At 32.7% G+C, this 72,089-nt stretch overlaps 5 protein-coding genes and 1 long non-coding RNA gene across 8 annotated transcripts in view; 2 read left to right on the top strand and 4 right to left on the bottom strand.

Moving 5' to 3' along the window:
* Positions 1-25,731: 25,731 nt before the first annotated feature.
* On the top strand, positions 25,732-29,171 carry LOC122600442 (3-ketoacyl-CoA synthase 11-like). Its single transcript, XM_043773157.1, has 2 exons — positions 25,732-26,587; positions 28,227-29,171. Exons 1-2 carry the CDS (start codon positions 25,859-25,861, stop codon positions 29,010-29,012), a joined length of 1,515 nt encoding a protein of 504 aa, XP_043629092.1. The 5' UTR covers positions 25,732-25,858; the 3' UTR covers positions 29,013-29,171.
* A 9,003-nt stretch (positions 29,172-38,174) lies between these two features.
* On the bottom strand, positions 38,175-45,957 carry LOC122609671 (pyruvate kinase isozyme A, chloroplastic). Its single transcript, XM_043782627.1, has 6 exons — positions 45,248-45,957; positions 42,819-42,909; positions 42,537-42,730; positions 40,515-40,636; positions 39,339-39,817; positions 38,175-38,696 (listed from the first exon to the last, which is right to left on the bottom strand). Exons 1-6 carry the CDS (start codon positions 45,800-45,802, stop codon positions 38,395-38,397), a joined length of 1,743 nt encoding a protein of 580 aa, XP_043638562.1. The 5' UTR covers positions 45,803-45,957; the 3' UTR covers positions 38,175-38,394.
* An 8,109-nt stretch (positions 45,958-54,066) lies between these two features.
* Positions 54,067-54,707, bottom strand: LOC122585940. The gene is made up of 2 exons (XR_006321827.1): positions 54,542-54,707; positions 54,067-54,460 (listed from the first exon to the last, which is right to left on the bottom strand). It is a non-coding gene; the product is annotated as an uncharacterized LOC122585940 (long non-coding RNA).
* A 4,330-nt stretch (positions 54,708-59,037) lies between these two features.
* On the bottom strand, positions 59,038-62,641 carry LOC122585712 (F-box/LRR-repeat protein 25-like). 2 transcript variants are annotated; one of them, XM_043757835.1, is made up of 3 exons: positions 62,504-62,641; positions 59,749-60,784; positions 59,038-59,328 (listed from the first exon to the last, which is right to left on the bottom strand). In XM_043757835.1, exons 2-3 carry the CDS (start codon positions 60,757-60,759, stop codon positions 59,197-59,199), a joined length of 1,143 nt encoding a protein of 380 aa, XP_043613770.1. In that variant the 5' UTR covers positions 60,760-60,784; positions 62,504-62,641; the 3' UTR covers positions 59,038-59,196. The 2 variants fall into 2 exon arrangements, with proteins under 2 accessions (XP_043613770.1, XP_043613771.1); XM_043757836.1 differs by having other exon boundaries at positions 59,749-60,778.
* Positions 62,642-64,035: 1,394 nt separating this feature from the next.
* LOC122586174 (ADP-ribosylation factor-like protein 5) lies at positions 64,036-69,057 on the top strand. The gene is made up of 3 exons (XM_043758280.1): positions 64,036-64,222; positions 64,389-64,618; positions 68,533-69,057. Exons 2-3 carry the CDS (start codon positions 64,427-64,429, stop codon positions 68,887-68,889), a joined length of 549 nt encoding a protein of 182 aa, XP_043614215.1. The 5' UTR covers positions 64,036-64,222; positions 64,389-64,426; the 3' UTR covers positions 68,890-69,057.
* Positions 69,058-70,134: 1,077 nt separating this feature from the next.
* Positions 70,135-72,089, bottom strand: part of LOC122609245 (guanine nucleotide-binding protein subunit gamma 1-like) — a 3,627-nt gene continuing 1,672 nt past the window's right edge. The window contains exons 2-4 of one of the 2 annotated variants that reach the window (XM_043782306.1): positions 71,121-71,173; positions 70,998-71,042; positions 70,135-70,561 (exon numbers count right to left, since the gene is read on the bottom strand). In XM_043782306.1, the coding sequence (XP_043638241.1) occupies positions 70,477-70,561; positions 70,998-71,042; positions 71,121-71,173 (183 nt within the window). In that variant the 3' untranslated portion in view covers positions 70,135-70,476. The remainder of the gene's footprint in view (positions 70,562-70,997; positions 71,043-71,120; positions 71,174-72,089) is intronic. The other variant, XM_043782314.1, reaches the window with a different exon arrangement.

Genomic DNA, 72,089 nt, shown 5'->3' with positions numbered 1-72,089 from the left:
TAAAACTACACAAACATATATATGTAAAGCTTACATAATCAAATTTGATTCTAAACATATATAAGAAACTTTCGTTTAGACATTTCACCAAACACCTTGTAGGCAATATTGTATCAAACAACAAAATCAATCAAAAGCACAGATACATTAAAAACTACAAAGCTGCACATAATCAAATTCGATTGAAACTGTACAAAATCAAATTTGATTTTATTCATACATTTACACAAGCAGGTTGAGTTTATATCATCAAAAGTATACACAATCAAATTTAATTGTATACATCCAATGTGAAAAAGCCATACAAAATTAATTTTGATTTTGTTCATACATTTACACAAACAAATGAAGTTCATATCATCAAACCTATATACAATCAAATTTGATTGTATACATACAATTTCAAAAAGTTATGCAAAATCAAATTTTATTTTATTCATACATTTTATTCAAAAACTAGGTAGAAGCCATGCTCCACATGGAGTTTATATCAACAAACCTATACACAATCAAATTTGATTGTATACATACAATAAAAACTGTACAAAATCAAATTTAATTTTATTCATACATTTACACAAACAAATGAAATTTATATCATCAAACCTATACACAATCAAATTTGATTGTATACATATAGTTTCAAGAAGGTATACAAAATCAAATTTGATTTTATTCAAACATTTACACAAACAAATGAAGTTTATATCATTAAACTTATACACAATCAAATCTGATTGTATATATATAGTTTCAAAAAGCTACACAAAATCAAATATGATTTTATTCATACATTTACACAAACAAATGGAATGTATATCAACAAACCTATACAATCAAATTTTATTTTGTTCAACTTTGATTATTTTATATAAGAAAAAATAATAATATAACATATATAATCAATCCGTATATCGTAATACAATACAATAACTATAACTCTATCTAGAGAAAAGAATTATGTTATTAGAAAACAATTATAACTTATATATAGCGAAATACAATATGAACTACATATTCCTATTCAAAATTCAACACCATATTCCATATATAACCAAAAGCTGACATAAGATTATCTTAATTGAATTCTAAATTTAAACCAATATGAACGTGCTAATCAAGATGTATAATTTTCTCCCTTGTATGTATTAATATTGTGTATTAATGTTTACAATTACAATTATCACTCAAATCATGATTCATCTAATATTGATAATACCGTATGCTTATGTCCGGTGTTGGATACGGGTCTAAAATCTAATATTGTACTATAAGTTGCATCCAAGTAATTATTTAATAATTTGGTAAGTTTTATTAAACTACCATGAATGATGGATGTATGGTGGACGACCATATTTTCATTAGAAAATTGTTTGGGTAACCATCGATCAACAGATGCTACTTGAATTGCATAGAGTAATATTTTTGCTAGTACAACAAGTTTTTGGACCACTATACGAAGAGAGTTAGATTTGCAAAACTATAATATATTCTTATATATTTTTTTAAAACTATAAATATTGGTTTAACTCTTAATGTCATTCTAATTTAAAAATTGTAAAGCATTGGCATTATGTTCTTTTTATGATTAGGATATTCTTGTCTCTTTTAATAACACTACCACGTTTTAAAACAATAAGTTTTCGTCTGGATATGCCCTCCCACATATATTCCACTAGGTGTAAGGTACATAAAAATTACTCAATTGACATTCGCATAATTTCTGGTAGTTGATAATCTTTCAAAATTATTTAAATTCTGATGTAAATAAAATTTCATATTATGACCATATTTATCAACAGTCAGCTTTGTGAATTGTGTTTTCTATTTGTTGGTGTATATCAAAATATGAATAACAATCGACCAAAATAATTTTAATGTAGAAGGAGATCAGTAGTATTGTAATCTCGTAGTTTTAACTTTTAAATTATTCAAAACGTAAGACTTTGCTTCAAATGATCTTAATTAGTAATAATATTCTAAACAAAATATCGAGATCATGTCTACTGAATTTTGTAATGATTGGTTTGTGCGTAGTTATATTATGATTCAAGGTATTATTTAAATTAAAAAAAATAAAATCGCATTTTCAGATTCCAAGGTTTGTGCAACTTTATAATAATTAGAGTTAAGTATCTGAGAAAATGTATAACGGGTTGGGTATTGTAAAACAAGTATTAAAGTAAAACAAATAAGACAAGATCTTGACCGGTAGATCATAGTTAGATTAATGCACGAAGATTCGCGAAAATTGATGCAAGATGATTTTCATGATTCACGGTGATTTTAAGTAAAAAAAACCCTATTGTTTTATTTATTTTACTTTAATATTTATTTTATTTTATCTAAAACCCATATATAACTTTAGTTTTTTTTTACCGAACCAATAAATTACATACACTTGCAATAAGTTACAATAGAAAAAACTTAACCCCAATAATTACAGAACCCCTTCTCCTCCATGAAGTACAATTTTAAAACCACTACTCCAATTTGCGTACGTGGTTGTTTCTTCAAATCAATGCATACCTTTACAAAGAAACTCTTTTAGATATATAAAATGGTAAAGAAAAAAATTTCAATATAATGAAATGAAGTAAAAAAAAATGAAATAGTGAGAGATAAAATTGATTAAGTCTCATAAGTTTATTATGATTGATATCTTCAAAGTGGATTTCAAGTAAAGACACAACGAGTGCTTTTTCTTTTTGAAATAGCTAATTTTATTAATACAATCACTAGTACTCACATCAAATATGAGAGGGATCTTGCAGCATAAGCCAACCTTTAGCCGGATTTACTAGGCCAAGGGACACGAGATCAGGAGATAGTTGGTTGTCTCGGGACAATGCTTGCAAACAGGGTAAGCATTATAAAAGTTAGTTATTATACAACATTTACAATATATATAATAACTAACTTTTTATTTCATTTTTAATAAGAAGATCTTTATAAGCATTACTCATTTTTTTCTTTAATCTTATGCATTATAGTTTTTGTTGTCATAAAGTTTCAAAACTAAAATGCATTATGTATACGAGCATGCTACCCCCACAATGCGGCGGCGTTAGTGGGCACGACAGTCTAATATTGTCGGTGACGGTATTATTTCTGGAGCTGGCGGTGTCAAGTCTCAAATGTTGTAGGTTGATATAAAGGTGATAGTGGAATATTTAAAAAGATAAGAGCCTAAAGTGTTAATTATTAAAATAAATGTCAAGGGCAATTCTAGTAATTCAAAGACAGAAATTAATAAAAATAAAAAGGGCTCTTTTGTTTTATAAGAGAAGTAGAGATAGAGATCTTTATATATAATAAAGAAGGATTGTTTTTTACAATTATTTTTAAAAACATTATGAGGTGTCAAGATCATATATTTTTTAAAAATGTTTATCTTTCATTTATGATGTCATATTTTTAAAAAACTCACTTAATGCTTATCTAAAATTCCTAATCTTTTAATTTTTTCTATATAATATTTTGAAATGTTTTTCTATACTTTGTTAATGTAATAGGTACTCTTCATATCAAGTTATAATATATCGATAACAAAAATTAGATACATTCTTTTTTGTTTTAAAATTTTAATTACAACACTCGGGTTCAACCCGGGTCGATTAGCTAGTAGAGAAGTATAAAAAAAAGGGTAAATCATGTTTACATAACCTTTTCTGCGTACTTTAACTTTCTCAATATTTTTACGTTTTGAATATGGAAGTTATAAAGAGATTTTGTCTTCCTCTTTTTAACTTGAGCTTTGGGGCTTTGGCGGTTTGGCCCATCTATATAGCAACTTTAGTAGGCTAATGCCCATTTTGCTTTATCATGATGTCAATGAACGAAATTCGAAAATAACCAACACTAGGCCCACATAGGAAACATCGATCCAAATTCGATTTGCCTTCTAGTTTTGCTTTTGCACCACCATATTATGATTATTTTTTCCACACAATATTTATATACCCGGCCTGAATACAATCAAAAACATCCTTAATAATATAAGTAATGAGTTATTTGATTCAAACTCGCGCCATGTAGCGGCGGTAGCGGCTACAAGTGGTGATGCCAACGACTGGTGGTGGTGGCAATTGGTGGTGGTGGTGATGGTTGCGACGAGTAATGTATGTTATTGATGTAAAAGTAATTTATGCAAAGAAGCCTTCTGGTTATTTTAAGAGTTAATGGATAAATGTTGTAAATTAATTTATTTAGAAGATTTTTGGTAACCATGTGTTTTAGTTGTTAAGGATGTTTATAGATTATGGGTTATTTGGACATTTCGATTACTTGTACTTAGGGAGGGGGTAAAATAGTTTATAAAGGATTAAAGATATTCTTTGCTTTAATTTTATGTCACTCTAGCCAAGAATGATAAACCAAACTAGTAACACAAAATTACATGTCAGTCTACTGTTGTCCCTTGTAAAATTTGGGTTTAATTAGGCGGGTCAAAGAGGTGGAAAAGAGAAATGGATTTGGGTTTTGAAGCATTTGGATTGCGAGAATGAGAAAATTTCGAGAACAGGGCGATACCAGGCAGCATACAAGATAATGGAGATCGTGAAAGAAAATTCATTCTTTTAGCTTTAGAATAGAGCATGATTCACCTCTCTCACTCGGGAGAATTGGATTGAGTTTGATATTGCACTTGCATTGTAACTTTGACTACTTTGTAATATGTATTTTGCTTTGTTCTCGGATTTTTGTTGTACTATGATGTATCTTTTTCAGTTTCTTGTTGGACCTTATGTATATATATAAAGTTGATCTGTTGATGCTGTTCTAAAAATAACACAAAGAAAACAAATAATCTTGCCTCCAAAATATTATATATGGAGTTGGGTTTTTATTTTTATTTTTATTTTTTTATAGAATTGTATTAAGCATTTTGAACAAAAGGTACATATATCAACAATGGGTATCTCATGAATGCTATGTAGGTGTAGTTGTGTATAACTAGTCATATAAACCACCTAATCTTAGATCAAGTGGTCACCTAGGTTCTTTTTGGGGGTTCTAGGGTAAGGGATGTTGGCTTGAAGACCAAAGATCGAATTTCAATTCTCCATGGTTTCGGGCATTTACCTCTTCAAACGCGTGCGGGCCATGTTATCGCACCCTTGGTCTTCAGGGGTTCCTTCCGGTTCCAAGATCTAGCATACTGTCTCCCTTGGATGTCACTGTTAGTATTCGAGACACTAACCAACTAACACACCGTTCTTAAAAGATATAAAAAAAATCTCGTTATATTATATTAAAAACAATATAACATAAAATGCCAATTCTTAGGGGGGGGGGAGTGAGATCTAGCCGCCACTCAAGCGAGCTCGGTGGCGAGATAGGGGAGCGAGCTTGGAGCTTGCAGGGAGATGAAGGAGAGGGGTGAAGACAGGGACCGGAATTGGCAGTTTTGGAAAGTTTCATTTTGACCGTTAGAGGACCGAAAGTGGAAGAATGAAAGCGCAAGGGACCAAAGTTGCAATTATGCTGAAACTGTTTTTTGTATTATTACTTTCTTATATATATATATATATATATATATATATGAGAAAAGTGAGTATGAGGCTGTTATGCACCTAACTTAGGTGAAAAACCCCTCACATACTAATATTTTAATATTTTAAATAAATACATGGCCCCCCATAATTTTTACCTTTTAAAAAAAGGTATGTGAGGGGTTTTTCACCCAACTTGGGTGCCTAACAGCCTCATATTCCTTTCGCCCTATATATATATATATATATATAACGAATGATAATCCAAATCTTCATATGTGATCAAGAATCCAAATCTCCACATAATTGTATAACAGATGATAATCCATGCTTCCACACAATTATAAACTTCAAAATTACACATAAGTTATTCAGAAAACAATCAAAAAACAATTTTCATGTAAAGAATAATCATCGGTTGGGCTTGATTTGAAAAGTTCTCAAAAGTTCTCGCAAAAAAAGAGTTCTCAAAATAACTTTTCACTATATATATATACACCCATTTAAACTTCCAAAAACACAGCACACACTCCATATTAATTCCTAAAATGCCATTTTATTTTTAAAAGAGTACATTACAACATAATTAAAACTACTTAAACCATCATAAACTAATTAAAAGCACTTAACATTACAACTTAATTTAAAAGCATAAGAACATAATTTAGAAACATTACAACATATTAAACACTCATTTCTTCATCTCATAAACTGCTTCGGCATTTATGATCAAATGGTTCAAGTTGATGACCGCATCAGCAAGTTCTTTCATAGCAATCTCAATCTTGTCGATTTTACCCTGCAAATAAGTAAAGTGTTGACACTCAAGATCAGTACAATACCCGGTTTGTATATAATCGATCTGTTTGAAACACCATTGCCTCTTCACCTTTAGTTTTCGACCAACTGCAACAAGTTCCTCTTTGAACATCCGGTGGTCGAGGATATCAACCATGATACTGTCATTCACTTGATCGACAGTCATTGGTGGTTTTCGGTTAGGGGCATTTGATGAAGAAGCCATTTCAGATATATAGAAGTTTGAGTTTTGATATCAAATCTTTTATAAGGTCCCAGTAATTATAGGTAGACTACAAAGACACTCATCCAACCTTCAAAAATCAAAATATTTACACAATTAGTCCCTCTAACGTTTGAATTCAACATATTGACACTTTCAGTCCCTCAAACGACCAAAAATTCAAAAACATTTACACTTAAAGTCCCTGACGGCCACCTGGATTGTCACTCTATAAATAGCAACCTAGACCACAATTCAGATTCATCACAATTCCAATTTTCATTCTTCTACAAACTCACTCACTCTTTCTAACCAAATGACGTCCTCATCATCAAAAAAGAATGTTCACCGACCTCGTCTGACCGAAGATGAGATGAAAACACGAATCATGGTCGATATCAAAAAGGACACCCACCTTCAAACTGAACTCTCTGGGGTCCTGGGTTACCTACGGGAGAAAAGGCGACAATGCGAGCAACATGTTGCTATTATAGAAGCACCAGACCGCAAGGTCTCGAAACACGAAGAGACATATTCCTTGTTTTTAAGGACGGTCACATGTTGGGTGACCAATGCACTAGGCCTGAATCATACCACGACAATTGCGGAGAAGACAAAACAACAGATGAAGTCAAATGGCCGCAACACGACAAGTGGTGGCTCAATGAACGCGCTTACCGTGGATTAGGAAAAATGTCAATCAAAGATGACGACGATGAAGAGTAGTTATGTTTTTTTTATTTAAGTTATTCATTGTGTGTTTTATTAAGTACGTGTGTTTTTTACTTTTAAAATGTAATGTGTTTTAAGTGTTATGTAATGTGTTTTGTTATTAATAAAAGATATAAATTATAAGATAGTTAGTTATGTAAAGTTTGTAATTGTTAAAGATGAGTTATTAAAATGTGAAGAAAATGTTGGAACCGACGATTGCCACTAAAAAATGTTGAAAAAAAGTTAAAGGGTTGGAATGAGATGGTTTAATTTGATTGGATAGTTAAAGGAAGATGAGAGGATTGAAACCTTCCACAGTTCTACTTCCTCCCCCCTTGAACCAAAATTAACTAGATCTATACCCGGTCGTTGACCGGGTTAGAAACAGTACATGTTGAACTTTACATACAAAGATAAATAAATTGATAAAAGTCTAAATATCCAACTTTTTTTAGCAAGCAACGTTAAACCTTTCAACCCTAAACCCGTCCACTATCCTGCCAGCCTGATTAAGTTAGGTTGGTGAGTTAGTTTCGGGTTAGTTTTTCTACCCAAAAGTTATTTAGCTGAGTATTTTCAACTCGTCAACTTGAACCCGGCCTTATTAACACCCCTATACAAATAAAAGACATAAATAGTATTATAAAAAATATCGAAACTTAGATGAGCACGTATGTTATTAGTATTAGTTTAATAACAATTATTTTAAACAAATACGTATAAGATCATGACAAATTAAATTTTATTGCATTGTCAGGTGTCGGGTTTGCACGGCTTTGGCCGGGTTTTGACCCCTGCTCATGCCTAACACCGCTGCAATCTGTCATGACGCCACTATTGTCACCCATCACCAATGCCGCATTGCACTCACTTGAAATATATTTACTTTTAATTTAAAATTACAAATTTAAAACCTCATTTTATGAAGCCTTTCTTTCTTTCTATATATTTCGATCGAAAATCCCACACAACAATATTTATCCGCACTTGATATAAAGATTTTTAGATGTGAGCGATTTCTTAAATTGTTTCCTTTTTCCTGGTTTCAAGTCTCACCATTTTAATTTTATTAGCTACATAAAATATTTAAATTTAAATTGAAAATAATAAAAACATGACATAATTAAAAAAGTGTATATATATAACATTAAAAAGTTAACCTTTTTAACAAAGTTTGACTTTAATTTCAAGGGCTCGGATTGTTTTGTGTATTATTTTAAATGGCGTAGATCAAAACTTGAATTTATTTTTTTCTCTTTGTAGCATGGGCCATATATATATTCTAGATTATACCCGGTCGATAACCAGGTTACCAAATAAACTTACAAAATAAACTTATACAATACATGTATCATTCACTACAAAAATATACGTCTTATAGTATATGAAAATACATATCTTATATGAAATCCGTCATAATGTTAAGATAACAAACCTTCTATCTTTTTTGGTATAACATATATGGAGTCGGTTTGATATATATTAAGATTTTCAATATCGACCTTACTAATTAGGGTTGTGAAATCTCAACTCAGTAACCGACAAGTTGATATTTTAGGGTCAGGGGATCGGGTTCACTTTTTGGGTTAATAGCTCAACCTACCTACCTAAAATATTTTAAATTTAAATAAAAAATTTTAATAGGTGGATCTACCAACTTATTTGATCAGACAACCCATAACCCATTTTACTTAAAACTAATCCGCCAACCACCAATCATGTCACCTAAAATCAACCCACCAAACCATTTAATCCGCCCGCTAACCTGATTATTTTTTTTTTGTTTGTGGTTAAGTTTCGGTTGACGGATTGACAGGTTTGGGTTGAGATTTTCAAATCAATTTTTGATATTAAGCCATAACCACGTCGATGATATAGTTAATAAGGATTTTTCTAATTGAGAATTTTAATACTTATTTGTTAACTCTTTGCTCAAAATAAAGCTTATCTTAATTGTGACACCTTACGATATTTTTTAATTTTATATTTATTTTTTAAGTCACATATTAAGTTGAAAATAAAATAAAATATTGTATATATGAGTATCAATTTATATACAACATGGATTTCCATGTTCCCCTTGCATGCATAAGCTTGAAAGTTTTACTTTTAAAAGTAAAATTGTATTAAATTAAGGAAAATGCTAAACAAAGCCTTTAGGGTTTCACTTAACGTGTATAAAAAGATTGTACATTTCCGTATTAAAAGTCCACCCTCTGAATTTTAAAGTAAGTGTACAACTAATTAATGCCCCTTAACGAAAGCCATTAGGGCTTCGTTTAGCAAAACCCTTAAATTAATGCAAAAAAAAAAAAAATATTCACATCCGTAGTTTGTAGTAATGGATTGGAATCTGTAAAGAGTTTTGGAAGTTTAGTTAAATAGCACAAAGTAATTATCATAATTATATAAGTAGTCAAATATTAAAAAGTTACCATATATAAAATAGTGAATTTTGACTTTTAATTTAGATGGTTAAGATTTATTTCTTGATTTATTTCAATGGCTAAGATCATCCTACAATTATATTTTTTTCTTTTTAGTTGTGGTAGCCATTAATATATATAATAAATCTAAAAAACAAATATATAAGACCTCTGATGCTCGTTTGTGGCTTAGTTAATTAAAGGGGCTGGATATTTAATAATTGGTTATGGGCTAATAATTCAATTGGGCCTATTGGAGATGGCTCAGGCGCTCAGCGCGCACCCTCCGGCCTCCACCATTGATTTAGTGTGACTGTGTGATTATGATTTACATAAGATAGGAGAATTTTTTACGTTAAAGTAACAAGACTTGCTAAATTGAATGGTTATGTCTTTTCATTAATTGTTTGTGTGAAATGGTGTAACCATTCACGTATGAATTTTCACTAAGGCTATGGGGTAAGGGTTTCAAGAACCCTTTTTGCTCTTTTTTTTTGTAACATGTGGAGTTCCTTAAGTTGGGGGTTCATCTTGGACTCTTAGAGTGAGGAGATTCCTCTATCTCTTATTCGTTTTTTTTTTTATTAAATTTAATAAAAACTTAATAAATGAAAATATATAACATTCTTAATATTTCTAAAGAAAAAATAATAAAATAAATACAAAATTTTATACAACATAAAATATAAAAATTAAAACTTTAATTGATACTTGTATCTTATAATTAAAGGTAACAGTTTATACTCATGTTCAAAAAAAATAAAAATAGATTACACTATATTAATAAAGTAATATTAATAATACTATATATGACCAATTTTCTACCTCAAAAAGCAATTCCTCTTTTACCGAGAAAAACTCATCAATCTTCTTCTACCTAATATTATTTTTTCTTTCCTTCTTGTTTACTCCAACGGTGACTTTGTATTATATATATATATATATATACATATTTCCGGTTTCACCCATCAACCACCGATCTGGAGCCTGCGGCTTCACTAGATTCATGTGCATCAACTGCCGGATTCATCACCACCACCGGATTCATCGCCGCCAGCATCAAATATCAACCATGTATGTGTATATATATATCTATATGTATGTAATATACATATAGAAAACTATTTTACTAATGAAAATTAAAGGGGGGGGGGGGTTGGGAGCCGTTGAGCTGCCTCAATCCAAACAGTTGAGCTGCCTCAATCCAAACAACAAGAGGAGCGTTCGATTTTGGACGTTGAGGACTCATTTTTGGACGATAACGCCTGTGGGGGCGGTGTACACGGCATGACGGAAGCATTACGTGGGCGTCCCGAGCACTCTTTGGGCGTGCCATGCAGGGCCGGTGTTAAGGGTGGACAAAGTGGGCAACGGGCCGATGCCCGTTTTTTAAGGGGGCCAGATATTTTTTTTTAATGTTGTATATATAGGTTTTAGGTAAAATAAAACAAGTATTAAAGTAAAACAGATAAAACAATATGTTTCTCTTCACTCAAAATCACCGTGGATAATGAAAATCATCGTGCATCAATTGCTTCGTGAATCTTCGTACATCAATTTAATCATGATCTAAAGGTCAAGATCGTGTCTTATTTGTTTTACTTTAATATTTGTTTTACAATACATAACCCCTATATATATATATAATAAGATTAAAACTTTTACCGTCTTATAAAGGGGAAAAAAGTCAAAGCAGTTATAATCATCGAAGTCAAACGGTGCTCTCATTCTGTCACTGTGATCACAAATTGTCCTTGTCCCCACCTTGTTTTTTAATTTGCGGGTGATACTTTTCTTTTTGTTTTTATTTTACGTAAATAACGATTAATTGCAAATTTTTATTTTATGATTTTGCATTTTTTTTTAGTCTCTTGAAAAATAACTTTTTTTATGTTTATTGATATACCATTTATCGTCATTTTTAAAGATTAGTTTATATAATATAAACTCGTTGTTCAAAAAATATATATAGACATAATTTGTTGCGCTTAGCTTATGGGGCCTTTTTTAACGCTCGGTCAACACCTATAAATCTTTGAGGCCGGCCCTGGTGCCTTGGGTTGGAGATGCTTCCCTCCTGAAAGCCTAAGACAGACACCTATATGTGAAAGGGTGTGATGGAAAATAATATTTTACTCGTATTAGTTGATTAGAAAAACATAACTTTTTGATTTTTTAAGGTCAAAATTTTATTTCTATTTTTAACAACCGCACTATTTGAGCATCACTCATATCTATGTTAACCGTATTGCACTATTATCAGGATGAAGTTTAACCGACACGACCTATTTCCTTGAATCAGATCGTGTATCCGCCAGGTGAGGACCGAGTTTGTCATATGCAAACTAAAAATCGGTCAGCATTACAGACTCGGGAGTATCGGTCAAGAATCGGATGTATCGAATCGTGTCAACATCAAGTCAAATTATTTAATTTTTTAAGTTTTGATGAATTTTGTCATTGTATTTAGACAATTATGTTTAAGTTGAAAAATTAAGTTATATATAGGTTTGAAGTTTTATATATAGTTTTAATTTTCTATTACATATAATTTTAAAAACTATTATTTTTATAAATGAAGAAACACAACCCAATTTTTCGCCTGATCTCATATAAAATTCTGACTTTGCTCTTAATGATTTGATCCGATTCTTGAGTTCCAAAACCTTGCCTATTTGACATATATCATATTCTAGTCATCATCTTTTTAATTTTCTTATCTAATATTTATCAACTCCATTGAATACATAGTTCTGTCTTTAATTCAAAAGGAACGACAACACTCACTTTGTTTTATAAGATTTCTCTCGAGTATTGGGTCCAATTCCAACTTATCAAATATTAAAAAGCTTGATCCGTCGTGTTCAAAGTTAGTGTAGTCTTCCAATGTTTGTAGAAAATACGAAAAATCTTGCATCAACATTTGAACCACGATCTTGCCTATCTAATTTCGAAAAAGTTAATGGAGTGATGCAGAAACTTACAAGGTTGTTAAGGTATGGATGTATCTTATATAAGGTCTTAATTGTCCCATACACTAGCTAGATAGAAGTCACTTGAAGAAAACATACTGTTTGACCACAAAACAAACTTATCAAGAACTTGTTTTGGACGTATTGGCTGTAAAAAATGATTAATGACGTAGTTTGTAATTTGTTATCCGTTTGTCTTTTATTTTCATATAAACTGATAGTTAATATTTATATGGTTAAAAAGTAAAATAAGTTATTAAACTTGTCTCTGACTATTTGAGAGTTGAGACAGATACATACATCCATAGAAAATGAGATAAGATGTTTCTATGAATAGAAATTGTCGTGGTTATACTTTTAGCTAGAAAATCCAAACTACCATCTATAGCGTGGATAAACGATACCCATTAACAATTTCCATAAATTCTATAGTCAAAAAAGTATAACCGTTAGCTAACACTAAAAGTTTAGGTGTCAAATTTTAGGCTAACTTGCAATGTATGGTTAGGTGGAGGAGGTATGACATACAGTACTTTTAAATCGATAAATATGTTGCAATTAATTCTTGTGATAATTAGTATTAGAATCATTTCTAATAGTTGTAGACTCGACTCGAAAACTTTATTATTTACTTGTGACTTGAAATGTGACTCGACTCGTAAAAGTCCGGACATTTTAATACACTATATAATATTGTATAATTATACATATGTGAGGTATTTATTGTTAGAAAGAAGATTGAGGATCAGAACGATTATCATCATTTCCTTCAATAGATATCGTCTTGGACAACACTCAAAGAAAAAGATCTGCAGAAGATTGAAGATTGATCTTGTTTCGTATTTAGCTTATTTTTTCTCTTATAAATTGTAACCCGTTTTTCCTCAAAGCATCAATCAATACAATTACAATTTCAATTCATAATCTTATCATGGTATCAAAGCCTCTAATTGGGCCCTCATCATCTACCCAGTAAAACCAACACTATATCACCTAAATCAAATACCACAGCCACCATGGCAGACGGTGTCGGCGCTCTGGATCCGACTTGGCATTATAGTTAGCCATGTTTTTGCAAAATAATTCTAATCAACAATTTCAAAACCCGAAGTTATCCGATAATCTTCAGATCAATCTGAAGCTAAATAGCACCAACAACGCCTTATGGACCCCTGATGATTCGGGTTGCTATAGGCGGCAGATCAAAAAATCTGCTATCACATTTAACCACAAAACCACCAGAAAAAACAACAGACAAATATAAGTTATGGGAACAAGAAGACCTGTTTTGTTCTCGTGGCTCATTCAAAACATTAAACCAATACTAGCCGGAAATCTCATCGAATTTGCCACTGCTAAAGAACAATGGGATGCACTAGCAGTCACATACAGTAGTGGTAAAGATAAACTCCAAACCTTTAACCTTCATGTAAAAGCCAACGAACTCAAACAAGCCAATAAGCCCCTCGAAGAATTTTGGATTTCCTTACAAGGGGTATGGGGCGAAATCGATCGAATCGATCCCAACCCGATGAAGTGCCCAGATGATATTAAAGAATATGCTAAAATCCGATCTGATCAAAAACTATTTCAATTCTTGAATGGTTTAGATCGGAAATTTGAACCCATCATCCGAGAAATTCTTCAGGTTGACCCGCTTCCAACTGTAGAATCAGCATATGCCATCGTCCGTAAGGAAGCTGCTCACCAGATTATAATAGGAACAATAATAAATGAACCGCAAGGGGTAGCTTCCGGTTTAATCGCCGGCGAACTTACCATTGGCGACGGCGGCGACGACGATGGTTTTGTTTCCAAGAGCTTTCGCCGTAATGACTTCAAGAAAAAGGGCATCCAAGATGAAAAATCCCATCTAAAGTGTGATGAGTGTGGGATATCGAGACACACAAAGGATCAATGCTTCGAATTAGTGGGTTATCCAGATTGGTGGATTGGTCCGAAAAAGGGTACCAAATCTTCCAAAACCGAGAAAGAAAAGAGCACCATCGCCACCGCAAAGCCTAGTAAAGATGGTGGTAGTGACCGGCGATCAACTGGATTCGGTAGGGTGGCATCGGCGGCTGGAGAAGATGATGGGGAAGGGTTTTCGGTGGTGAAAGGTAACAGGAAAGAGGGAACCACGACTTGTGGTCTTTATTTCCAAAATAAACATATCTATGCTTTTTCTAAAAATCATTGTCCTAAAATAGGTTTTTATAAGGATAATAATACTAGTGGGCTTAATGGGTCCAACCAGGTTGTGGGTAGTAGACTAAGCCCATCAGCATTAAATGGGCAAGCCTTTAGTTCTCATGAGACTTGTGATGATTCATACGGGCCGTTGTAACACCCCGGGTTAGAACCCGAAATATCACTGAAATTATATAGCACACAGTGGAATTATCGTAGAATATATACTACATGAAAATAAAAGATTCTGATAATCCAAACCAACATTTAAGGTGCAAGAATGCAAGGTAAACAAGAAGTCATGAATGAGACTAAAAACAAGGCATTACAACTAAGATCATAAGTAACTAAATGAGAACCCTAAATGCACAACGGATCACGGATCCATGGGAGTCCCATTCCAAGCTCTAGCAGAATCAACAAGTAGCCATCAATACTCCAACTTCACACGAATACCTGAAAAGTGCATTAAACAAGGTCAACACTAGGTTGGTGAGTTCGTAGTGATGGATCACATGAAGCCATCGTCAATAAGATCAAGCATACCAGTAGCCTTCACGTGCCACTTTATCAACACATCAAGCTTTCACAATATAAACAAGCGTGTAATGGTAAACACATATAATGCCAATGCCAAATAGGAATCGTATGCATGTCAATGTCGTGATGCGTATGATATGCATGCCAATGTCGTGATGCGTATGATATGCATGGCCATCTATGCAACGATACCCACATGTCATCATGACCAATGTGGCATCTCAAAAATGCTTCGGCGTATATACGTCTATATACTCGATCAACACCGGTGCATACGTCTATACCCCCGGATAAACATTTGTCTCATCAAACAATCATCTCATCAATAACCAACCAATGCAATCCCAAATGCATTTCCCCGAACAAACCCAAGCCTTGGTTTACCACAAAGACCAACAAACTAGGCAATATCCATTTCAAAGCTTAAGTGTGTTGCATCTATCACAATTCCATTAATAATCATCCATCAATCCAACCATCTAACCAAACTATACATACATACACTTAAGAGGGCTTGCTTTCAAAGAGTCCTTGATGCTTGTATACAGGGTCACCCGCAGCCTTCCCACCACATCTCAAACCTTTTGAAAGCGAAGTCAACTTCCATGTATGTACATCTATCCTAAATAACCACAATATTCCAAACACATGCATAATCCATCAAACAACTCATCAAACAATCCATCAATCAATCCACAATTCAATCAACATTCGATCACACAATATTTAATCATAACGAGTGTAAATAAATCAAATAATACCATCAACCATCAATAAATCAATCAAACAATTAAATCCTTAAGGGTGCACTTTCCAGCCCGAATCTCAAGCGAGTAGGGAACTACGGAACTCACCTTGGCTTCCAAGCTACGATAACGAGTTAATAAAGAGTTATAAATGCTCAACAACCGCTACGAGTCCGCAACCTAGCAATAAATATCATATTATCATCAAAGTCATCTTCTATAATCCTAAACAAGTTGGTTTGGTAAGATTAAGGTCGAGTCACAACTCTTAGACGTCTAATCGCTTTCCCGCGTAAGAACAAGACACATTCGACTCGACCTTTTTAAAAATGGAGAAAGATTCATGAAAAATGAATGTTACTACAAGAAATTAGACTCTTATATGATTCCAACGATAGGTCATATGACTCATTGGACTTACGGATCAAAAGTTATAAGCGTTTGAAGTTGACGAAGAGTTTTCGGTTCAGCAGCTTTTCACTGCGCCGCAGTGGGGTCTGGCACCTTCCACTACGCCGCAGTGAGCCCTATCTGCAGCCAAATAGCATCAGGTTTCGAGCTAAAACACCCCAAAACTCCATTTTTGACCCAATGATCGACCCAAGGACCTTTCCAACTCGTTTTTAAGCATAAATGCATATATATAAACATAATTAGACACAACCCACTTCACAAATCCAATCCAAACACTTGATCCAAGCTTGATTTTCGAATTTAACTCCTTAAAACCCTAGAAATCCTAATTTTCTTTCCAACCCAATTATTGACCCGAATTCGTTTGCAATCAACTAGAAACATGTAAATAAACATGAAATGATAATTATGGGATGAATTTAACTTACCAAAACCTTCACCTCGTGTTCAAACCCGAATTTGACCCAAATGGGTGCTTCCTTCCACTTTGAAACCCAACTTTTGATATGATGATAAGGAGAGGATGATGATTATTATTCTAGTTTCTAATCTTGCTTAAGCTTCTTTAAATGTGATAGAAATCTAGAGAGAGAGAGAGAAGTGTGTGTGTTCTTGGAAGAGAACTAGAGAGAGAGGAGGGGGAAATGGATGGGTGGTGGAGGATGGAGGTGGAGATAGGGGTAGGTGTAAGAGTTGGGTCACGGGTCTTGGGTCATGGGTTGACCCGTCTCACACATTACTAGCTCATTACATTGTTATCTTTTGTCGTCTAAGATCATACCGTCCAACAAGTGGTCAAGTGACCCATTAAACGTTTTGCCCATTATTTAATCTCAAAGAAGCTAAATCATTCTTTATTTAAATTTACAAAGCATTTTACATAAAAGTCAAAGGGTCAAAATTCGCGGATGTTACAGTCGTGGATCTTTGATTGTGGGGCGACGGATACAATGACATATGAGTTATCCGATTTTTTAGAAATTTCAAACCTAGGAAAACTCATATCAAAGCAGCAAACAAGGGAAAAATAGATGTAAAACCGAAGGAACAATTAAAATTTCACCAAACATTAAATTATTTAATTGTCTTTATGTTCCCTCTTTATCATACAAACTCTTATCAATAAGTCATGTGACAAGAGAACTCAATTGCTCCGTTCTTATGCATCTGAATTTTTGTCTTTTACAGGATATCAGGACGAGACGGATTATTGGGTGTGACACTGAAAAAGAGGGATTGTACTATGTTGATGAAGTTAATTCAAGTGGGAATGTTATGCTAACTCATGGAACAAGTGAAAGAGAAGCATGGTTATGGCATAGAAGACTGGGACATCCTTTAGTTAGTTATTTACATACTTTATTTCCTAAACTTTTTCCGTTAAATAAACCGATTTCTTGTGAAACATGCATTTTAGCTAAAAGTCATAGACAAACCTATAAACCCAACAATACTAGAGTTCAAGTACCGTTTTCTTTGATTCATTTGGATGTGTGGGGTCCTGCCCTGGTTTTTGGAGGTCAAAATTTCCGGTATTATGTGATATTTTTTGATGATTGCACCCGAATGACTTGGATTTATTTCTTAAAAAATAAATCTGAAGTTTATGATAAGTTTACTGTTTTTTATGCCATGATCCAAACTCAGTTCCAATAATCTATTAAAATTGTGAGGTCAGACAATGGGGGAGAATATATGAACTCACAAATGAATCATTTTTTCCAATCTAAAGGGATAATCTATCAAACCACATGTCCACATACCCCAGAACAAAATGGTGATGCAGAGAGAAAAAACAGACTTTTATTAGAACTGGCTAGAGCCCTACTAATTGAGTCATGTGTTCCAAAATATTTTTGGCCAGAAACTAACAAAAGCGACGTTACATTAGGATATGTCTCGAACATGCTCCATCACCATGCCGCCATCCCGTTACTTTTTCGTCACCCACCGCCGTGTTTTGCCAAAATATACCATCTGCTTGGAAAAACCATTGAATACCAAAACCTTAAGAATTCGGTAATTTTCTGTTAGAGTGTAGATCAATGAGAATCAAAAGTGGATACAAGATAAAACTTTTTTGTCTTATGGAAGAAGAAAATAATAATGAGAACGATGACCTAGAAAAGAGATGGGGAAAGGCCAAAAAGAAGTAAACCAAAACTATGTGGCTAAACAAAGTGCGGTTCAACTAAATACAATGTGGCTGTACACGTGTAGGTTTTTATAACTTGTAACCCACCGCTTCTAAAACCAGCCCATGTTTTTGCATAGTAAAACTTTTTATTTTATTAAACTTAAAAAAAGGACTGACCCTACTTTGGTAGAAGAATGCATAGAACATAACAATTTAGTTACTATATGTCTATATTATACTAAAACATATAATTCAGGTTACAAAAATAAAGGAACAAATATAAATGAGTTTTTTTTTTTAAAAGACCATTTGTATCATTATAAACCTTTTTTGTTTATTAGTTGGACATTGTATTTGAGAATATATTTTTCTAACTAATTTTATAGATGATAATATTTCAAGAGAAAATGATTACTCCTAAAAATCCTTTTAAAACCTTCAAATCGTGACAACTGAATTCTACTAAGTGTTTTTCTTAATCTCAACTCTTGATTTCGTCACATCTTATGATCCTATGGTTAAGAGGATTTTTAAGAGTTTTTCTTAGGATGAGTTTTAGTTTACTTTGTAAATATTTGTACATTAACCGTACATATGATTTTTGTATTTTAAATACGTACAATAAGAACATTTTTCTTAGTCTGCATATGATTATGCAGGTTTCAAAATAGCTATTGTCGCTGCAACGCGCGACGGTTAAAAACTAGTTTTAATACATTACCAAAATTTCACATATTCGATATTTTTAAGTCAAAAACTTACAGTTTATCTTTAAATTCGTACTAAAAGAATAAAAAATGCATATATAACGTACAAAATAATGTAACCATAAATATGATATATAATATATAACCATATTATCAAACTACAACAATCATAAGTTTATGACTCGTAGCGACTCGTTTCAAATTCACACCGCGACTCGTAAGACAGAAGAAAAAAGAGTCACACCACGAGTCGCCTTGTTTTTGGTCTAAATTGACTCGACCCATAAAAGTCGACTCGTATCTCGTAAGAGTCTAACAACTATGATTAGAATAATCAATTTGTAGCTATTCATTATTGATTTTCAAATTAATCAATTGCTTGTATTCAATAACTGTATATTTTTGACATTTGTATTCATGACTTCATCCACCAGATCGAAGTTTAATGTGACATCTAACCATGTAGTCACGTCAAAACGAATGATCACAGGATGACAACAGGACGGGTATTATCGGGGATCTCAGTCTTCATGTCCGTAGCCGGTTCTCACTTGTAATCTCCATCCCTGTCCCCATCTCCGTCGGGGAATTAAGTTACATCCCCATACCGGTCTCCATCGGGTGTCGGGGATACCATTTTTGAATGAACATTAATTAAACATAATAGAAGATAAGTAGGAGAATGTGTATTTCGACACTTTTTACTATATATAAACTAATACATATGTTTAGTAAATGATTATTAAAGTATAACACATTAAAAATATTAAGCAAAAGTTTTTAATTTTAAAAATGATTCTAATATATAGACAAAAACATAAAGTGATTCTAATAAAATATATATAGTATTATAGTGTTTTCTGATTCGGATATGTGGATCGGGATTTACGGTTCCTAATGTGTGAAAATCTAGCTAAATTAAATTCCTTAAAAATACTCCGAATCGAATACCACACACAATCGGGCAATGGACCCGTTCGTATGCAATATAGATTAAAGTAAATAAAGGTTCGTTCTACGGAGACTACAAAGAGCTAGCGAGTTTTAAGTAGTTAAAAAGAGTTTGGTTTTTAAAGACACCACGTCATCTTGATTTTAAATTATAAGTTAGTTGATTGAAAGAGTTAGAAATTCCGTAGAATTTATCGAAAAGAAAATTGTTTTAAATCAATAGGATGAGAAGATCATCCACTTCGACTCTATGATACACATTATTTAGGTTGCATATATTTAAAGACCCAATTCAGTTATGTTGATTTTATAATCGAGAACTAAACAAAGACTCACCCCGTACCCGTCAAGTTCGTTACTTTATTCAATCCCCTTAATTAACTAGTTCCATTACTAAGACCGGTACCCCAAGACGTCTTTCATAACTTTCCTAGTCAACTAATTGTTTTGGTTATTTAGATAACAATTGTGTCTATTGATTGTACCCAACCATTAACTCGTTAACTCTTATTAACTATTAATTACTTTCTACCGTACTCGCATAGAAACAATCGCTTTTAACCAAGCAATCAAAATAACTTTTACACAGCATAGTTACCACTAAGATCATGCAAAAACTATCCGCAATTAAGAGTTAAATAACAAAGAATTAATAAGCTAAGATCACGACACAACGTTAAATCAAATCAACTTGAATTCAAAAGATTATGCAACCATTATTCAATGTATCACTTCATCTCAGTAGATGACGAATTATTTAGCTACTCATAATCAAAAACAAAGCACAAAGAGTAAAAATATAGAAGAACATATTGTACCAATGTGTAGAAAACAAGTAAACACTAAGAAAATCGACAACCGAATGCCTTGAAGCTCACGAAAACATAGGTATAATATACCTTTTAAAAAAAAAACATAGGTATAATATGAACAAATCCATATGATAATAACATTTCATATTTATGTAATTAACCATTATTATTATTATTATTATTATTATTATTATTATTATTATTATTATTATTATGGTTGTTGTTGTTTTTTTTTATTATATAAAGTATTATTTAAGAATAAATAATTTTAAAAAGTTTGTTGATATATTTTCTAAATAGCTACTTTTTTATTTTATAAAAGAATTCTTTAATTTTATATAAAGTTTATTTTATTTAAAACTATTAATATATCAAATTATAGATCCATGATGATTTTAATTGTGTTTTTTATATTTATTTATTTTTAGCAATAAATTCGAGTTTTATAAAAAAACATTCTATTATTTATAAAATTTATTTTTTAATAATAATATTTTATTTTATAAAAGATCATTTTTAGTGCAAAGTTTTTATTTTTATGAAATTTTTACTTTTTTTATTTTCAATTTTCTTTTATAAAGGGATAAACCGGAAAGAATATCTTAATTTCTTGTATTGCAGTAGTACATGTACAACTACCATGTAAGGTTTTAATTAGCTCAAATCGAATTTAATCAACTCCATGTGGTGGTATCCATTCAAGACTTCAAGTACCTTTATCAATGCTTTACATGAAATTAAATATTTACAATAATTTTTATTTATAAAAATAAAGTATTCTTTTATAATAATAATAATAATAATAATAATAATAATAATAACAACAATAATAATAATAATAATGGTTAATTACATAAATGGTACCTGGACTATGCATCATATTACTGATTACCTACCTACCTGTAGTTTAAAATTTACGGTAGTCATACCCCAAATTAACAGCCAAACTGGCGCCCGTGAGGTTCAGGTATCGCCGAGTGGAGAATTGATAAATTGAGGTATGACGAGAATAACTTTAAATTTTTAGGTATGAAACTAATAATATGGTGGATAGTTCAAGTATCATTTCAATAAATAACCCTAAAATTAATGATACTTAGATTTTTTTTTCCCCATCATTCAAAGTAAGTAAACTTTTGACAACAAATCCACACAGCAAGGTGACTTGAAATAGAGATATTGAATTGTTATTTTCTTTTTGGTAGCGGTAGGTTTAGACTATAAACTTGTATCTATTAGCAACGATTAAAATAGGCCAGGAATGTTTTAGAGAAAATCTTTATGTTTCTCTACATTACGTAAACAATAAACTAACAATTGTTCTCTTGAAGTGATGATGAGGTAAGTTATCCAACCTTACAACCATAAAAATAAGTTAAATAACACAAATTTTTTGATTGTTCAGTCTTCTAAAGTAACTTATGTTTATTAATTGGTGTCAAAAATTATGTTTCCAACATTAACTTTTATAATCCATAATGTTCTTGGGTCCCTTTTTTAAATATATATATATATATACACATAGGGTAAGGTTTATTTAATAACTATTCACATATGAACATAAGTAATTATAACTATAACTTCATAGTTCATATGTGAACAAATATGTTCACATATAACATGTACATATGAACATCAAGTTATAATATAAAAGTTCTCATGGTTATTTCAATTCAAAAGGTTCTCACATGAACCTCTTCCTATATATATATATATATATATATACGGTAGGAATAAGGCCTGACTATCCTGCGTAACCTAAAGACGAAAGATGACTAGATATGTCGGCGAAAAAAGATAGCCCTAGTAGTCTAAGCCTACAATGTATCTCTGTATGAAGAAAAACCCCATGAAGCTCCAGTCAATGTTTGAACTCTCAACTTTATGAATAAAACATGAATGTTTGACCAGTCACTACTCCATCTACGTTATTGACGTTTTTGGTTTGTTTATGTGGTATATATAGATTTATGAGTGTATAATGTAAATAGATCTTCATAGAGAATGGTAATATGAGATTTTCAATCCATTGTGTAGATAGCAAGTTTTTCCACATAACACCTCTATTGGTGATCTAGAATTTGTGTTTATGTTGTTGGAAAAAGATTTTAATATGATTTTTGTGTTCCTTGTGCTTGTATGAAGAGAAATAAAAGCCGCATAAAGATAATCCGTTAACAAAACAAAAAATCGAAAAGATTAATTGTGTGATCTAAAAATACGATTACTATTTTTAGAACTTCCTATTATCATAGAAAAAAGCACAAAACTTATCTTTTAATGGTTTGGTCTATGGCTTTTCAAAGATTTTTGAGAAATAAATCCAAGATCACATAGAAACTCAACAATTTTATTAAATGAGTAAACTCAATTTACAATGAAACATAATTTTTCTAATTCTAACATTGTGACTTTACTAAACATTTGGTTGGTTTACCCAGAGCCTATAATAATAACAATCTAAATGTATGTATATTTCGGGTTTGGGTTTGGAGAATATGAGGTATATTCTCATTCACGCTCTAATCCCAGTTTCTCTAATCAAGGATTTTCGTTCTGTTCTCATCCCCGGTCAACTCAGAGATACCAATTGGTTGATGCAAATCATTAGAGGTGGAAAGATAACCTTAACAACTTGTAGTTGAATTAGAATAATAGAATTTTAATATATTTAATACTTGAACGTGACTAAAATAGAAAAAATGGAACCCAACCTCAAGAAGAATAAAAACAACGATGAAATTTTCATTTCACTAGTCATTAGCTTAAATGTCTAGATCTACCACAAAAGATACTCCGAGTATATTCCCCTTCCAAATTTTGAGTTCATCTATCGAGTTCTAATATAATGTCACAGTACTTAAGATATCCCTTTCTGATTACATTTGATTACATTAATTTCATTTCCATATTACGAAATGTTATCATTATTTTTTTCATGTCACATGGATCATTGTCGAGTATATTGATTGTTATTTAATAAAAAGGACAAATGAGTAAGGTAAAATCTCTTTGTCTCCTATGCCATCTTGCTTATGTATCTATAGTGATGCAAAAACAAATAATAAACTTTACATCTTTTGAAAAACTTATTATTGTACATAAAACCTTGCACTAAATTTATAAACAATACTAACTGGACACACTTTTGTGATGAATGATATCATAATAATGTAAGATTGTTATTACGTATACATAAGGTAGTTAATATTTATGTTAATAAATTATAGAGTCATAGACACATCTATTCGAAACTATGCATCATCAATTACTTTAACGGATTTGCTAATAATAAATAAGTAGTAAATCACTAGGTAAATTTGACCAATAGATGGATAGTAAGAGCACTCCCAATATCACTTTGTTTTGCTTTCAAAGAACTCAAAGGAACAAGCTTCTTATGCCTCTCCAGCATATCACATACCCACAACCCCGGATGGGAAAATTAGAAGAAATTTATAATTTAATCTTATGTACTTGGAAAATTTAGCGTTTTCTATTTTTTTCCTGGTCTCTTTTCCACATATTTGTATGATCAACCTAGCTCCTTGCTAGAAGTTCATATCAATAAAATCCTTTTTGAATGTTCAAAAAAAAAAAAAAACTTGTGAGCGGGAATGATTACCACGAGCCTGACTATTAGGTGTGGTTTGTGTAAATTTAAAAATGAACCACTTAAATTTGTTCAGAATTAGTTGAAGAACACTGACTAAGTATAAAAATCTGATGGCTCTAGATTTATACATTGGATCTTCATTACAATCCAGATCTAAATTAACGGAAGATGAATTCTGATTGAAGTCGAATAAACCCATAGTCACCAGTCAATGGACAAAAGGACTCGACGAAATTGGTTTAAGCTATATTCCAAAATAAACCCGCACTCAATGGAATTCCTATATTTCAAAGCCTGTAGCTTTCTGTTTGAAGATTCGTGTGTATTCTTAGCCTTTGTAATCTAAGTTATTAAGTTATAAAGACCGACTAGCACTACAAATGATTAAAGCTATAAATCGATGATATATTTTTTGCTTTGTTTCAATGCAAATAGCCAAATAATGAGCACCAAATCATATTAATGTTAAAAATTGGTGTCATATTTAGTCAAGTTGAATACAAGTCTCTCCCTAAACTTGATATGCTAGCTCCTCCTGAGTTCGAATCCTGATAATATTTTAAAGAATTTGTTCTTTCATGTCGATGAAGATAATATTAACGGTGAAAACTCCTTAACCACTGGATGAAGACTCCAAAGACTATTACTAGTCCTAATACTAATAAATGTTTTTCACAAAAATTGAAAAGAAAAATAAAAACTAACAAATCAAGTCAAACTTAAACCCGAACCTCGGCCCATTTTTAGAAGGCGTTGATTAAGTCTAATTTGTCAACTCCAAACATATACGAAACCGATCTGCATCTGCCATCCATATTTATATGTTATCGCTGGCGTATTGAATGCAATGGCGGGTTAACCATTAAAAAGTTCGTTGGGGTTAGTTGTATCTTATCATATTTTGTGTATATATATATATATTTTATATAGATATAGATATATCTATTTATCTGATCTATATTTATTTATTCACATATTGTCCTTCTCCTAGCTATATAAATACCCCCCATTTCATTTCACCAGTTTCTCCATCCCAAATATTTCAAAACTTCAAATTCTTTCTCTCAAATCCAAATTCCAAATTACGAATCGATCCGTTCGATCAGGGTTCGAAACCATGGCGGATTCACCGAAGCCGTCTCTCCCCAACTTTTTACTCTCGGTAAAACTAAAATACGTAAAATTGGGTTACCATTACTTGATCACACATTTCATGTACCTTTTATTAGTCCCACTTCTCGCAATAGTCTCGATTCATTTATCGACACTCACATCACAAGATTTAATAAACCTATGGAACCACCTAAGATTTAATCTCGTAACCGTCGTAGCATGTTCGACTCTGCTCGTTTTTTTAGGCACATTGTACTTTATGAGCCGGCCTAAAAAGGTTTTCCTAGTAGATTTCGCGTGTTACAAACCCGAAGATTCTAATATTGTAACACGTGAAATATTCATGGACTATTCAACTAAGGCAGGTACATTTAGTGAAGAGAATTTAGCATTTCAGAAAAAAATATTGGAACGTTCGGGTTTGGGCCAAAAAACGTATTTTCCTGAGGCCGTGTTACAAGTGCCACCAAACCCGTGTATGGAAGAAGCGCGGAAAGAGGCCGAAATGGTTATGTTTGGTGCGATTGATCAACTTTTGGCGAAAACCGGGGTTAAGGCTAAAGATATTGGGATACTTATAGTGAATTGTAGCTTGTTTTGTCCAACACCTTCACTTAGTTCCATGGTGGTTAACCATTACAAGCTAAGAGGCAATATTTTGAGTTATAATCTTGGTGGGATGGGTTGTAGTGCTGGTTTGATCTCAATTGATCTTGCTAAACAACTTTTACAGGTATGTTTGTCTTTATCAATTTTGCTCTTATATATATTTCGCATTGTTTTTTGCTGGCCGAGACTGTATCAGTCTTAGTCAGTTTTAGATGTTTGGATAATCAGTTTGAAGCAATGCGGTTGTTTCAAACTGATTATGCGAAAACATTAAAGGCAATCCCAAACTAATTAATTAGCGTTGGTTTTTAACGAGTCTTGATCCTAATTATGGGGATTGAATTCCTAACCAATTAATTTTCCGTAATATTTGTTCTTGATTAATTAGAAGGTTGTAATGATTTGGTTCTTAAATTAGTCCAAGTTGGGCTTATTTAACTCACATTATTATTATTATATATTTTTTTTGTTTTTGAAGGGAAAAGGTTAAACTTATTGACAAACCAATGTGTACAATAAAGTTTAAATTCATAATCAAAGATATTTAAAGACTAAAATATTGACAATGGTTAGTTAGAATCTATGAATAAACGGTTCACATTTGTTTTAACGTGTCAAACTTTACTAACATATCGCTTTTATGTTGAACAAGTGGATCTGGGTGTCATTTGTCATGTTACTAATTCAACTCACATGGCCAGCAGGGATCATTCAAAATTCCTAGGAAAAACTATGACCACTTAAAAAAATTCAAATACTCCGTATAGTATACAAAAACCTTCTGTAAATAAATTTTTTTTTTTTGAAAATTGATGCTTAAAAAAAATGGGCCTTGAACGGGTCGGGTTTGCCCCTTCCCAGAGCCTCCTATATGTTTACCAGGTAGTGTTTAATAAAGTCTTAATTAAAAAGTTATGACTTAATTTTAATTGTTTAATAGATTAAGTCAATAAAATATGTTTGTTTTTGATTTAATAAATTAAAAAACAACTATATTGACTTAGTTTATTTATACTGACATTATATATCAATTCAGTCACTTTTTTCATTCAGTCTTTAATGGATAAAGTGCAAATTTATTTGTGCATTTAAATGTTATGGTCATCGCTAGTAAACTTAATAGATATTATTACAGTACTATATTAGTCACAAGTCGAATATAATATTTTCTACATATGTTTGTCGAGATTTAATAATAATATATGGTTTTTTCAATAAGTCTAAATTTTTAGAGAATATAAGGTGTACATAATGTGTACGTGTGTGTTTTTTTCCTCATTGAATTTTTCTACTGAACATATCTGAAGACTACATAGAACTTTAAAAGAAAGTAAAAGAACTTTTTTGAAGAAGGGATGGTATTGTCATTGTCGTATAGGGTCCATTGGGGCTATTAGCCAACATGTGAAAAAATTGTCCTAAAGGGACTTAGCTTTATGAAAAGTATGAGATCTAGATCTAAGCCAACCTGCCTAACATATTTAATGGTTAAATAATTTATAATTCTAGCTCCTCCTAATGTTGGCCATCAAGTTTTTACAATTGAAATACATTATGTGTCACATTATATAGAACTGTATTCCAATTAATCAACCTCATTTGGCATCTAAAGTCATACATTATGTCAAATAAGTCAAAGCAAAGTAACTCAAGAAAAGTTGTGACTTAAATGTTGGATATATGTTTCGCTTAGTTGTATATTGATATTGATATCATGAACAAAATGTATTAAATGTATATGTTATGTTGTTTGTTGAAAATAGGTGAACCCTAATTCATATGCATTGGTGGTTAGCATGGAAAACATTACTTTGAATTGGTACTTTGGAAATAATCGGTCCATGCTTGTGTCAAACTGTCTTTTCCGTATGGGTGGTGCCGCGATACTTTTATCTAATCGTTCTTCTGATCGTAGTCGCTCAAAATATCAACTCATACACACCGTTCGAACTCACAAGGGAGCGGACGACAAATGTTATAGTTGCGTGTTCCAAGAAGAGGACGAAGATAAAAAGATAGGTGTGGCTCTTTCTAAAGATCTTATGGCGGTTGCCGGTGAGGCCTTAAAAACCAACATCACTACTCTAGGGCCATTAGTGCTCCCAATGTCCGAACAACTACTGTTTTTAGTGACATTGGTCGCTAGAAAGGTCTTCAAAATGAAAATTAAACCATATATCCCGGATTTCAAGCTTGCATTTGAGCACTTTTGCATTCATGCCGGGGGAAGAGCAGTGCTAGACGAGTTAGAAAAGAATCTTGAATTATCAGAATGGCACATGGAACCATCTCGAATGACACTCTATAGGTTTGGTAACACTTCAAGTAGCTCTCTGTGGTACGAACTAGCATACTCTGAAGCTAAGGGACGGATAAGAAAAGGAGACCGATCATGGCAAATTGCTTTTGGCTCGGGTTTTAAATGTAACAGCGCTGTTTGGAAAGCTCTAAGGACTATTGATCCAGCCAAGGAGAAAAATCCCTGGATTGACGAGATCCATGAGTTTCCGGTTCATGTCCCCAAGATTGTCAAGATTGGTAATTTGTAATTGTGTGGTCAATTTTTTGTTATTTAGAGAGATTAAGGGTTTGATGAAGTGTACGTGGCCATGTATTATAGAATGAAGTCCTTCATAGCAAAAAAGGCAATTGTCCTTGTGCCCCAATTTTTTTAGTTTATGTGTGGAATTGTAAAACTTGATAATTAACCCCGTGTTTGAAAATCAAACTCAATATTACTTTAGAGATTCATATGTGAAAAACAGAAAATTAAGGAGAGGAAGGGAAAATGAGTTTACATGTATATATGTTTGTATTCAAAGGGTCAACTATATATAATCCAAATAGGCAAATATATACGAGTATCTATATTTATATTAAAAGAATAGGAATCCTAGCCTTTTTAAGCCTTCTTCAAATCTAAAGTTATGCTAAAAAATTACCACCTAAAAAATTGTCACCTACGATTTATCCTATGTGTCATATCCAAACTTTTATATATATATTTATTTAAATTTAGATAGATTTGAATTAATTAGTTAAACATTATATCAAATCAAACATTATAATCACAATTATTTATTTGAGACATTAATTCCATCCGTTTTTTTTTTTAAATTATATTCAATATAATTTTTTTAACAAATTTAAGTTTTGATAAGATATTCAAGCATATTTAACATTAATATTATGCTAACTAAACCAAATTTTAATTATCAATATTATATTAAAACCTTTGATAATTCAATTAAATAATCGCATATCATGCGGGTAAAAAACCTAGTATCGTATAAATACATAGTGTTTCTGAGAACTCGTACTTTAATTGTCATTCATTGAGTGAAATTTTAGCAATATCTACATAAGTTATTTTTCTAGCTAGCTAGAGCAACGGAATTTGTTAATATAGTGATACAACAAACTTTCCAACCAATTCCAAAAATATAAAATTGTTGCACTTACTGTTAAGAGTCGGTTTAGGCCAATAAACTTTCTAACACGTCTCAGCTTCAAATTTAATTTAATGTATACTCTGAATTAATCTCTCATTAATTTGTTTTTGGTTGTAAGAACACAAAATGCTATTGAACCACCGATATGTAGGGTCGGGAGTGATATTCATACAACAAGTTTTAGTCATCTATAAGACTATAACAAAGGTACAAAATTTATTATGCAGTTTAACTGTATCATGGAGAAATTGTTGTAGATGGTTAAAGTGTGCTGTAGAAATATCATTTCTCATATATGTATGATTTCTCTTAATTAACTGAATACGTACAGTGGCACACAATTATTGTGAAAATAATAGTAGTAGTAATAATATATGTTTTGTATTTCGGGGATTCTATTCCAACCATTTATTTTTGCTATCCCGACCACCCCTTTTAGCTGCTAAAGGTATTGTACGAAACGACAGACCTGACAAGTACTTTTGTTGGACTTTTGACTTTGAACCCTACCTTCAGCAGCGATATCGCTGCTAAAAGGTTCCTAATAAATATCCAACCAACCAATTCTTTCCCATATCACTCTTATCAAACCCCAAATCGCACCAGTCTTCTTTTTAAACAAAAATAACACTTTATCACTATCAAACCCCAAACTCCACCACTAGCCTTTCCAACAGCACTTTCCCGGCAACATTTTTCCGGCTACCGTACTGGTGTGTCTTTATCACTATCAAACAAAAAAATGAACACCAAAGACGATATGGTTAATTATATGAATTGTAAAAGGAGATAAAAAAAATTTTTTCTCACATTAATGTTTCATACTTAGCACATTTACCTCACTTTATGTTTTAAACCGGTACATACTTTTAGCATCGATCTTAATGTTTCCAACTACCAAATTTAATGTTTCCGTACTTTACATACCTTTTTGCAGGGATATTGCTGCTAAGATAGTGTATTAATTGTACTTTTTCTGCCTTTAGCAGAGATATCGTTACTAAAGGTGGTAGTAGAAAAGACAAAATCGTTGTTGGAAAGGACTAAATCACTGCTAATGGTGGTTTACATTAAAAAACAAAATCGCTGTTAAAGAATCGCTTCTAAAAGTGTGGCCGGGTTAGTAAAAAGATGGTCGGATAGCAGTCCCTTTATATATATGTGGTAGTTCAAGTCTACATAATGTATATTTGTAAAGTGCAGTACTTGGTACCTTTAAGTAACCCAATCAATGTGTCTCCAAAAGGTACCAAAGGTCTCACCCCTTCATAATTGTACAAAACTCTTGTCTAGCTAAAATTACCTAATCAAATCGATACTGCCATTATAATTGTTCTTGAAGAGACTTGGACTTGCTATTTATAGCTTATGAATTAATGAGTAATAATGTATAGTTTTGTCTAGTAACAAATGCATGCTCTGACATTTGAAGAGTGCTCAAACGTACATTTTTTTTTAACAACAGAACTTATTAATAGTAAACTTTCGATATTGAAGGTGCCGAAGAAGATAGAGTTTACATCAAGTCATTCTTAAATTTCGATATATTTCTAAGTATAAATTTCTCACAACTCTCTTCCACAACCCTTTCAAAATTGGCATTCTTTATGTTGATTTCAGGAAGAAAATAATCAAAGATTATACGCAATTATACACACAAATAGATTTGACCTTTTTACACACAAAATAAGTTTTCTTTCATTTAAACAAAATGAAATTTGCATTATTACATGGAAAATAATAGTCTTTCTTTTAAAAGTGGTAAATTATTCGTGAATATTAGAATCTTAATCGTGCTCGTGTTAAAGAGTCCTCTCGCTAATTAGATACCCAATTTAAACCTTTCAATGAAAAACTTTTATCACATAAAGATCTGGATAAAAACATTCACTCATTTCCAATCATATATGGAAATTAAATATCTATTGTAATCACCAAATATATCCAAGGTACGTAGGACTCGAACCCCTAACATTTTGCGAGAAAAGAGACCCTCAGCTCCTTGCCAAATGCCACACTCATAGAAAATTTATGATTAATTAATTCTAGTGTTGGCATGCATGTGTCCAATACAATTTTTTTTTCAAACCATAATGCACTAAAAAAAGGTTCTATCAAAGTTATGAAATAAAGCTAGCAAGAATTTGTATTCTGGGATCGTCGAACAAGTTTTTGTTACACTGAAAACTATAAAACTAAACTACAAAATTCAACTACACTAGTCTAGGGTTGTTAATTACTATAAAAATAAATAAATACCTAGAAATATTAGTAGAAATATAAAGTTTTATAAAAATTGTGGGGTTATCATGACCATTTTTAATCACCACATAGCTCCTCTGTTGCTATTTGCCACACTCATAGAACATGTAAGATTAATTAATTCAGTGTTGGCATGCATGTGTCCAATACAATATTTTTTTCAAACCATAATGCACTAAAAAAAAAAAATTCTATGAAAGTTATGAAATAAAGCTACATCAAATTAAATAAAAATTACATTAAGAAAAAACTTATAAGTTTTACAACAGAAAATTTGTATACATTTTTCAGTCGTAAGTAAACTCCTTACAAACTTCGAGCTATGTATAGAGGTGAACTAGATTTTAGACCCGTGTTTAAAATTGGACATGGGTTTACGATATTATAAATATTAGATATTCATACATTTATTTCATAAATGTTTATAATTTTGAAGATATACAGTTCTAAGTGTTATACTTTGTAAGTTGAAGTACAATAATCACAGGTTCGTCACTGTCATTATTAGTTAATACATATTAATGGAATTAAGTATTTAGGGATAAATAGTGTAAATGATTTATGGAAACAAAAAAGTGTAAATTAATGAGATTTTTTCTACAAATTAATATAAATAGTAATATAATAATATATTTGGATAATGATTATTAGGATTTCTAATTTATAGTTAATCTAAACGATATGATGACATAAGCGAGAGTCAATTTTATCGAACTGAACGATTTGATCGGTTAATAAGTCATCAATTCAACTGTCTTATAATATATTAAGATTAAGATTGAGATGAGATTAAGATTAACATAAGATAAGATATTTTGAAAATATATAAATAAACCATAATTCATATGTATACATTTATATACGATACCTTTTTTAATGTGGATGAGGATCCTACCTCTAAAGTTATTTATAACTTTATTGGTAAAGTTGATGATCCTTACCTTTGAATTAAAATCAAGGGTCTTAACCTTTGATTTTACTAAATCTAAAGGTAAATTAAAGGTCAAGATGTTTCCAACTTTACTAATAAAGTTGAAGGTAATTTTAGATGATCCTTATCCTTTGAATGTAAGATAAGTTGTCACGTAACATCTAGACAAATAAAATATTTAATAATATTTTAATAAAGTGAATATTTGCACGAAGGCAATTTACATATGATTTATATATTTTCTACTTGTTGAGTTATCAAGTTATTTGGTTCAATATTTAACTTTTTAAAGATTTTAATTATATCTCACTGGTTAAAATCTCTTTTATAAGTTCATTTGGTTTTTTTTAGGATTTCACATGTTATAAATCGAAATTTCAAAGAGAAAGATGCACGGTTTTGAAAATTAAGATGGGATTCGCAAAATGAAAAATGTATTGATTCTCAAAGGGCAATATCAAATTAGGTTATTTTGAATCAACTATATCCATGATAATTTAAGGTCTTTTATGTTTTATTTGTTAAATTTTCATTAATGACTGTAGGGACCCTTATTATAAGAAGTTTTTGTTTTTACAAAATCTGTGAATACTTTAATCATGTATCGAATTATATATTTTTTAAGCTTATTCACATGTCTAATATTATAAAAGTTAATGTTGTAAAAATCTTTTCTTTTTAATCAAAACTTTTAAAATGTCATTTTGTTCACTTGTGAATGAATTTATTTACATTTCTGTTTATATGTGAACAAACTGTTATATATTTGGTTTTGAAAAATATTTTATTCTACATGAAATATTTTATAATGTTTAACATGTATGCTCCAATACATAGTTTAGTAGTTATTATGATCTTTGCAAAGTGTTTTTGAAATAAAAAAAAAAACCAATAATATATTTTTTAAATTTGTGATCACCTTTATAAGTTTTATTAACCAACCTTTTATAATGAAATGAATTGTTGAGTAATATCTTTTAAATCCATTATATGGAGTTTTGGGTTTATCATCTCAAGGTTTTTTTCATGAAAAGAAAGTTGGAGGTCCAGCAAATTGATTTCTAAATTTGTGATCACCTATATAAGTTTTATTAACCAACTTTTTATAAATAAATAGGTTGGTCATGTGTATCTTCTAAATACTTTATGTGGGCCTCGGAGGTGAGTTTTTTCCAATGTCTCAGACTCGAGTCTTGGGTTTTTTATCACAAGGTATTTTTCATAAGTAGGCGGTTGGAGGTCCAACAAATCGCTGGTTAAAATTGTCTACAACATGTCTGAGTCGAAACTAACTTTTAAAACTTTTTTAGATAATTATAAGTACATGATTTTATTAATACCTTGAGATTAACTTCTAGATTTTTTAGTTATAAGTTATATTCTTTATTGAAAGGGCATATTTAATCAAAATGACCTTTTTAGGTAATGCGACCATACTTATAGACTTTATACATCATACAAGTGACATAATTGACCAATTTTTGTATAACAACCATTAATGCATATCAATAAGTCTCCTTAACTTAAATTGCATATGGTATGCCAGCGCTAGCATTGATTGATTTCTCCTTTTGTAGTTCGTCCAATCCACCTTACACTCTTTCAGGCATTATACGAGTATATCTTACAGAAAATGTTAACGCGGTGCCGAAGTTAATAATCATATGTGCAATTCGAAGAAGTTAGGGGATCAAACATGAAATTTTGAGTAAACCTGAGGGACTAAAACTGTAATTTAATGTATATTTTATATTCTTATCATATGAGCGATTTTAAGGAACGTAATACAATAATACAGTAACACTGAGCGATTTTTTTTACTCTCGGAGTCCCGGTCTTCAATCTTTCCATAAAGAGAAAGATATGACACATATACGACTCTACAGAGAGACCATAGACCGTGACTAATAAATGTTATACTAGATAATACTCATTATAACCTAATCAAAATTTGATTGGGTGAACCGAGTTTTCTTTTTGAATGACACATTTTGAACAACAATTACTACTGGGTATAACTCTATACCTCAACTAGCTAGAGCTAATATCATTCCCATGACTTGATTGAGCTGATTGAATTGCGTTTGCAAAATGTTTCCCCTCAACTAAACGTATGAAAACCTTGATCTTGACTATGATTTTCTTCAATATGTAAAATTAATTTATTTTATTTTTTTTGGAACGGCATTCTATTCTACTCTTATTACTAAATTATACGTATGCATGGAAACCAGGACTCTCGAAAAACCCTTAATTAATCCACCACACAAATATGAGAAGTGAGACTCGAATCCAGGTGGATCCTCCCAAGGTCAAAAACCTTACCAATGGTTATATTGTATGTTGATATTGTAAGTGGAGTGATATTCGTACAACAGAATTTGATAAGTTTACCATTGTTGTGCATTACATGCTTGTATAGTATGCTATGAAACATATACGGTGTGGTAAATGAATCAAAATATGTGGTACGATTATCACTTCCCAGGGTGTATATGGACGGGTGTGGTAACCTACCATATCGGTGGTTTGGCATATTAATAAAATAGTTTTGTTGTTCGCTTGAAAAAAATAATTCTTATTCTCCTAACAAAGATTTCACTTGCTATTTGATTTTGATTTTCATTTCGATTCTTTCTATAAGAAGTCACACACGTAAACGTGTATAGTTGATCTTAATCCAACTATCAGTATCCATGATTTGATGATGCACTTGATGGGATCTATTGACCAAACAAGTTGCAAACGGGACATAAGAAGATAGCAACTTCAATTCTAGATGTATTTTTAATGCTTAAATTACCTAACAACTCCCACCTACAAATCTCATTTATAGTACAAACAAATTATCACAAAAAGTTGGTCAATGTATTGCCACACATGTGTGTTGTTTAAAGTGGTGGTTTTTCCTTATAAAAAGATATATAGCTACTTGTTTGAGATTAAGTTTTTAGAGATATATATATTCTATAGACAGTGGTTGGGTATCGTAAAATAAAGAGTAATGATATATCAACCTAATAATCAACCTAATTCTTTTATCATTTAACATGTGTAATCTATTAATTCTCTCTCCAATATCTTCCTTTAATTATGTCAAATGTCATCATCATGTTATTAGGTTGATCATTAGGTTGATCTATTAGGTTGATAAATTATTTTCCTAAAATAAATATTAAGGTAAAACACATTGGACATGATCTTGACCTTTAGATCATAGTTAAATTGATGCACAAATATTTACGAATTGAAGTAATTGATGCACAATAATTTTCATGATTCACGATGATTTTTATTAAAAAGAAATATATTATTTTATTTGTTTTACTTAAATATTTGTTTTATTTTACACCTATCGATCATATATATATCTCTTTGGACACCAAGATAAAGATATTACTACGGTCTACGGGAGTGCTACAAAAACCTATGAATATGGGTGTCACACATGTATATGTATATAACGTATGCAAATTCCGATATATACTTAATGTTTTTTTTGAAGGGTAATTCATAATTGTCAACACAGGATCTGTCTCTCATCATTCAAAGGTGAAGTCTTTTAATCAGATTAGGATAGTCAGTTGCTTTAACCGGGCTACGCTACATCCTTGTTCAAAATGCATCTAAGGCAAAAACCCACAAAGTAAGAGACACTTCCTTTAGTTATAAGTTGGGTTCTGTTAGACAGGGATGGCAATTTCGTATACGATCCATTACACGACATAAAGTAAGCAGTTTCGACTAGCGTACATGGGTAATTCGCTACATCTCAAACACCTAACATGTTTAAATGGGTTAGGACGTTCGGTTTGGGTTAACCTTGCAACTTGTTTACACCTCCTTACTCTCCGCTTTCAGATTATCGATCATAAGTGATGAGTGAACAATATATGATGTGTATCTTAAAACTCTAAACACTTTTATGTTTGTTCAAATTTATGCGACTATAACCATACCTATAATATTTATTCAGTTTGTGAAACTTGATTTGAAGTAGATTATCTACCTATTTATATGACATCTCTTATAACTCACTTTTTACGGGATTGAATATTGTTGTTATGTGTTGTTTGTTAAAACTTGAGACTCTAATTAACGGACCATTTATGTTCGACGAAATATGGATGCTATATCAACTTGCAAGTTCGGTTGATCATGTTTCCACTTTTTGCATTCATAGGCCAAATTAAATGATCGCTAAGAAGCTACAAAGTTGGTTGTTAGATGTTTTCATAGAACCATGGCGATGTGACATCATGTTCACATCGCAACACCTTTTTGTCAATGCTAACATCTTGTGAAAAGTCAATAACTTTATCTTTGCATCATAAATGATAAATCTACGTCTCCGTCCTTACGTTGGGCGACTAAATAAGTATAATTTGATAGGTGTAAATGTATAAATAATTATATCTTTTTGTGTTTAGTCATAAAGTCGAGTTAGATTGGATATTAAATGAGTATAAACTGATACGTCATGAATTTCTTGTTTTTTTTTTTTTCGGTTTCTTTGGTTTCAACTAGATCTAGATTTTACGAAGACAGGCAACAAGGTGTGTTGATGATTTTAGTCGAATAGCAATCCAATACGTTTAAAAACTACATTTATGGATCTGGTGACATAATGTTAATGCGTATAACCCGTAGGACCCTGCGAAGCAACTCAACGGATTTCATTGGGAAAAAACCAAAGGTAGGGAAAAAACCAAAGGTACCAAATGCAAATGACATAAACACGTGTTGGTTAGTATGAAACAATTTTTAAAGGAGCATGACCCACCTTAAAAGTACAACATCCTAAGCCCACAATCTCTCTGCCGTACACGCATGTTTTCCCAAAGACCAAAATGTCAATTCCTCGAAGTGTTGATCTTCCGCTCAGATAAGAAATTCACAGGTGCTTCTTTATTAACAAAAATCCAAGCACACATGAGAATGTCAAAGGGAACTTCCTTAACTAAATCGTGTCAATCAAAAGTTAAATTATATAATGATGTAGAAGTTGGTTTATATCATGATTAAAAGTCGAATTATATGTACACATCATTTAGACCACCTTGAAGTTTAGATAAACAGCCTTTTCAATTGAACCAAAACCGAAGTCATCAAATTATACAATCCACGAGTAATAAACTACAGCTTTCTCCAAAAACGTCAAGTCTCAATACACGGAGGAAGTCCATAAAAAGTCTCACATATGAAAAACGAATACAATACTTGATACTGTTGGCATCAAGATAGAGCATCAAGAGCCCCGGTAAATTGGCTGAAAACAAGTGTTTCTTATGGCACATTCATAACTTGAATCGACTGCAACATGTCGGATACAGCAATAACAAGATCACCAGATTTGATCATGCCTCGAGCTTTGAGCAGTGAGAAGGTTTTGTTTAAGTTGCTTTCCATGTCATCTGAGAAGCCCAGGCGAAATGGTATTAGGCCCCATTGTAGATTTAAACGTCTTCTGACAGAAGTATCTGTTGTGAAAGCAAAAATGGGGCAGTCAGGGCGACTACGTGAGAGGAGTGATGCCATATGTCCGTCTTTTGTGTAGACAAAGAGAGCATCCACCTCTAAGTTATTAGCTGCAAAATCATCATATAGCACAGATTAATAAAGATATATTACCAATAAGAATGTCATCTTGCTACAATGGAAATTACATCTGATTCTATACATAGTTGTACAAAAATCGTTTTACTATATATCAAGGGGCTTAGATACCCTTTCAAGGGAAGCTTCTAGAAAGTTTAGAAAGAATGTTTAGCAAAGAACCAGTAATATTGGGTAAAATTGGTAAAAAAGTCCTTTTAACTGAATACAGGTTTAAAGTTGTGGCAAGTGGCAATTTCAACCCGTTTACTTAAAACTAGGTTTATTTAGGTCATATTATTTCCTACCACGTAAAATGGGTCATGAAACGGGTAAAATGGGTCAGCATACTAATCAGATGCGTTTAAAATGCATCCATATATCCACAACCTTCCAAAGTGCTTTAATAAGCAAATAAGCTTTATAAATTTACTAGCACAGGATTTGCAAAATTAAAGAGTTCGGAGGTCACCAAGGGCAATTTTGACTCAGTTTAATAATTACCCATTTGACTCACTACTTTTGGTGTATGTGTAGTTTGACCATTCATGGCTCACGATTCTTTTAAAAAGACGGAGAATACTATAAGAATTGTTGCATCCTCCATACTTGTAATGATAATAATTATTTCTCACCCATTTTGGCAGCAGAATTGCAGATCTCTTCAGAAATACTATCAGAGAAAGAAGAAGCGATATCCGGGAGATCCATAACTTCATGTCGTTTCTCATCCCTCCACCACTTCTCGATTCTCAAACTAACACTTCTCAAAACGGTCAAAGCCTTGTCAGGAAACTGACCCATGGCAGACTCACCAGAGAGCATAAGAGCATCAGCTCGTTGTCTCACTGCTTCAGAAACATCTGCCACTTCCGCTCTGGTGGGTGTAGGGTACTCAATCATAGATTCAAGCAGCTGAGAAGCAACGATTACTGGTTTGTTTAATTGTCTGCACACTTCTACAATCTTTTGTTGAGCCAACGGAACCTGTTCTAGTGGGATTTGTGCGCCAAGATCGCCTCTGGCTACCATGGCTCCATCAGAAGCTAGGATTATTTCCTCCAAGTTTTTCAACGAGTCAATGCTCTCGATCTTTGCAAGTACTGCTATGTCCCTGCATACGTCAGTTCATGATGAGACTCATTAACAGCAATTCCTTTTAGACAACTTTAAGTAAAGATGGGAATTCAGGCAGTAGATTTAAAAATGGGTCAATTTAAGGTACTTTCTCTAGCAGTTGGATCAGTTAAAAGAGATGAGGGTCATGAGATCAACAACAACAATACACAATTTCGTCAAAGGCAGGTATTGTTGAACTTCATCTGATAAAAGATTAGGTCAAATTGATAAACAAATTAAAATTCATCTGATATGTAATCAAATGCTCAGAAACTTCTAACTCGCTTTATAAAATAAACAAAACATTTAGATTATTAATGTAACAAAGTAGTCTTGTGACTATATGTAGAATACTAACTGTTCAAGGGTTTTATCAAAAAAGTATTTAAAATTTTTAACTAGACTTAAGACACCTATACAGCTATACAAACGACAGAAATTAGAGAGGAGGGGGGGGGGGGGGGGGGGGGGGTTAAATGCACCTAATTCTTCCCCTACCGGGCTCGAATAATCACAGCCTCCTATATCAATAAAGTAAGTGGCTTAAATGCCAAAACTACAAATAAACAAGTAATTAAAGCAAAAAACTAGGACCTAAAACATTCTGGTTTTGAGAAACTTTGGGATACAAAATGAAAAATGAAGAACGGCCAGGGAAGAGCTAACGTACATAGACATAAATAATGTCTTACCCATCACGAGAACGTGCTTTGATGTAACTTTTAAGATGATTAATCACTTCTGCTGACTTCACAAATGATACGGCAATAAAATCAACACCTTCTGCTATCCCAAAATCGATATCCAACCAATCCTAAAGGCACAAATCAGTCAAATAACATTAGAATGAATAAAAATATAGTAGCAAATCCATAATAGTCAGACCAACGGGACAGGCATGCACTCAAAGCATAAGATTACAGAGGGACGGGCACCAAGACCCATTGGCACTAGGCATAACATTAGATCAACCCCATGGAATAGTTTGGAAGAAATAAATGTAACCAAAAGATGGAAGCTTGCAACAAAAAATCATAATTTATCCAGATTTGATGCATAAAATCCTTCCTTTTTGGGTATGGAGATGTATGTCAGATTAATCAGCTCATTTTACATAAATCATAAAATCTTTTCGTTAGGCACCTATCTTTGATGAAAAAAGTGAAGCATGGATTATTACTGCATAAAATCTATCATTAATGTACTTGGAAGACCTTTACATACTTTCCCTCACTTTAATTGCCGGTAGGTCTAGGAGGGTGTTTGTATTTGCGAGTTGAAATTGATTATGTGATATAGATGAATCAAAATCATATAATGCACTGTAACAAAATGGGCTTTAAGAGTGTTTGGATGTGCTTCTGCTATGTGAAGTTGTGATACAAATTAATCAGTGGTTTATGTGTCCAGCAAATCTGATTTCATATAATAGGTAAGACAGATCATCAGATTATCAGAATCCGTATTGTTGCAGATACTACTAAACTGACATTATTTGACCCCCTTTAGAATCAGTTTCACTACACCCAAACATTGAAAAGAAGAGACTATTTGCGGCTTGAAAACATGGTAATTAGGTAATCACTTTCAAATGCAAACCAAACACTCCCTGAACGATAACCCAAAAATACACAGATCAGGTAACACCACGGTACAGGGGTCATACACTCAGACTTATATAGAGCCATGGAGATATGCATCTCAAGTTTCCTATTTTTAAGCTATTATAAATATCATTATGGTATGATATTATTTGGGCCCACTATTGTCTCTAAAATGACTTGATCTTGGTGCAGTTAAGTGTCACATGATTGTGCATTTATTTTCCCAGATGGTCATATGTATCTAATAATCGTTGACCATCTTAGTGTCATTACACAAAGTCTTGGATATGACCTGTTATAACTTTTTGTCATATAGTTCATGGGATACGATTCAGTTCCAATAAAGGTGGTAATTGTGACCCATACATTCATAAATGAGTCGACTTGGGTTATTTTTTATACTTAGCATGGAAAGATAACTAAACTGGAACTGGCAAATGAGTCGAACTTAGCCAAAAGTGTCTTTCAATACTTAAAACATTTAAACGTCCTGTATCATTCTAATCATATATGACGCGTTAATTATGGTTAACCTCTTTGGACAAAAATCTGCTTCAGATCAACCCAACCTAAGCAGACCAACTGCAACCCATACGGCGTACGGAAAGGATGATTGTTTTGACCCATTACCGGACCCATGGTTGCAAATATCAGCCATATTGGCCGATATATCGGATATCGGCCTTAAACTGATACGAAATATGGTTATCGGTTGAACTTATCGTTTTGGTCAAATGTCGGTCAAAATCGGTCAAAAAAAGTTGACTTTTTTTTTTATATATATAAAACACGGGTTAAAACCAAAAATAGGGTTTCTGACTTTAAGATTAAAAGGTATGTAAAATTTGCTTCGTAACATAGCAATTAAGATTAATAGATATGTAAACTTATGTCAAATTGTATATATTGTTAGTGTATGTATATCTATATATATTTTTTAGATAAATTCCTTTACAAATTAGGGTATCCGATATATCCCCGATATATCCGATATATCGCATATCAGGGGTCGGCCGATACGATACCGAAAGCGATATTCACAACCTTGACCAGGCCTGTCCATTTTGATACCTTTGATTAGAAGTTTTAAAATAATATAGATGCACCAACCTTTGAAGAGATTGTTGGAAGCATGGCATTACGTTCACGAACTAAGCTTCCATCTCGCCAAAAGGTCAAGTTAGCCCGAGGTAGCAAAAGTCCAGGATCAGTACACAAGCACTTGACATCTGGACCGATCTTTTCAATCACCTCAAACCTCACCATTCCACCATCAACAAGAAGTTCATCTCCCACTTTCACATCTGCATTATAAAAACACATTTGAAAACAAATCTTGAGTTCCAAAGATATTATCTTTACAAATTAAGCCCAGATATGACTGCTTCAAACCTTCTGCAAAGCCATCATAGTTCACGGTAATAGCACGATCTGGCCGAAGGGAATCATAAGCTCGAACACTGAAAGTCCATACTTCTCCATCCTGCATTACGGTATAAGAGTTCATACAAACAAATTGATGTATAATGAAATAACATTTAAAACTTTTAATATGAATATATAATAATTTTGCATTGAAGAAAGTACTATGATTAGCATCCAACACCTTTTCTTCTTCTTCTACTGGAGTTAAAATATCTAGAAAAATACATTATGATAATTGAAGACATACAACCGCCTTACAGATGAATAAAGGGATTAAAGGTAATAATAACTGGAAGCAGCGTATTCTCAGAAATTCTAGGGTGTGCATACTGCTTAGTCTCAAGTTATAGGAAACTACTCATAACATGAAAAACATGTTTATTTGTTTTCATTTATTAGTTTAGAAAACATGAGTTTTCTCTCTCTAAGGAAAACTGTTAAAAACTATAGAAGACAGTTTTCACAAACTTAGTTATTAAACTAGAACGTTGGTTTCTCTTCGCTAAGAAAATTGAACCTTGAAGATCCAGTTTAGCCGAAGCTTTTCTTGAAAACTTTTCTGGAAAAGTCCCTCATTTTTCTTTCAATTCTTCACAAAAATAAGCAAACATAATATAGAGATAAAGTAGATGAACAGTCAAAATTCAAACTTTAGAACGGATTCGTAAGATCACCACAAATGGCACATATATGATATTTAAAAAAGTTGAATTTCACGATATACACACATCTAGTCGGCATAAGTAAATGGTAGCCACAATGGAGTGATGTAAGCCCATATATGTATGGTGTATGCATATTTTGTCTCTGCATTAGATTTGTAAATTTTTGGAATTGAAGAGATAGGTTCATGAACAACCCAGCGAAGATAACACTGAATTGAGGGGATTTTAGTTTGCGCACTATCGAAGTGATCATTTAACAATCATTCCATAAATAAATTTTCTTATGATAACTTATGGGTTTAATAAATAGTTTAATATTAACTGCAATAAAACTGGATATTAAAATATATGGTAAATTTATTGATATCACCTTACTTCATGAATTGCTTCATTAAAGATCAAAATTTTCAATCACTCAACCACCATAAAAAATGGTCATTACAACATTATTACATTGAAACACGATCTCTGATATCACATTCTTGTTATTCCATATCAAATAACCACTTTAAAATCCACACGCAAACACAGTTGCCATTGACCTTTTTCACTCTACAGTTCAAATACATTCCACAATCATTCATTTTCCATGTTACATATGATTTCATAATCTCCAAACAAAATATAAAAGTTAAAACCATACGTATTCAAGACCGAGATATTCAAACCTTCAACATTTTAGGCACGAATAGATCCAAAGATGACTACCCTCAATTTTGTAGTAAACAAAAGAATGAAATAACTTACTGAAGAAGTGAGAAGTGATATCTCCTCTTAAAGATATGCCTCCCAGTCGTTCTAATGCCTCATGTTATGAATCTCTGGGATCTAAATAATGGTCCACCTTCTTTGACCACCAAGATTCATGACAGGTGACATCATGACAGTTAGCAGGCACATCTTTAAAATGATGTATTGCCTGTAGTCTTAAGGTCTACTGGCATCATTCCCCCACTGCAAATGCTTTGTGGGGCACTGTAAGGACTTTCGCTAGAAATAGGCCACGAGTTCGAATCTGTTCCCAACTCCACATGGTGGTGCCCAAAGACAGGTGTTCATTGTCGGGGACTAGTCCTTGGGAAAGGGTTAGTTGGGTCCAAAGGACCACGAGTTAGGAGTTCTCCGTCTATCTAAACCTTTAGCTAAAGATGATGTATCACTTTTTATTGATACTTAAATCCTTGCTTGAGATCCTACAAGTCTCTAACAACTATTTTTGGGATGTTTAGTATGCGAAACTTTTGTAATTTACTAAACAAAGGTAATGTGATGCATAGTATAGCAGGCACACAACTTAAAGTAGTGGTTACCTGCGGCTGCATATTTTAAAGTGATTATTCCTGTAGGATATGAACGCTGTAGTTATCTTGCTTACTTTAAAGCGTTCATTCATTATAGAATAAGTAAATAAAAACAAGCAACTTTTCAAAGACTGTTTGATACTGTCTATCCGCGATAAAAATAAGCACTCAATTAAGCAACTTTAAATACCCAAAATGAGACTAACAAGATTAATATTTGGGATATAAATACATATGTATAAACATATATATACAAACATTTGATACTGATGGATCCGCTACAAAAATAAGCAGATAGGCACTTAATCAAGTAACTTTAAACACCCCTTAATCACAAATTATGGGCTTACACGCAAAATGAAACTAGCAATCCTAATATTTAGCATATATATACATACATATAGAAGTATATACATAAAAATGTAAATACCTCAGCTTTAGCAGAAGGGGCACCACCAAGATCACCCATATGAATCTCACTACCTTCAGTATCCATCATAATGGCAACTGCATACCCTTTTTCCTCATTCAACCTCCTAACTTTCTCAATCACACTCTTGTGCCACTCACGTGTTCCATGACACATATTAATCCTAGCCACATTCATCCCGCCAACTGCCAACCCTTCCAATTGTTCAAACCCACACGTCGCCGGCCCGATCGTGCACACGAGTTTCGTCCTTCTTGTACTTCTAAACCCATTTTCTTTCAATTCAGCTTCTGTCACGGCATCAACCTCAATAGCCCCAGAATCATTACTACTAATTATACTGTCTTTAACACTAACTGGATTAGACCCATTATCCCCACCAATATACTGTGCGGTTAAAGCGTTGTCTGCAGACACGACAAGTAATGATCTTTTTGAGAATTTGGAAATGGGTATTAAGGGTTTGAGTGTTTGGAAGATGGGTTTTGTGTGAAAGTGTGTAAAGTCTTGTGAAATGGAAGTTGAAGTTAAGAAACTTAAAGATTGTGATGCCATTTTTTTTGTGTGTGTGAGAAATGAGAAATGGGAAATTTGATTGTGTAGATGATGATGATGATATAAGAAAGAGTACAGAAAAGGAAAGAGAGGGTGGCGGAGAGAACTAGGGGGGGCCTTAGGTAGTGTCGTCCTAGATTGACAAAAGTAGGAAGTTGTTGAGTGAGTGAGTAGACAAGTTAGATATACAATGTTGTTTGTTGGTTGTGTCATTATTGTTGATGAGGGTGTCTTTTGATGTTATCAAAATTATTGTTTCTAAATCATTAGCTAATTAAGTTAAAGTTGGATAATGGCTAATTAGCTATAGCTATACTTAGGCCCAAATAGCATACTTGTCGTACTTAAGAGTTAAGACATATAAAATGAAAAACTTTGACCTTTTAACAACTTTTTCTTGTAAAGGATTGAAAATATAATACTGTATGTCAAACATAAATGTGGCTGAAGGGCTTATGAGGATTTTTAAGAGCTTAAACTTTTCAATGGGAGAATTTCATATATATTTCATATTAATACTCTAATTACATATTTACCCAATCTAAATTAATAATTATATATATCCAAATTTTGTTTAGATTAATTCATATATATCCATTGTGTTATAAAATGATTTACAATCCAACTTACTCAAATTAGTTCTATATTTGTCCTTCCTAAATGACAACCAATTACATATTAACCAAATTATATAAGCAATTCACAAGGTGAACCTCTACAAGATCTAAACACATCTCGAAGTTGCGGTTGCACATATATGATCGAGTGTGATTTTGTGAATCAGTGGAACAAAAGACACACGGTAAGAAAGGTTTTGCATATACAAGTAAGAATAGGGATGGCAACGTGTAAGAAAAAACCTGTAACCCGCGGATACTCATTTGTCATGGACGAGAGATTTTAATAAACTTGATCTGTGAATACGATACGGATATAAATACGTAATCATATGTGGGTCGCAGACGAATAATTGGTACACTATCCGTCATGGATAAATCCGCGAACTCGTATCTTTTTTAGCAAAGTTTTAGCTTGAAGTTTTAAAGCTACTTTTAACGATTGACCGAAATTTATAATGATCCATTTTATATGCAAGATTATGTAAATAATGCCAACTTATTGTATGAAACATTATTGTGCATGATAACAAGAAATACAAGCAGTTAGAGGTTGCTTAGCCAAACTAATAATATGATATAGTCATCTTTTTGAAAGTAAGAAGATCATCGGTCTGTTGCCATGTCAATATGCAATTATAAATCATTTTATAACACAATAGATAGATATGATATAATCTAAACAAAATTTGGATATATATGTAATTATTAATTTAAGTCGGGTAAATATGTAATTAGAGTGTCAATATGGGACATAAATGAAATTTTCCCTTAAACATAAGTCATTTCCAAAAGAGTAGCTCTGTTTGGACATATACTTCAAATTAAGAGCTCTAACCCTAAAACTTTCTAAAAGCTCCAAAAGGCTTTTACAATAAAAGTTTGTGTAAGATTGGTTGAAATAGAAGTCCTAGCTTCTAACTTCATTTTCAAGTTCCAGCTCCAAGCCACTAGTTTTCAGTATATGGAGTTTTTGACATGGTCCCACTACAAAAAATTTAAAAGGTTATCATTTTTCACAATCATATTTGTGGCAGGAAAATTTCATACTTTCATGTAGGGATGTGCACGGGTCAAAACCCGGCCCGTGAAGGTTCTAGTCGGGCCGAGTTTGGGCGGGTCACGGATTTCCTTCACAAAGTTTTGGTTTTTGGCTTCACCCGACCCGGCCCGGTCTGTCCAAATTGTGACCCACGAATGCACTTAAAACGTGACTTGTGACCCGACCCGTTAGGGTTTCGGTGGGTCGGGTGCGGGTTTCTGGGTCTTTTGCTCATCCTTACTTTCAGGTGCGTAAAATTACATTAGTTGTTCATACTTATGAATGTGGGAGTCAAATTGTAACAATTAGCATATTAGATGTTACAAATTAACTTTCAAACTTTTAAGTGTGAAAATATTTAGAGTTCTACACATTTACTTTTTGTTAATGCATTTATAATTGTGAAGAAATCATGATTTTTAAAGATTATTCATACTTTTAAATATGAGTTTTTTGGCACATTTTTAAATGTGTTGTATTAACAAATTTTTTCACACTTTGTTAAAGGTTGGTGATTTTTACACAGGGAATTTTGATTAACTTACAAAAAAATTGATAGGATTTGACTACTATACCCTCAAATATCTTTTTTTTTTCTTTACTTTTATAGGTTTACTTGTTGGAATAAACATGATTCGATTCGAGTGATAAAACATCCCCAATCGTCCTGTGAAACCTGTAAGAACATAAAGCATAATTGCTATTGATTTCGGGTTCCCATAACAAGGTGATTGAGTAATAATGGGATGATAAATTCGGCTGGAACATGATGCACGAATTAGAGAGGAGTAAACACACGAATTTGTGTGGGATTATGTGTGTGTGATTAACCTTAACTTAGGGTTAATTACCCTCTATTTATAATGAGAGTAATTACACATTCAACCCTTTAGTATTTACACATTCAACCCTTCTGGTGTTTAATGTGTGTATCATTAGTCCTCTTAGTTACAATCACCTAATGGGAAACCCTATACTACATCTCTAAGAGTAAATACGCCCATCACATATTTACCTAGACATAGGGATTTCAGTTATTGTCAATTATCATATCAGGAATGATACATGATCAGTGACGGTCACACTAACGTGGTTCCAACATTACTTCCCTATTTTTCTAAACCATTTATGTATGCTTTTTTCTCAAGTTTACTTCCTACTATTTTTACAACTATAATTTTTCAGTTTTCTTCTCCAACATCACCTCGGATATATTTTCTATAAAATAAGAATCATGAAACTAAAGAAAAATTCTATCAAAAATTTCAGGATTTTTTCCCCCAATTCGTTGCCAACTAGCAATTAGCAAGCCCAATTCATATCCTTTATACAAATAATATTAATATAAAGACATTCAATCATAATCACCATCTTCACTTCGTTGTCTTTGAATTCGAGGAAAAAAAAAATTCGTATGTTGATAGAAGATGTAGATGGGTTGTTAGAATGTACTCGTAATAATTATGATATATATATATATACGGGTGAGTCATCTTAGGACCACTCTTAAATTAAGACCATTAGGACAATGTCTAAATTGTAACTTACACATGTGTAAGTCGTGGTGGCGGTAGTCGCCGTCGCCGAAGGATCATGATGGTGGTGGTGGTGGTGGTGGTCAGAGATGGTGAAAAGTGAAAAATGAAAAATTGAGATTTGGTCCTAATGGTCCTAATTTAAGAGTGGTCCTAAAATAACTTCCTCATATATATATATATATACTAGGTCTTTTACCCGCACGATGTGCGGTTGTTTAAAAAAGTTGTTCATGTTGTTTAGTTATATGAGTATAAATAACAATTTGTAATAATTATAACTTGTATTTTAAGCAGGTATATACAAATCTATATTTATCGGTAATGGAAATATTTATATATAATGAAATATATAAATCCAAAATATAACTGTTATTATTTAACTATTAATTAGTCGATTATAAGTTATACCAGCCTTTTAGGACACTAACGTGTTATCATCAAATATTCATATTTAATACCACATATTATACTTCATGCAATGTTAATAAACATGAAATTGAATTAAAGTGTAATGTAAGGTAAGACCATAACAACTATTCGTATTATTTTTGCAAACTGATATGTAATCCATTAGAATTTCATCATATTCATTCAAAATAAAATACTTTAGTAGAATTTAAGTCATCAAATAATGAAATTCGTAAAATATGAAAAGCTTTAAAGATAAACCAAATTAAAATTACAATTAGATTATAAAAAACAAATCTATTATTCAAATTTAAGTTAAATTCAAAATGTCTTCATGTTTATTTTTTCAAAAAAGTAAAATCACCTTATAGTAATTTAAAACTCAAAATCACTTGCAAAAGCAAATAGTATAAAAATGGTGACATTGATATAGAAAGTTTATGTCAATCAAGATTAAATCAGAATGCTAATACAACAACATTTATCTAAAAAAGAAATTGTTCATATTGAGATAAAAATAACCAAATAAATGACATCTAGAAAGGTAAAACTCGAGTTCACAAATAGAAGCGTTAATACAAAGCTGAAATGAGAAATAAAAAAAATCATAAAGATGTTGATAGGAGAAAAAACCAACTTAGATGATGATGATGATGATGATGATGATGAATAAGGTATAGAAAAAGAATCAAAAATAAATAAAAACGGAATTTGCATATCTCATACGAAACTTCAAAAGTGTGTTTCTTTGAGTAGCTAATATCACATTCATAGATATATGATTAATATCATATTAATACTAAAATAATTAGAGGAGGGAAACAAAATATTTGCCAAAGAAAACAAATATCTCACGTTAAATAATATCTTGGATTTCTAGTTTTATTTCATTTTTTTACATAATTAAATTATTGGCAAAAAATTATAAAAATGCCACATAGGATTAAGGCTTATGTGTCGATATTATAAAATAGATTTGAGTTGCAGGACCTCTAGGATCATTCGGATTCCTACTGTTTTAATAAATATATAGATATATATATATACTTTCCTTATTTCGAGAATCATTTTTTTTGCAAACACTATGAGAACTCTCAAATTATATATTGGAATTGGATCACATGTTTTCTTTTGGTCATTCACATTTGATATAATATAAAAAAAGGTATGTTGTAGAAGAAACTTTTTTAAAAAACCTTCAAAATAACCTTTTATAAACTTGTGAATGAATATCCAAGTTTTGGTTCACATGTTAACATATGACTATATTTAAGGTTTTGAAAAAAATTTTCTTCTGCAACATATATTTTTATAACGTTTCACATGTGAATGAACAAAAAAAAAATATGTGATCCAATACATAATATATGAGTTTTCAAGGTTCTTACAAAAAAAAATGAATTTTCAAAATAAGAGTCTCCTATATATTAAAAAATGAGAAAAAAAAAGGTAAGAATATGTGAAGAAGACATTGATATATATATATATATATATATAGGGTGACAATCAAATAAGAGCAGTCTTAATAAAAACACGGTGAGAACACTTAAAAACTATATTTTGATGCATTAAAAGTTCATATACTAACATAGTGTATAACTAATTATCATTATTTAAATGTTTAACAATACATTGGTCTGTCAAAATCGATAAAATCATGTTTTTTGTTTTGTGCATCCATCTTGGATGCATATTCATCAAAATGATGCATCCAACAATAAAAAGTGATTTTTTCGATTTTGACGGATCAATGTTTTGTTAAACACTTAAATAATGATAATAATTAGTTATGCACTATGTTAGTTTTATGAATTTATAATGCACTAAAATGATGTTTTTAAGTGTTCTCATTTGTTCTTATTTTAAGAATGTTCTTATCGAAGTGTTACCATATATATATATATATATGGGAAAAGGGAATATAAGGCTGTCTGGCACCTAAGCTTAGGTGTGGAACTCCTCACATACTAATATTTTACTATTTATTGTTTAATGAATAAATGCATGGGCTCCCATGATTTTTATGGATTAAAAAAAACAAAATGTGAGTGTTCCACACCTAAGCTTAAATACCCGACAGCCTTATATTACCATCCCCCTATATATATATATAGGATAAAGATCAAATGAAAGGTACCTTAAGGAGCAAAAGGAAGAGAATGATCGTTTTTTAATATTTTTTTAAGCTTGTTTTTTTCACTTTTTTCATTTTTTCTTTAATTAACTAAATTCATATAAATATTTAAAAAAAAAAAATTTCAAAGGGCGTAACCCGTAAGCTATAGGCGAAGCCTTTCAGTTTATGGCGAAGCCATGATGACTAAGGGCGAAGCCCGTTAGGTTGATCACCCCATCACCGATCCCCTACGACCTATCACCCTCTATGACTTATCACTCCCATCAGCTACCCCTTATTAATATCCTTAAGGGCGGAACCCGTACCGTACTCTTACATGTATAACTCACTAACTCGGGTTAGAAATGTTTTTTTTATTTTTAAATTTTTTTTATGGATTGAGTTAATAAAAAAAAAAGAATGAAAAAAAGGAAAAAAAACAAGATAAAAAAAAAAAAAATCAAAAACGGACCTTTTTTTAAGAACCTTCTATCTAGATCTCTACCCTATATGTATATGTATATATATATAGATATATAGAGAAAAGTTATTTTGAGTTCATTGATTTTCTTCCATTTCCTCAAATTCCAACCACATCCTACCACCAACACCATCATTTCAGGCCACCATCATGATTTTCTGGCGACGACGACCACCGCCACCACGACTTACACATGTGTTAGTGTGTAAGTTATATGGACTCAAAATAACCTGCCCCTATATATATTAGCTATATTACTGTGTAGCCTGTTAACTACATCAAATCAATTAATAGCCATATTTACCCTTAAATTCACATTGTTTTCCAATTAACCAATTAATACACACCGAATATTCTCGTGGATTTTCCCTCTAAATTTAATTTCACACAATTTCCCACCAAATTTCTTTTCTAACATTTTATAGTTACTATTAATAAATCTTTTTTAAAACTTGAGACCACATATATAAACATCAAATATTTGTTTAATAGCTTTTTGTTTTTGTTTTTATTAATGGGTGAACAAGATCAAACTCGAAGTTTAGTCAGTACGAGTTCATCTACGTTTGATTCATTAAGAAACAATGAATATCAACCAGAAGTCTAACGAGATTTTCTAACGAGTTTTTGGAAATAATAAGAGTACATTTTCAATGTAATATTTTATATTAGTTGTTGCGATAAATATAACTTATTAAATATGGAAAAATGTAAGAAGTAAGAAATAAAAACAAACAATTTTATGGAATGAAAAAATATATTGTTATACTTTTAAGGTTCAAAATGAATTTTCGTAAATTTTAAAATTTTTACAGTTTTTCGAATCTAGAGTCAACAACATCAATATACCACGAGAGGAATTTGGAAAATTTAACTTTGATTGTTATTGAGATATCATTGGTTTAGATAAGTCTTTGTATTAAAAGGTTTATGGATAGAAATGTCTTTTAATTGATTTGACGTAGTCAATAGGCTACATTATGTGTGTGTAGGAAAGGGGTAAGATAAAATGAGTCCACCTAAAAAAAGTCCAAAAAAAGTCTATTGATTTTCGTAACTTACACACCACCATCATCATCTATTACGATATACAAGTGTTTTTTGTAATAACATTAAGCCTTTCCGGCGACGGGCCCACCGGAAAATCATGTGTAAGTTAACTTACACATGATTTTCCGGTGACGCGGTGGCCGAAAAATCATGGTGGTGATCGGAGATGATTATAGTGGTGGTCGGAGTTACACATGTTACATGAACTTTTTTTAGACTTTTTTTAGGTGAACTCATTTTATTTTTCCCTTGTAGGAAAGATGGTGATTAGTATTGACTATTGAGAGAGAAAAAAAACTTTATAAACGAAAGAAATAGTGTCAGTGGAAAATAATCATGTTTATTATGTCTAAAGTTATGTGAAGGGTATAAAAGTTAAGTTAGACAAAATTTCCGTTAGACAATTAATATCCTCCTTGTAAATATCATTACTCTTTCTAAAACTGTGAAACTTTTAAGTGTATACAAATACGAGTACTATTTTTGTTGTAGTGTCCCAACCAGATCACGAGACCTATCCAACCACAAACTAATAAAACCATAAGTTTGGTATCGGTCCAATCATGATGCATTACAAAGACTTGATCGCAGCCCAACTTGTAGTAGATCGTAGATCCCAAAACCAACAGCCGAAGTGATAGCCCAAATTTCCAAAAAGCAAAACAACCTCGAACTCCAGCAAAATTTTCCAAGCACAAATTCTCCAAATTGTGTCATTGGGTAACAAGGGGAACCTTCGATCATTCAAACTAGCAGCAACTAGCACACACGACTCGAGCACTTTGATGGAATTTAGATACATGATAGCCTTTAAACAACCATCCAAACATGACACATAGTTGACAGCTACATTTTTTCCAAATTTTTATCATCTGGTTTTTGTTAGAGAAATGTGGCATCGATTTCCCCATTTTGACCCTGGTAGCGCTATACGGTCGTTATTACTTTATAATCCATATATAAAAGTTAAAGAAACCATCAAATGCTTTTACCCGGGAAAAAAGTGGTTACATAGGGTTCAAAGGCAGATTTCATTTATAAACAAGTATTACAACTGGGGATGTTCATAATAAACAAAGCTATATATCTACATAAAATAAAACTGCTACCAAAAAAACTGAATGCAGAATACTTTATGCAATCGGGCCAAACATAGTGTCGTTATGCGGTCACAAAAAAAACATCGGCTCGCGTAACACGACCAGGGAAAAAGGGTAACCCTGACCAGGCAGTATTAGCAGCATCGCCGCTAATACTGCGGACCCCATCTGACACACAGCAGAGCCTTGCGACCGATGACGCGACCTTTGCCTTTTGTATTGCTAAAACTTATTTTTCGATTTAAACAAGTACAGAGGATGGAGAAGAGGGAAAAGAGGGAACCAAATAGTTTATGTGGAAGAAGCCTAATAAGAATCAAAATCAAAACCCATATTATATGTAAAATAGAAAATAAAAAATGAAGAGCAAGAAAAAAGATGAATTACCAGATATTGATTTCAAGAGAAGGCAAGAAAGTGAAGCAAAATTTGACTTGTTATATTGAAGTATCATCATGATTCACGAATCATGAACAAACCCTTAACACCAGCGTTGCATAAATAACAAATAGATCATATAAATACCAAAAATTGTTTAACCTCTGATTCCATGACAGAGAGAAAAGAAAGAGAGAAAAGTGTAGATGCAGCAAAACAAAATTATACATATAATAAATTGGTTAAATATCTAGATTTTAAACGGTGAAGTTGTGGTCTTGTGGATATGACGACTAGATGAGATTTTTATGTAAATTTTCAGTTTATTGGGAGGAAAAAAGAAAGAGATGTAGAGATGGTCAATATGGAGTTTAAGGGTGAGTTGATATTATTGATATGTTGGATGGTATCTTGGGAGTTGGACTTTATCTGTCAACCACTACATCCTTTCAACTTTTAATGTTTACATCAAGCTAATACTTAAGAGTTATCAATTTATATAAAAAAAAAATTTAAACTACTTTTTTTGTCATTGTTTTAGGAAATTACAATGCATATAAAGTTACCTGTCTATAAAAGTGAACTAGATCAATACCCGGTCAGTGACCAGGTTATCAAGTAAACAAAAAGTCTTTTACTTAAAAATTAAAATTTATTATGAAAATCAAGCATAATGTTAAAATAAAGTCTTAACTTGTATAATTTTCGATATAACATATATAGAGTTGGGTTATTATATATTAAGATTGTATATACTCGACCTTACCCGAAATTTGACTTGAAACTCACTCAGAAAACTGGGCCAAGGTTGTGAATTCTTGACCCGGTAACCCGTCTACTTGATTTTTTTGGGTTTGGGTCAGGTTGACTTTTTAAGTTAACTTAATGTATTTTAATGGCTAAGATTAATTTATCAATGTATTTCAATGGCTAATATTAAAAGGTGGACTTATTTTTTTCTCTTAGCTCTACCAACAATATATATATATATATATATAATTAATGTTAAATAGAAAATATTGAATAATAAATAAAATAAAAAAGTATGTGTAAGATACGAAAATAATATGAGTCTTGGAGTTTTTTTCCTCCGAATACTTGTAACGGCCTATGGTCAACATCTCATTGTTTAGGGTACGTGCAAGGCTTCATCATTATACTGTGAGTTTTCTCTGATGTCGCATACCGACTGAATATTTGAAAGAAAAAAAATGAGTATTAAATAATAATCAATGAATTCAACTCTTTGTAGCCACATCTCTTGTAAGTTGCTTTTCTCCAAGGCTACACGTAGCGCTATATAGCCACATGTCTCAAAAATGAAAATATAAAACTGCTCACACATCTGAAAAACGGTGGGCATGCTTTATTTTCCATTTCTACTTCTATTTCTAAAACCATTTTCATTTTCCTCCATATCTTACAAATATTCTTTTTATTTTTTCTGAATCTGTTTGTGCGACTTGCTCCGTTATTCACTAATTAAGATTGAAAAAGGGAAAGTAATATGTGATTATGTCCAATCTCCGGTCATAACTTCGTCAAGGTAGATGTCCCTATGAAATAGCTTTCCTCCGTTGCGTAAGTGGAAGGTTGTGCAATTCTCCAAATAATTTTTTACTTCATATTTTCGGCAACCACTTCCGTACTTCAATCAATCAGACAAGTTGATGGTAACAATTTTCATTTATTTATTAGAGGAACCCATGTTGTGTAATCGGGAGAAAACTAGATGCTAAGCATTAGCGGCGACGTCGCCGCTAATAATACCATTTAGTCCAATTGAACTTATAGCTTCCATTCCCAACTGAGTTTAGCTGTAGCTTCCTACAGGATTTAAGTGAAAAAATCCACTCACTTCCATCTAATCACAATATCGCATTGATAACGGTAAACTGTACGGATTTAGTAATTTCCATTTAATTCTGCATCTAAAATATGCAAATTTTGAGCTTTTTCCAAGTAATCACAGTGAAGCGGGTTAAAAATGAAACAATTCAATTTGAGATTAATAATACATGGAGCAGTGAAGAAAACTTCATCTAAAACTGAATCAACTTTTTAAGTCCCAATGTTTTAAATTTATATCAAAGTCTTCAACGTTACGCCTTATATAATGGAACGCATAATGAGTTTAATTTTGTTGAGCTTTGTTCACATTGACATACGGGTAAAGCTTGTGTTGACAAATGGAAAGAAACTGAAAAGCCAGACATTCATATTCTCGATAAACAAGAGTATAAGTCCAAAGATAATATGTTGCCATCAGTTGGAGAGAACACCTGTTGTGATGACTTCTTTTGTGGAAGGTGAAGTAGAAAGAAATTATATTACTGAATGAACTTATTCTCTCTTTTTCAACTATGAACATTTTCAAGGGTAGTTTATTGTGACTTTCTTCTATTATGGTTTCAAACTGGCAACTGTAACAAAGAGTTATCAATATACCAACACCGGTTGCTGGTGCACCCAGGTTACCCAAATATATTAAAAATTATTGTTCGATGGTTAAATGCAACAGATCGCAGCACTACACGCGTGCATTCAATGTAGAGACCACGGGCTCTGTTCAACATTATCACATGAGACAGTGTTTACTTCGAGATCCTGCAATGTAACTCGTCCCAGGATGTGAGTTTAACCACCCCTAGAAGAACAAAGCAAAGTGGGAAGTACAACATTCTAGGTGACATTGGCTGCATCACCAACATCACGTTACACTAAACATCCTTACCTTGGGAAAGCACCCACGTCATCGCACTCAAGAACCAAAATTGAGATTTTGATGTCAACTAGTTTGTTATTGCTGCCACCAGCTCTGCCTTAGACATAGCCAACAAGCAGGTTGACAGCTGACGCATTATATTAAGTTCAAATGGTTGTAGCCTTGTAGAGATGTTTAAAAATGGTCAATACATTGCAGCATTTTCCGACTGCCTATGTACCCAAAACAAATGATTCGAGAATGTTGGCACAGGCAGGAAGAGGATTATGGGAGTAGAATTTGATAACCAAAAGAAAAAACAAAATAAGAACTTAAACCATAAATAGAAACCACTGAAAACCACATGCTTCATATTAACTGTTACCCAACACACCGGGCCGACAATGCTGCCAAATTTACTAACAAGGTCACAAGAGCTGATATCATATGATAAATCTGTTGAATTGAACGCACATTCTTTTTTCTACATTCTTGATAAGCAAAAAAGAAGGTATGAACAAAACCTTAAGATTCTACAATACAGTTGATGCAACAGAGTGAATACTAGTAAGCATTAGCAAAACATATTCAAAGGGTGAGCAATCTAATTAGCCACGTCAGCTTTAGGACAAAAATAAGGTTACAAAAAAAGAAGAGTAAAAAGTAATAAAAACAATAAAACGAATTGAAGTTCCTGCTACAAACGAACAATAAAGAGCATACTGTTCAGTTTTTGATACCAAGAGTCATGCGGTTTCTGATATAGAAGGTACGCTGCTGACTTTTCCTTACTGTGCCACGGCTCTGCACCACCATCATCAAATGCAGGCCAAACAACATAAAAAAATTGACAAAGATCACATAAACTCACGAAATCTGCCTAGTTCTTTCTAACAGTGAGCCATTTTATAGCAGTAGTTCTTACTATTGTCTAGACGAACAATTCGATTGGGGGTACCCATTAAACCAGTATATCCATCGGTCAGTATGTCGTATATATGCACTTAATTTTACAGTTGTCGTTGGACATGACAGCTTTACACTACAAATTTAATACGTTTTCTAATATTCAGGCAAAAGCAACCATGTATCCATCATTGCCATCCATATCACGAACACGGAACACCGCATGCTTTTAACATATCTACAATACTAATTAAAACCAAAATCTCCAATAGTCAAGATATTTAAGCTACAGACTAAATCAAATGTTGAGAAACTCATAGTTTAAACAAAAATAACATAGAATAACTGAAAAGTTGTAATAAACATGTAAGAACATAAATTATAGGACACAATTAGTTACCAAATTCCCGGAATTTGTTGTTGATTGAAGATGAGGCCAACGAGTTTTAACAATCATAACCACCATTGACAGAACGACAATCTTAAAAAATAAAAAACTAAAACACAACATGAGCAACATACAAAGCAAAGTAATAATCGCCCTTACCTTAGGAAAGCATGCACGTCATCACACTCCCGACTCCACTACCAAAATTGAGATTTTAATGTCAACTAATTTGCTATTGCTGCCACCTAACAGGCTGAGAGCTGACATGTTATATCAATTTCAAATGGTTGTAGTCTTGTAGAGATATTTTTAAAATGGTTAAAATGTAGCAGCACCAATAGCTTGCCTATATGCCCAAAAAGTGTGGTGTAAAATTAGGGCTGACGAAGCTAGAATGATTTGAAAATGGTGGCAGAGGCGGGAAGAGGGTTATGGGGGTGGAATTTGATAACCAAAAGCAAAAACAAACTCAAAACCTGATAATATATATAAAATGAACCCACATTCTTGATAACCAAAAGTTTTAAAAGAACAGAACCTTAAGATTCTGAAATACAGTAAATGCAACTGACTGATACCAACTAAGCATTAGCAAAACGTATTCAAAGTGCGAGCAATCTAATTAGCCACATCACCTTTAGCACCATCATCAACTAAAAGAGCCTACTAATAATCACCCATCTCAGCCCAGTCTGCCAAGTCTTCTAGATCCGTTTCTGAGGATAAAGGTAAAGTAACATCAGGAACCTTCAAGTTCGATAGACGTTTGAAACCTCCAGCCTTCAAACGATAGAGAGCCTACCAACAAAAAAGGTAATAAAAAAGGTAAATGACTATGACTAGAAGTCCTCGTACCAAGAGGCTGCTTTGATGTGCAGTTAAACTTATCACTATGACTAGAAGTCCTTGTACCAAGTTTTACATGTTTTACTAAACTTATTATAATCTTGATTTGATGTTGTTTTTTTTTTAATTAAACACGTCGTTATTGAAGCTTTGAAAAACTAGTCATGTTTTAATTCTTCAAATTACAATAGTAACTTTTTTATTGGACAGCCAGGAACTCGAACCAGAGTCAACTCTTTTGACCTAGCAGACTAATGGGCTCTAGAAAAACTCCCAAATTTGGCAAACCACCAGCCATCCAGATTTGCGAAAGTGATCTGCAGTGTTAAGGAAAGTGAAATTTGTGAAAATAGAACGAAAAACATAACTTACATTACAACAGTTATACCCAATGTTAACCTCGTTGACATGGGTAAGGCTTAGTAAAAGCCTTTCAAGCATCTCTTCTTCCCAGTCATGATGCCATGGAACCTTCTTCCCATCATCCCCCTTTTCCGTTTCATAATCCAGACCAACTTTGACTAGAGAAGACACATCTTTCAACAAAATCTTAGACAGCCCCAACTCTTCTTCAATTTTCAATGACAAAATACTAGGAGCATTGATCTCAACAAAATCGACATGATCATCAGAATCGGAATCAAGATATTCAGGAAACACGTATCCAGAGATCACCAAGTTCTTAAGACTCTTGGAAGTAATATCAAGCCGCCCATAACCGTAACAATACTCCAAGTTCAGAGTTTCCAATAAAGGAGTCCCAGACAATATAGTTTCCATCAAATCATCATCCATAATCCCATGTTTAATATACAAAGTCCTTAGGTTTTTCCAACTGATACCTTCAAATGGATCTAACAAGCAGCCAGCCAATGTGAGATCAGTAATACACGAGTTCACGTAAAAAGACTGATCAAAAACAAACCTAGGCTCCAGGTCAAAATAACCCCCATCAAAGAATCTTAGATTTAGGTCTTTTACGTTACAACTAATAGCATAACGGATCCATTTGTTGACTTGAGATTCAAACTGGGGTTCATAACTGGTGGACAGTTCGAATTTGTTGATCGTGGACTGACCACGTTGAGATAAGAACATGTTGACAGAAGAAAAGAAACACGGAAGTGGTGGAACGTAGGTTCTTTCATAGTAATCAACATCACGACGTTTGAATTTAAGATTAGGAATGCAATTCCAAACATGTTTCCATCTTTTAGAGAGTTTACGAGTGTTAACTGCATCTTTTGGGTAAGGCAAGCGAGACACGATTTCAGTAAGTAAGCAATCTGGTAACGCACTTATTCGGTCACTTTTTGCTTCCTTAACAATTTCTTCAATTTTACTCCGTTTTTTACGATGACTTTGCCCTTCTTCGTTTTCCATGGCAGTAAAGAGAAGGAACCTGAACCTTATAAATATTCATAACAAAAATTATTAGACATCTTATTACTAATGTGCCAAACTATGACAAAACAACATTATTCTATTCAATAAATTCTAAGAAAATGGTAAACAAATTTGTACCAAAACATGTACTTTTTAGAAAGGACTAGTGAATGAAAATGTATAAACTTTCCCCGTCTTGCTATTGTATGTATCCAAATTCTAAAAACCTCGTATGTATTTAACTTTTGACTTTTCACGATTGATGTATCATTAAAACAAATAAACAATTGATGTGGGACCACCAGTTGTGCTTAGGTGGTGTTGATTTAGCATGTAATAAGTTACTTGTTATTTAGAGCAATGCTCTCTTCGACACTAGTCCTTGTAAACTGCACATCAAAAAATCCCCTCCTAATAGTTGCCCGCCACTAATCCTTTCCAAAATCTCTAATGCCGCCACTAGTCTAAGTCCCAGACCGTCCCACTTATTTTCGATTCTATATTAATATATGTGAGCGCCGAAAGAAAAATATAAGAAAAGAAAGCAACTTTACATTTGTGGCCACCGCCACAATTGCCTCTTAGGTGAGTTGTGAAAAAAAATAAGAGTTAACTAATAACTACCTACACATACAAGACAATCCCTAATCTGTTCAAGTTGTGGAAAAGGTGAAAAGGTGTAAGGTTAGTCATCTTTTTATTTCTCTAATACTTCTTTTGGGTGGCTCTAGAGGTAATTTTCAGTACAGGAAGTTAAAGACTTTCTCATGAGCGATAAAGACTTGAGTAAGAGATATGTCATAAAATGGTCAAAATGGGTTCCGAAATGCAATATTTCTATGTGGAGGGCTGTTATGGACAGGGATCAAACCATGCTTGTAAGGCGCGAAAGAGTTGTTTTGGGGATATATTATGTGGGCTATACAAGGTACTTCCTAGTTAGCTCAAGTGGTTGAGCACCTGCCTTACAAGCAGGAGGTCTTGGGTTGAAGACTTGAGAAGTACATAAGAATTCTTTCTATAAAGGCTTGGCTTGGGTATACCCAGGTTCAAGTCTGAGGAGGCAAGGTTTACCCCTATTCATCGTCGTGCCTTCGGGCGAATTAGTAGCTCATCGGGTATTTGAAATAGGCATTTCTACTTCGAGGGAGCTCTCTAACACGGACCCGGTTAAGACAACATATGTTAGACCTCTCGTTGTCGAATCGTGACACGAAGTTTTCAAGCGAAATTCACCTTTCAAAAAAAATGTGGGCTATACAAGGAAGAACTCGACTCTGTTGAACACCTGTTGGGGGAATGCAATATGGCCACGATGGTGTGGAATCATATTAGCGTTTGGGGTAAGGTCGGTCCTATATGTGCATTTTCTATTAAGGATTTAGCCAAGATTCATAACCACGTCGGGTTAGGCAAAGCCGGCCTAGAAGATTCATAACCAAATTACACGTACGTTTCCAAAGTTGAATACACACAATGGCGAAACAATCAAAGTTTATTACCGGTTCATCAATGTAAAACTGGAGTTATTTGCTTAATGTGTTACATCACACTTCATGGCGACTGGAAATTAATTTTACAGTACGGTTATTAAAAATGATAATAGAACTTTAAGCTCCTACCAAGATTTTAGGACAAAGAACAAGGAATTGAAAGTTGAATATCCAAATCCAAATAAATATAAAGTTAATGTGTATATAATAATAATAATAATAATAATAATAATAATAATAATACACACCTTCCTTGTAGAGATGATCGAGAGCCAAAATCAAGTAGCGATTACATATTCGAATCAAAAGCAGAAGTGTAAAGAAAAAAAACCGACGTTTCTTCTTTACTCTTTACAGTTTCTTTTTATTACTCGTAAAACTTTTGGGGCATTTATTAGAAAGTAAAGTCGGTTTAGTGTAGCTAATAATTTTAGATTTGATGCATGCGGTATAACTTTGCAATGCTTAAAGCCATGAAATATTAGTAAACTGATTTAACAATTCAAGCCCAGGCCCAATTACTCATACGAGTGGACATACCGCATACGAATACTGTATATGACGATATGTATGTATATATTTAATATGACCTATTCGGATATTTAAATATTTTAATGAGACCTTTTAATGGATTAGCCCAATCTATCTCCCTAAATGGATTAATAAGTTTTCGTTTCCAAACTAAGTAACTAGCTCCTCATGATAATGTTGCAAAATAGATTAAAACACAATTGAATATGTTATGAGAGTTCCATCTAGTAAGAACATCCAATTAGGAGTTAAAGAAAATCAAATTGTTCCCTTACACATTATATAATTTTGGTATCCAACTTTAGGTCCACAAAATACTTTTTGCAACATTTTCTTAAAATCTCTTTTAACATCATCAATTCCGTTAACACCCAACCCGCTTTACACAATCAAGTTATGTGTGCAACACATCGACTTAAGTTGGACAAAACTCTAGGGTCCAATGATACACACTTATTTCACTGAAATTTTCCTTTAATTTGGTTCCAAAAACCTTAATTAAAATATAACAATTTAACCAACCATTGTAGAAATCCACAAATTAACTTCATCCCAAGAACCTTGAATTTAAAAATGAAAACAGTTAAAATTTTATACCTTGGATGAAATCTAATAAGGTGGGATGAAATTCACTAGTTTGTTTTGTTCTCCTCATCCTTTATAAAAATTCAAACTTTGTAAAAGTTCGAACTATACCATCACTCAGACAAAAACCCTCCAATTTCTTTTATCTTACTTCGATGATATCATTATTAATCATTACGGGTTCTAGATAATAGATGAGATTTGAAGGAGTTATATATTTGAAAAGAAATAAAATTGAGATGGAATAAGAGTTGTTGTGAGGGTGGATTAATAGGAGTTTTTCGAAAGTCTTGATATTCCAGGCATACGTGTAATTTAAGAGTGAATAAGGATAGAATGCCGTTAAAAAAATTAATTGAGGTTCAAGAAGAAAAAAATAGACTAATGAGCTATCAAAAAGGAAGGTGGCTATCACTGTGCCACGCCCCTTTTCTCAATGAGTGGTTTTTACACGTTAACCATTAAAATTCTAACCAACTTAATCACATTCTTATATTTAAAGGTTAAATGTGCCAGAATATGGTCAATTAATCCTAAAAAGTTATTATGTGCATAATCGGCTTTATTGTATTTTGGAAAATTATTGTGTACACGTTAATCACCACTTCACCGTTGTTCGTACTTTATGTATCTAGTGGGATGTATAAAAAGCATTGCTTTTTTTGACCCCGTCACAAAACCACCATCTCCGAAACTCAATTGTCTTTACAGATTCATACATATACATAGATCGATCGATCCACAAAAATCCTCCAAATTATTTCAACTTCTTAATAATCACCCCCTCCTAAAATTTTTGGATCTATTATTACTCTCCCATAATTATAATTATCTGATTCATCTATCATCAGGTTTGATCTTCTTATTTTTATTTCTAAATCTATTTATATCTTTCATTCCATCCAGTTGTATAAATAATTTGTTTATTTTTTACAAAGTATTCCTTTTTAATTTATATTTTGTATATATATATATATATATGATGGGTATGTATGTATTTATGTTATTTATATTTAGGTAGGGGTTTTTAAAAGAGAAAAGACAGCATATTAATAATGGGGGGAGTCATGTCAAGATTCTGGTTCATGTTATTTCCTGCTAAGGAATACAAGATTGTTGTTGTCGGGTTGGATAATGCCGGAAAAACGACCACCCTTTATAAGTTGCATCTTGGTGAGGTTGTCACGACTCATCCTACTGTTGGTAGCAACGTCGAGGAGCTCGTGTATAAGAATATACGATTTGAGGTATCAGCTTGTTATTTTTAAAGTGTTTTAAGTTACGTTGTGTTTTGCACGATCAATTAAGTCGCAAATCATTTTAGGATTGTAGGTATTAGTCATAGGGTTATATAGATACTAGGATTAGTGAATGACATGGCCTTTTTAAGGATATTTGGTTTGTCGTATGTAATATATTGGTATTATTGGTCAATTTAGAGGCAAGATAGTGTGCTCACCGTGTGGTGTTCTCTATGAACCCAAACTAACTTTCTTTCCACATCCTCATTAGATGATTTAGGTTATGATGGAAACAAACCGCTTCTTGCTTGAGACGGAATAATTGAGTCTAGAAAAAGAGGAGGAGACTTCATCTACTGAATTACTGATCAAATGACATGGTGGATAATTGTGTGTGCTAAAGTGTGAGTGTTAATATGCATATGTAAAGTGTATGACAAAAATGACAAGCATGTAAAGCATACAAGTATAACAAGCATAACTAACATACAAGGATACTCACAAACATACATATATGAACATCTTCAAAGAGTGCTCAGGTTCGAGTCCTAACTCCTACCATAGGCATATTTGGGGGTGGTCACAGGTATTTACCTTTGACCTATAGTGGGCCTGGGTGAGTTTTCTCTTCGAGATCTCTAGGTGATAGTCGTTTCTCATCGGGGGTGTAAATTGGGGATCTATTCTGCGAGGGTGCTCTCTAGCGTGGACCCAATTAAGACAACGTATGCTTGACCTCCCATCATTCGCAAGTATTTTACACCTTTAAACAAACATACATTTATGAACATATTAACATATATAAATTTATAAGTCTATGTAGGTCTATGTAATAGGGCTGTTATAATGTCTATGCTAAATGTGTATTTGTATATCTCAGACTAGATCATAAATTCATAATTGGTTATGTACTAACGGGAGCCTAAGTCTCTTAAGCTGGCACATTTCCCTCTATGTGAGCGCCCACCCTATTCATCTGCTCTATAAGTAAATCTGAACCTAGGAGCAATGGAAACTAACCCCTTATGGTAACCTAAGTCTCATAGGCAACCTACATAAACCTACCCCTAAAGAGTGAGACTCCAAGTACTCCTGTGTTTTTATCAGAGGTTTTTTCCTCTATGTTTCCAGTTTTTCACTAATTTATCTTAGCTATCATATCGTTTTCGTTTTTTAAGGTCATACAAAAACTATTTTATAGAGCTGGTTTGGCTTCATCGCTGCGGAGAAATTGGAGATTACCACGCAGTTAGATTTTTCTTTCATGTGCTCACTTGGTAGAAATATCATTACTGTCTTAAATTTCCTTCTGTTTAAAGAAATTGTATGGAAACTATGATTTTAGTTTTCAAAAGTATAAATACTTTGGAGCTAAATTGTGAAACCAAAATCTTGCAACACCTTTCAACATGATCCAATGACACTTATGCGGCATGAGCCAGAGTGCAAAATTATTTATCCTATAAATAATGATTGACTTAAGGAATGAGAAATAGGCCAGACCAGTCTATTCTTACTTTAAAAGGATGTTTCTTCTAAAGAATTTGCCATGATTTATCTGATTCATGCATAATATCATGAATATGGTAAGCGATCACTTGTGGTCTAGATGTTAAGAAGGCATTTAAATGCTCTGATGTCTTAGAGGGTATGGCTGAGTTGCTTTCCTGCTGCAGTTGCATAAAGTTAAGGCACTTGTGGTCTATATGTTAAGAACAACATCGCAATATATGACATGTCTAAGAACTAGTTGCCTTGAGACCTCGGATATACTGTTGGGCCAAGGTATGCTGATGCAACTACTGTTGCATAGGAACCAAGGGATTGGAAACTTACCTACTCTGGAATATGACGAAATTGCTATAGAACACTCCGTGAATGTACAGATTTTGTGTTTATTGAAATCTGTACACTAAGTTATTTCACCCAAGTATGTCATGAGCAATTGAGCATTAACATGTTCAAAGGTGGTATACTTTTTTGACCATATAAGATGATAGTTTATTAATTCATAGATGTATTAACGCGCTTAAATATCAGTTTAAAATCCCGAATTACAGCACAGTTAGCAAAGGTGTTGGATAGTCCCAAGAAGCTTTTTTTGTTTTTAGGTCCTTATCTTTATTTTGTTTTATTATTATATTATGACTTCCATGCACAATTTATTGTTATCTTTTCCCTGTTTCTGCTACTAACATTAATCATCAGAGATACGATGATATATAATTAGTTAGATGCACGAGTCACTAAGAAAAACACACAAAGAGCAAATGCATAGGGATATAGCTTCACACACTTAGGGATCAGATACAACCGCAGAAAGTAAAAAAGGAGTATGAAAATAAACACCACACGAATATACATGGTCTGGTAAAAAAGGAATGGCACCCATTCCCATTGGCTAACATGTCTATTTTGAAGTCCCATCACCCACATTTACTATGCCTTCGTCACAATCAGGACTTGAACCCACAACCTCTTGATTGTCGGCCCACTTTGATCACTGGTTAGGTCTTTTGATACTACCAAGTCTTAACAATTTCGGATTAGGGCTCACGGTTACATTGGATAGTGTGTAGTCCATGTGGACCAGATGTGTGATTATCATTGGTCAATAGTATGTCGTTTAAGCTAGTTAGTCTATAGATACTTGTCCTAATCCTGTAAATCATTTTAATCGCTTTTATAATCACAAAAATCACACAGTTACTAAATACTAAAAGAGGGCTCAATTGTGGTCGCTCCTCAATTAGATATACAAGCTCTTTGTGTATCTATATAGCTTGTGAATCACAAGCTGTTCTTTTAATCTCACCTTTTATCCACCATTAGTGAGCTCTGAGAAGCTTGGAGCTTATCATACGAGTGTGGCCTGTCATTCTAAATTTTCTCCTCCCTCTGAGATAGGTTGTAAATATTGCTTTTCGTTATCGTATCGGCCGACCCCCGATAAGCGATATATCGGATATATTGGGGATATATCGGGTACCCTAGTCCCTAAATTGTAAAGGAATTTATCTAAAATATATATACATAGTAGCAATATATACAATTTGTAATGCAAACTTAAGGTTACAGACCTTTCATTCAAGCTACTATCTTCATTTACGTGAAAAAGACTGATGAGGAAGAAAGAAACATACTGGACCATTAATTTGACCGCCAGAGTTCGATGGTGGTGGATTCACCGGAGATTGGCCGGCGGTGGATTCGCCGGAGACTGGAGGGAGGAGAAGCTGGAGTTGAGGATGGAATCGTACGGGAGGCAAGGTGGGATTTAGGTGGGTGAAAGCATGGAATGAAGTTTAGAAACCCTAAAATTGATAAAAGCCAGGTTTATTTTGAAAAAAAAAAGTCAAAATTTTTTTTTGACCGAAAAGCCCGATATTGACCGATAAGTGCCGAGTTTGACCAAAACGAAAAACTGCCCCGATTATACATTTTTCTTATCAGTGAACCCCCGATAAGCGATAAATCGCCGATATATCGGCCGATAAATCCGATATTTACAACACTGCCTCTGAGGCGCTCAAGTGTCTTCATATTTCTGCTCTGTAACGGCTGTTTGATTGTGAAACAGTAATCAGACCTCGCAACTGAACGAAAGTGTAATTGCATTTTTTTTTTTCTTTTTACTTTATCATACCTTGCTGTCATAGTCAATGTTTTTGACATTTACTACATTGCTTCTTGGTAAGTATATAGCAGCTCTTTGATAGGGATATGAGTAATATGTATAATACATGCTATCTTGTTTTATAACATTACAATGTCGATTGTGTCATGGCATGAAGTGGCATAGCTATTATTTTGTCTTCAAGTATCATGTGCTATCATGGGTAAAGACTAGTTACCACATGTAATCCCATCAACATACTCTAGCTCCTGGTTTGAGATAAATCTAACTAAGTGATGAACAGGTGTGGGATCTAGGTGGGCAGGAAAGATTACGGACATCATGGGCTACTTATTATCGTGGAACCCATGCTGTGATTGCAGTTATAGACAGTACAGACAGGGCTAGGATTTCGATCATGAAAGATGAACTGTTCAGATTGCTCCCAAATGAGGATCTTCAAAATGCAGTACTTCTGGTATTTGCAAACAAGCAGGACTTGAAGGATGCAATGACCCCAGCTGAAATAACAGATGCTCTTTCCCTTCACAGTATCAAGAACCATGATTGGCACATTCAAGCATGTTCTGCCCTTACAGGTGACGGGCTCTACGATGGTTTGGGTTGGATTGCTCAAAGAGTTACAGGAAAAGCAACATGAAGGAAAAAAAATCACATTTTGTTAAAGTTTTATTGTTAAAATACACACGGAACTTGTGTACAATCTGATTCCAGGCTTTTTATCCGTTTCATTTTGAGATTCATGATGCTGTAACATAATTTGTCACCTGGTTATTAAAGGTATCATAGTGCTTTACTTTCTCTTTTATGTTTTTTCCTGTTAATAATTCAAGACTCGACATCTGATCAGCGAGCGCTGTAAATATTAAGGCAAATCCCTCCCATATAGATGACCTTTATAGTTCCCAAGACTTCTCTCAACATCTTACGTACAAGTAACGATTTTAAAAGAGACCCCCTCTGCGAAACATCTATCATTATCTCCCAAAACTTGTATTTTGACAACCATTCTAATGATGTTGCTAAAGTTTTGACCAATGTTTTAAAAACCGGTATATGCCGGCCGGTATTACCGGTATCGGAAGGTACCCGGTATTTTAAGTCCGGTATTCTTACTATTCAATACCGGCCGGTATTTCCGGTGTCCCGGTATTTTAATTTACTTTTTTTGAATTTTTTTAAAAAATATTTTTATGATACTTTAATGTCGTTTGTAAACTTTAAAACTTATATTTTGTAATGAAATACCTATATGGTATTATTTATGAGTGGATTTATATCATAATTAATCGTACCGGCCGATATAACTAATATACCGGTTTTTAAAACATTGGTTTTGACAAAGCTCTTATGTGATGGAAATGTATTTGGTTTAGAATAAACATGGAGGAATGTAGTTATTGAAGATCTGAGAGTTAAAATGACAATTGACCAAGGTGTTCGATGTATGTTTTAAGAACACTTTGGTTTACTAAACGCTTAAAATGGATGATGAATGGTAATGAGAAGTGTAGTCTAGTGATCGAAGATGTGTCTAAAATGAGACAATTTACTGTTCAAGACACTCTAAATCCGACAGAAAAACACATTCTTATATTAAAACGAAGAGGAAAACACTTTTCTATACGCTTTAAGTAGACATCTACTTTGGTACAGAAAACGGATAAACTGATATAAATAAAGGAATCGATATAGCTTTATTATTTTTTAGGGATGGTATAAATGTATAATACTTAGTAAACTATAAAACCCTTAAAGTAATTAAATAACTAGAACTAGAACCACTTTGACCATTGTGGAGGTGAAAGTTTTTAGCTGACCCTATAATGCTTTTTAATTTTCGGAAAAGAAATGGGAGATGAATTTGAGGAAGAAGATGGCGATGTAAAGAAGAAAAGAAAAAGAATAGGTGAAGTTAAAATATGTACAGAAGTTTATACATATTTGTGCACTTGTATATTCAGAGGCCTAATCTCACATTCCAAAATATATAATTCTATTTGATAAACTTGGAACTACATCCACTATGTCACCATGCTAACATTAAATAATTTCCAACAACATTACTTTCAGAAAACTGATTTCCTCAGATAATAAAATCAAAACTAGAAGAATTTGTCATTCTGCACAAGAAAATCTCCTCTAATTCTCAGTCAGACAGATTTGTTCCTATATTTGGTCGTGATTGTAAAATGACACCATCGCAGCAATCTGGTAAAGAATGTCTTCACATTATGCAGCATTTGCAATCTGGCTTATCTTGTGGTCCTTCGAACCATCTATCCCATGATGGATTTGTTGGTCCCTTTGTCCTGCCAAAACAAACAAGAACACACTAAATTTAGAGCAGCACATCAATATAATCTTCGGAAACCCAGATACAAAACTAACGACAGAGCAAAGGAGATTCGAAGAGGCATCCTATCAGATGTGCTCATCTTATATAATATTTTGTATATATATAGGTGTTTTAAGCATTTTAATATTGTGTAAAGTGATACATATATGTATAACTTTCCCATAAAAAAAAAAAAGTTTAAGTTAAATAATTGAAGACTTGAAGCAATTCGTAAAGTTTTCCCCCTCATAAAATCTGTTTTCCAGCTCTGTGAAAAGCATATCTGAATAATCCCTAAATGAACTTGTAGTCATACACCAAAAACCACAAAATGCATTTTGGGATTGATCTGGAGAGGGTAATGAGAACTTGTAGAACTAACGTTAAAAAAAAAAAACAGGCTATATTACACTGGAAGTAGCGGATCAGGTCTTGATTCAACATCGCTGAGGATTCTGGTGAACATAATAAAATAGGGGTTATAAAGTTGTGAATACTGAGGTCAATTTTGTTCACATAGTATTCCTACTTACCCCTTGCATACAATTGAAGCTGCTTCCATATTCTCAAGTAGTTCTAACTCTTTCTGCACAATATCACACGCAGAAAACATTACATGTCATCAAGAGGTCAGAACACCTAAGAACAATCATCATCTTTTATTGTAACTGTATAAGCACAATATGAATCAGAAAATGGTGCAATTTCATTCAATATACCCAAGCCTCGTGTCCTATGTTCTTATTGCTTCCTATTTTCCTTGTGCTTTCTTAACATCAAGTTATGCTATCTCAAAAGATGTTTTGTTATATAAAGGAATTTATTTAACCAGAACAAAATTTTAAACTACTATAGATGCATCCAACCTACGTGCTAAAAACTGGAAAATTTCAACAATCAAGCTTGCGTAACCTGTCCTTTTAAGAATATACCATCAGAAAAGGCATATAATAAGCACAAACGCACAACCTTTTTCTTTCTATTAAAAAAACCATGGGCAACATGAGCTTGGTGTACAACATTCTCTCTTGCATATTGGAAAGGATTGCCAAAAGTCAAATACAAAGACACTGAGATAACTAAATACCGCCTCGTGTCCCTTTACCCATAGTGTTACGTGTTTACCATCTCTTATGTTGGTCATCGGACTAGTCGGTGAGTTGCCGACACTGCATCGGTTAACCATTGAGATAACTTCTCATATATCCCTATATATACTAACGATTATACTATACTAATGAAACTGAAACGAGCTATTGACGGCTTGAGCAATCACATTTCTTTGTTGCGAACTACACATATAATTTAACAGAACCATATATTCCATAGAAAAAGGTCTATAAATAGATCTAAAGAAAAAACCATACCACTTTGAAGTTTAGACACTTTAAATTCAAAAGCTTATCAGCTTGTGAAGAAATGAATAATATACTTCTTCTTTCAGTGAAAATCGCAGCAAATAATGCCACACACTTCCATTTCCAAAACAATTACGAAAACCA

Source organism: Erigeron canadensis, chromosome 1 (assembly GCF_010389155.1).
Source record: "Erigeron canadensis isolate Cc75 chromosome 1, C_canadensis_v1, whole genome shotgun sequence".
NCBI lineage: Eukaryota > Viridiplantae > Streptophyta > Magnoliopsida > Asterales > Asteraceae > Erigeron > Erigeron canadensis.
The sequence above is the reverse complement of the archived record's forward strand: the minus strand, read 5'-3'. Positions and strand labels throughout refer to the sequence as shown.

What these genes read in the sequence shown, in the direction of transcription:
- LOC122600442 (XM_043773157.1), top strand. Translation starts at nt 25,859, where the DNA reads ATGGCGGATTCACCGAAGCCGTCTCTCCCCAACTTTTTACTCTCGGTA. An exon ending in TTGCTAAACAACTTTTACAG is followed by an intron (nt 26,588 to 28,226) that starts GTATGTTTGTCT and finishes TGTTGAAAATAG; the next exon opens with GTGAACCCTAATTCATATGC.
- LOC122609671 (XM_043782627.1), bottom strand. Translation starts at nt 45,802, where the DNA reads ATGGCATCACAATCTTTAAGTTTCTTAACTTCAACTTCCATTTCACAA. An exon ending in CCCCTTCTGCTAAAGCTGAG is followed by an intron (nt 42,910 to 45,247) that starts GTATTTACATTT and finishes ACCGTAATGCAG; the next exon opens with GATGGAGAAGTATGGACTTT. An exon ending in CAATTCTGCTGCCAAAATGG is followed by an intron (nt 38,697 to 39,338) that starts GTGAGAAATAAT and finishes ATGATTTTGCAG; the next exon opens with CTAATAACTTAGAGGTGGAT.
- LOC122585712 (XM_043757835.1), bottom strand. Translation starts at nt 60,759, where the DNA reads ATGGAAAACGAAGAAGGGCAAAGTCATCGTAAAAAACGGAGTAAAATT. An exon ending in TTGGGTATAACTGTTGTAAT is followed by an intron (nt 59,329 to 59,748) that starts GTAAGTTATGTT and finishes TTTTGTTGGTAG; the next exon opens with GCTCTCTATCGTTTGAAGGC.
- LOC122586174 (XM_043758280.1), top strand. Translation starts at nt 64,427, where the DNA reads ATGGGGGGAGTCATGTCAAGATTCTGGTTCATGTTATTTCCTGCTAAG. An exon ending in ATAAGAATATACGATTTGAG is followed by an intron (nt 64,619 to 68,532) that starts GTATCAGCTTGT and finishes AGTGATGAACAG; the next exon opens with GTGTGGGATCTAGGTGGGCA.